Raw genomic sequence first — 72,089 nt, forward strand, 5'->3', positions numbered from 1 at the left:
TTATGTGTGGAGTTTGACCCATTTCCCGACGGCTTAGGTGATGCAGGTACTCAACAACTGCCCTCTTCTGCTCACATATCCTGACCAACATGTGCAGAGTTGAATTCCAACGCGTGGGGACATCACACACCAGTCTGTGAGCCGGAAGATGCAAACGGCGCTGAAAGCCGGCAAGGCCGGCTGAAGCAGTAGGTGACTTTCGAAAATGTGCAGACAGGCGGCGAACTTTTACCAGCAGATCAGACAGCTCTGGGTATGACTTTATAAACCGCTGAACCACGAGGTTGAGCACATGGGCCACGCATGGAACATGTGTCAGCTGGCCTCGCCTCAAAGCCGCCACCAGGTTCCGGCCATTGTCACACACGACCTTTCCTGGCTTTAGGTTCAGAGGTGTGAGCCAGTGATCTGCCTGCTGTTTCAGAGCTGTCCACACCTCTTCTGCATTGTGGGGTTTGTCACCGATGCAGATTAGCTTCAGCACAGCCTGTTGCCGCTTCGCCGAGGCAGTGCTGCAGTGCTTCCAGCTTGGGACTGGTGTGGAGGGTACAGTGGATGAGGATGCGCAGGAGGAGGAGGAGGCTGAAGAGCATGACATTCCTGAGCTGTAGAGTGTGGGTGAAACACTGACTGAGGTAGGGCCTGCAAACCTTGGTGTGGGAAGGACGTGTTCCGTCCCTCGCTCAGACTGGGTCCCAGCTTCCACAATATTAACCCAGTGTGCCGTCAACGAGATGTAGCGGCCTTGCCCACAAGCACTTGTCCACGTGTCTGTGGTTAGGTGGACCTTGGGTGAAACAGCGTTGTTCAGGGCAAGTGTGATGTTTTGTGACACGTGGTTATGCAACGCGGGGACGGCACACCGGGAGAAATAGTGGCGGCTGGGGACCGAGTAACGTGGGACAGCTGCCGCCATCAGGTCGCGGAATGCTTCTGTCTCCACCAGCCTAAAAGGCAACATTTCCAGCGCAAGCAGTCGCGAAATGTTAGCATTTAGAACTGTGGCATGTGGGGTGTTGGCAGTGTATTTGCGCCTGCGTTCAAAGGTTTGCTGAATGGATAACTGAACGCTGCGCTGGGACAAGGACGTGCTTGATGATGGTGTTCTTTCTGCGTAGGCAACTGCAGGTGCAGGAGTGGAGGAGGCTTGTTCGCAGGCAGCATGGACAGGGGATTGGCTCGCATGCACAACCAGCGAAGACGTAGCAGTGACATTAGCAAGCACTGCTCGACTCTGTTGTACTTCCCACAAAGTCGGGTGCTTGGCTGACATGTGCCTGATCATGCTGGTGGTGGTCAGGCTGCTAGTTTTGGTACCCCTGCTGATGCTGGCACGGCAGGTGTTGCAAATGGCCTTTTTAGAATCATCTGGAGCCAACTTAAAAAACTGCCAGACTCGGGAAGACCTAACATTTGTACAGGCACCTTGTGTCGTGTTGTTGTTCCGGGGAACGGTTGCCTGACTTCTGCCTGGAGCCACCACCCTGCTTCTTACTGCCTGTTGTGATGCTACGCCTCCCTCCCCCTGTGCACTGCTGTCCTCGCTCTGCATATCCTCCTGCCAGGTTGGGTCAGTTACTGGATCATCCACCACGTCGTCTTCCTCTTCCGCACCCTGCTCCTCCTCCTGACTTCCTGACAATTGTGTCTCATCATCGTCCACCACTTGTTGAGACACGTTGCCAACTTCGTGAGAACGTGGCTGCTCAAATATTTGGCCATCTGTACAGACGATCTCCTCATGACCCACTTCAATATGAGCTGGCGAGAGGCCAGAATGTGTGAATGGAAACGTGAACAGCTCTTCCGAGTGTCCAAGTGTGGGATCATTAATGTCCGAGGAGGACGTGTACTCAGCCTGGTGGTAGGAAGGAGGATCAGGTTCAGAAATGTGCGGTGCAGTATCACGGCTACTGACACTTGACCGTGTGGAAGACAGAGTGTTTGTGGTGGTGCCAATCTGACTGGAAGCATTATCTGCTATCCAACTAACAACCTGTTGACACTGGTCTTGGTTCAAGAGCAGTGTACTGCTGCGGTCCCCAAGAATTTGGGACAGGACGTGCGAGCGACTAGATGTGGCCCTTTGTTGTGGCGAAATTAGAGCTTGCCCACGACCTCGGCCTCTGCCTGCACCACCATCACGTCCACTTCCTTGTTCCTTGCCAATGCCCTTGCGCATTTTGCAATGCTGTGCTGACGTGTATTCACTACTTGTGCGTTATATCAAAGTTTGTGGAAATTGCACACAAGTGCACCTGTACGCTGCCACCGACAGGCACACACGTGCGGTTTTAAAAACCAAGCACGGACGCACTAAGAACCTAACAGGTTTTTTTGGGAAGCGACAATTACAGACAAGTCAGACACTATCTGGACTGTTTTAGACTGTGTACACCAGCCCCAGATATGATGAAGGCTGGTATACGGTCACCACTAGGAATGGCTATATATACCCTGCCTGCCTGCCTGCCTGTATACTGGTACAATAGTCCTGACAAGGACTCTTCTGGTCACTAGCCTGTATTCAGACCTGGCTATACCCTGCCTGTATATAGCAACAATAGTCCTGAGAAGGACTCTGCTACTGTACTCCGACCTGGCTATACCCTGCCTGCCTGTATACAACTAGAATAGTCCTGAGAAGGACTTTTGGTCACACTGTTTGCAGCCCTGCAACTGAAAAAGCTATAAAGGGCCGCAAAGCTTTCCCTGAATCAGCGACACTCTCCCTACACTGACTGTCTGGATAGCTGTGAGCAGAGCACAGCGCGCCGGCCGGTATAAAGGCTCGGTCACGCTGTGCGGGCCGGCCAATCACTGCAATTCCACAACTAACAGGGCTGTGGCATTGCAGTGGTCTGCCAGCCAATCCCTGCATGAGGGCTGGCTCTCAAAAGAGCGCCAACATGCAGGGATGAAGACCACGAGTACAGCACGAGTATCGCGAGATTACTCGGTCCCCGCCGAGCAGCCCGAGTACAGCGATACTCGTGCGAGTACCGAGTAGTTACAAGCATGCTCGCTCATCAGTACTCATAATCCCATGTTATTACTGGGTCATGAGGTATGCTTTATTTCATTATATTGCTTTAATGTTGATAATCTATTAGAACAGTTCTTACATAAGACATCATCGAAAACTGGTGTGCACAACCTCCGTAGAGTCTGACATTGCACCTCCCGATCCTCTCGCATGTTGCCAAGTCACTACTAACTCGAGTTTTAAATTTGTTTTTATGACGGGTTCAGTTCCATTAGGCAAATTAACAATACTTTTAAAGGAGCGCGAGAGTCTTGGTTCTTAAATAATAGCATCTAACAATAGAAAAGTGCTTGGCAGCTCGGACCTGTCTATCTGTCAGTGACGGTTTCCAATATTAAAATTATGATTTCTGGGTCCCCGCCCTGCCCCTTATAATTCACATCAAATGTGTAGGATTGCCAAGAACTAATTCAATATCATTGCAGAATTTGGATCTGTATTGAATCGAGCATAGGTCTAAAGTACAGGCGTTGTCCATCACTGTTGTTATGATAGCTTCACCAGGGTAGGCCATGGTTACCAATTATTAAGGAAGGACATAGGGGAGATTCTGAAAACATAACCTTAATGTAAGAGGGTGCTAGGCCCGTGTGCCCCGCACTTAAGACAACGATCGTCATTACAAAATAATAATGTAAATAGGGTTTATGCGTTGTCCATCACTATTGTTACTATAGCTTTGCCAGGGTAGGCCATGCTTACCAAATATCAAGGAAGGACATAGGGGAGATTCTGAAAACCTAACCCTAATGTAAGAGGGTGCTAGGCTCATGTGCCCCACCCTTAAGACACCGATCGTCATTACAAAATAATAATGTAAATAGGGTTTATGCGTTGTCCATCACTATTGTTACTATAGCCTTGCCAGGGTAGGCCATGCTTACCAAATATCAAGGAAGGACATAGGGGAGATTCTGAAAACCTAACCCTAATGTAAGAGGGTGCTAGGCCCGTGTGCCCCACCCTTAAGACACCAATCGTCATTACAAAATAATAATGTAAATAGGGTTTATGCGTTGTCCATCACTATTGTTACTATAGCCTTGCCAGGGTAGGCCATGCTTACCAAATATCAAGGAAGGACATAGGGGAGATTCTGAAAACCTAACCCTAATGTAAGAGGGTGCTAGGCCCGTGTGCCCCGCCCTTAAGACACTGATCGTCATTACAAAAAAAATAATGTAAATAGGGTTTATGCGTTGTCCATCACTATTGTTATGATAGCTTCGCCAGGGTAGGCCATGCTTACCAATCATGAAGGAAGGACAAAGGGGAGTTTATGAAAACCTAACTCTACTGTAAGATGGTGCTAGGCCCATGTGCCCCGCCCTGAAGACATCGATCATTGTTACAGAATGATAATGTAAATAGAGTTTATGTATATAATATGGTTATGTTTATTAAGTGAATGTGGCCATCTAGTGGCTGGGTTTTAGCTACTGCTCCATGGTAGATGTTCAGGTGTTGCCTAGCAACAGGGATAGGGAGACAGCAAACAGTTAACGTGGATCCGCAAAGCCTTTGGTCCAGATGGGCCACTGCTATTGGGCACGGACTGACGAGGTTGGTGCAGCAGAGAGATCCAGTTGAAACAATGGAACTTGAATTGGTAGAATGGCAAGAGGAGGAGCAATTAGGGATCAGGGATCTGGAAACAAAAACAACAGTTAATTGGGTTGTCTTGTTAAAGGAGATTGATGTTCTACCCTTATGATAGGTCGTCAATATCTAATTGGTGGGGTTTTGCCGAGCACTGCAGAACAACTACTCGTCAGCATGGGTAGAATGTGTCGGACCCCCACCAATTTGATATTGATGATGACCTATCCTAAAGACTAAACATTATTAACCTTTCATTGGCAGGCCCCTCTAATATGACTGAGTATGTTACATGGTCCCATGCAGTACTGAGGGGTATGGAAGAGTTGAGATAATCACAAAGTCTAATCTTGATCTGTCAGTGGTGCGGCAGGTTAGACTCAGGGACAGAACAGCTGGGTTTGTAACAGAATCTATTGCAGAGCTGGCTGCAGTACAGCAGTTATCTAGTGATGTAACATAGCTCAGTTTGTCATAGAGCCTACTTGTTACGCTAGGTATGGGGAAGTATCAAGCGAACAGCGAAAAGGAAAGAAAACCCTGTATCTAGGGAAGGGGGAGATGGTGACCTGTGACCAAACCTACCGCTGGTCCCTGGAGTCCCTCACCACCCTAGATAGGTTCTGCACCTATGCACGAGCTGGATTCCTGACCCTAGGTATCTCTACTGCTGGACCCTAAATGGGGAATGGATGCAATGAGCTTTTCGTCAACCCAACTAAACAACTATAGAAGACACAAGGGGGAAAATGCTTGAACTACTTATCCACAGATGACTCAGGTTCAGCAAAGTAACAGCAATAATACCACAGAGGAGTACAAGCCACCTGCTTGCATCCAGAGTTTGATTGAATTGAATAATATCACCAGCACCAGTCCAGGGAATAAGGGAGTATTTAAGTACATAAAGAATACTGATAATCAGCAACTGAACAGAAAGAGGAATCTGCTGGGTCCTAAAGGGGAAGAGATGAAAGTCCAGCAGGAAAGCTACCTAATGCAATGAATGGTAACAGCAGGAACAATGGAAAGTCAGGGAGCATTCTGCACAGCCAAACGGTTTGACCTTCTATTACCGAACACCACATGCCTGTCTGTCATCTGTGATACTATTATTGCAGAGTGGGGTTTGTCACAGATTCCTGTATTAAGACCCTGTCACACACAGAGGTAAATCTTTGGCAGATCTGTGGTTGCAGTGAAATCATGGACATATTGTTCCATTTGTACACAGCCACAAACCTGGCACTGATTGTCCACAATTTCACTGCAACCACAGATCTGCCGCAGATTTATCTCTGTGTGTGACAGGGACTTTAGAGTGCTGTGTTTGTTACAGACTCCAGTATAGCAGAGCTGGGTTTGTCACAAATTTCTAAATCAACCAGCCACCTGCATCAGTCTATAAGACAACAGGGTATAATATTAGAAGTACACAACAATGCGAAGAGGAAGACTTGTAGGAGGTGTGTTTAACATCTTTTGATCCTCTTGCTCCACAGCCTTATAATCCTTCATGCCAGTTTGTCTTGTTTATTGATCATGGACCAGTCTATTACTTGGCATGGGGTGGGAATATCGCTTGTTGTGGATGTTAACGTTGAGCCAGGTCAACCAATGTCTTTGACTCGCCCTCCCCAGGGCTTTGGGACACCCGGTGTCGGGCCGGACTAGCCCGGGGGTAGTCAGTGGTGGTGGGGCCCGACTCCGTGACCTTGGCGGGGTCAACTACAGTCAGGGCCAGAAATATTTGGACAGTGACACAAGTTTTGTTATTTTAGCTGTTTACAAAAACATGTTCAGAAATACAATTATATATATAATATGGGCTGAAAGTGCACACTCCCAGCTGCAATATGAGAGTTTTCACATCCAAATCGGAGAAAGGGTTTAGGAATCATAGCTCTGTAATGCATAGCCTCCTCTTTTTCAAGGGACCAAAAGTAATTGGACAAGGGACTCTAAGGGCTGCAATTAACTCTGAAGGCGTCTCCCTCGTTAACCTGTAATCAATGAAGTAGTTAAAAGGTCTGGGTTTGATTACAGGTGTGTGGTTTTGCATTTGGAAGCTGTTGCTGTGACCAGACAACATGCGGTCTAAGGAACTCTCAATTGAGGTGAAGCAGAACATCCTGAGGCTGAAAAAAAAGAAAAAATCCATCAGAGAGATAGCAGACATGCTTGGAGTAGCAAAATCAACAGTCGGGTACATTCTGAGAAAAAAGGAATTGACTGGTGAGCTTGGGAACTCAAAAAGGCCTGGGCGTCCACGGGTGACAACAGTGGTGGATGATCGCCGCATACTTTCTTTGGTGAAGAAGAACCCGTTCACAACATCAACTGAAGTCCAGAACACTCTCAGTGAAGTAGGTGTATCTGTCTCTAAGTCAACAGTAAAGAGAAGACTCCATGAAAGTAAATACAAAGGGTTCACATCTAGATGCAAACCATTCATCAATTCCAAAAATAGACAGGCCAGAGTTACATTTGCTGAAAAACACCTCATGAAGCCAGCTCAGTTCTGGAAAAGTATTCTATGGACAGATGAGACAAAGATCAACCTGTACCAGAATGATGGGAAGAAAAAAGTTTGGAGAAGAAAGGGAACGGCACATGATCCAAGGCACACCACATCCTCTGTAAAACATGGTGGAGGCAACGTGATGGCATGGGCATGCATGGCTTTCAATGGCACTGGGTCACTTGTGTTTATTGATGACATAACAGCAGACAAGAGTAGCCGGATGAATTCTGAAGTGTACCGGGATATACTTTCAGCCCAGATTCAGCCAAATGCCGCAAAGTTGATCGGACGGCGCTTCATAGTACAGATGGACAATGACCCCAAGCATACAGCCAAAGCTACCCAGGAGTTCATGAGTGCAAAAAAGTGGAACATTCTGCAATGGCCAAGTCAATCACCAGATCTTAACCCAATTGAGCATGCATTTCACTTGCTCAAATCCAGACTTAAGATGGAAAGACCCACAAACAAGCAAGACCTGAAGGCTGCGGCTGTAAAGGCCTGGCAAAGCATTAAGAAGGAGGAAAACCAACGTTTGGTGATGTCCATGGGTTCCAGACTTAAGGCAGTGATTGCCTCCAAAGGATTCGCAACAAAATATTGAAAATAAAAATATTTTGTTTGGGTTTGGTTTATTTGTCCAATTACTTTTGACCTCCTAAAATGTGGAGTGTTTGTAAAGAAATGTGACAATTCCTACAATTTCTATCAGATATTTTTGCTCAAACCTTCAAATTAAACGTTACAATCTGCACTTGAATTCTGTTGTAGAGGTTTCATTTCAAATCCGATGTGGTGGCATGCAGAGCCCAACTCGCGAAAATTGTGTCACTGTCCAAAGATTTCTGGACCTAACTGTAATATGGCAGTTGTGGGGGTGGTAATTAATAATAACGTTTGTGGAAATATTCGTGACGCCACCTGTGGATTGCGGCTATGGAGCCGCCGCTGCTGGATGAGACCTCCAGGGCTGATGGATTAGCAGCTGGGATGGTTCTGCTCCCCAAAGGTGGAGCGGTACCCCGGGGCAGCCGTTGGTGCTTATTAAAGTCTATGGTGCTTTGGAAATGGTGCAGGGCTAATCAGGACAGTGAAAAGAACCGACACAAACAACAGTCTCTTTACCTTCTTTTCTTTTTACTTTATAACAGTCCAGTCCTGGGAGACCGTCACAGGTGGTGAAGGGGATCCGGTCGGCCTGGAAGTACCTGGGGTGATCTTCTTGGCCAGTCGAGTATTGAGGCCTACTCTCTGTTCTTTCTTTGCTTCTACAGGACCCTGCACTTTGGGTTTAGCAATGGCCCTCTTGCTGCTGGGACCATTGGTACGTCCCTTTCTTGTAGGATGGGCTGCGCAGGCCCTCTCTGATGCTTCCTTGCTGGGGTCCACACCGGGCCCTGGTGATGCAGCTGTACCTTCGGGTTGTTTCGGGGGCCAGGAGACCTAAAGTCCTCCTGCCCTTTCGATTCGGTTACTGGGGGATCTAACACCCTGGCAACCACAAACTCCGATGTCTAATTTTTACTGTGTTCTGCTGAGGCGAACCGTTTTGACCAGTTCTCCCCTAGAATCTTCTCTCCGTGTCTCGCTACGGCTCCTGCTTCTTCTGGTTTGAGCTAGCCTAGCTACAAACCCCAGCTCACAAGACAACACTACTCAGCTCCTCTCTCCTTGAACTTCCCTAACAGACTACCTAACTCCTCCCTCAGGTCAGGGCTTAAGGAAGGCTCCCTGGAACTCCAGGTTTAGAGCTCCCTCTGCTGGCCTGAGGGAGAAACGGTGTTGAATGTTGGTACTTACTGGCCAATAGACTTCCCCAATTACCTCCAGGCTCAGCATTAACCCTTTGGAGGGGCAACACTGTCGTGGCAACCAGATCCTGGGGCGCCACATCTTCAAGCCTAACCAGAACAGTTTTGCCATTTTTGGTGATTTCGGGCAACATTCAGGTGGAGAAGTTTAGCGAAAAGATGAGCCTATTCTCAGTAATAAAGATCTACTTTCAAGACACGCCATTATGCAGAGGCGCAATATCAACCAGAACAACATGGCTTTGGCACCATTTTCAGCCTAGAGGGTGCTCTGTACAGATGTATCTGAAGCTCTGTCCATACTTGTATTGTGGTTTCTACCTATAATGGAAACCACAACACGTTGCTAAATCTGCCATACCACAGATACCAGCGGCACCGAACATTTATCACTTTTCTAGACCCCAAAACATAATTAACTGAGCGGAGAAAAAGGGTAAAAATCCACATTATATTCATTTGTCCTAGAGGCCCTTACCTGCACTTACATGTGTCACATGGAGTTTTTGCTCAAAACTTGCTGAGAGTCATGGCGGCATCAGACGCTGTTCACACTCCAGATTCTGACACTCCACACTGTGCTTTCTTTGGTGTTTCTGAGTTACACAGGCAGGCTTGGCCATCGACCAGCTCTGTGCTCATTCACTAGGTTCGTCACTACTTTTACACTGATGGCCTATCCTTAAGCTAGGTCATAATTTCTGATCGGCTGGGGTGCAGGGTATTGGACCCCGGCCAATCAGGTGTTCTCTGTCCCGGAGGCAGCAACAGACAGCTGGAAATGCTCAGTTCCGGTGCTGCTCTGTCTTCTGAAAGTGGCCACGGTTGGGTACTGCACATCAACCTTTTATCGATTAGACTGGGAGGCAGATGTGCAGTACCCGGCCGCGGCCACTATCAAAAGATGATGCATCTCAGGAACTGAGCATTTCCTGCTGCCTGTGTACCACCCCTCGGCCTCGGCTGCAGTCGCCGAGCCGCTTGGATCCGGGCTCGCGTGTCGGTGGCTCAAGCGCCTCCGGACCCGGGGGTCACGTCGCTCTGGAAGCATGTAGTGGCGATGCACGCAGAGGTTTTGGGTGGTTGTTTGGTAAAGTTCGTGACGCCACCCACGGGTTGTGGTGATCGTAGGATGGACACCACCGCTGCCATTGACTAGGCCTCCCGGTGACGGTGTTATGCAGCTTGGTGTTAACTCCTCCATGGGCAGGGGCGATGGGCCTGGGGGCCCGTACGGGGAGGGATGCAGGCCGGGGTGGAGGGCGCAGGGTTGCGGTGCAGCGCTGTGCAGTGCCTGACGGCACTGGTGTACTCACTCTGACACAGGAAAAACAGAGTCTTTGATAAATGAAATGGCAGGATGGACGGGGCCCACAGCCGGTTGCGGTGTTCTCCCTGGACGGGTTGATGATGGCTGTCGTTTCCCTGCACCTGTGTTATGTTGTGGATGACTCCGGTGCCTGGACACTGGTAGTCCGCTCCCCGGCGTGTAAGGGGCCGTAGGAGCCCGTTTGCCTGCAGGCGCTGGCCCTTTGGATCTCTTGCCTGTGGCGGTGGCACTTATCCGGGATGGTTGGGCTGTTGCCATCAGTCGGGAATTGGGTGGGAATGAACCCCTGAGGTCCAGACCGCAATCAGTAAATTCGACTATCAGAGCGGCTTCTAGCCTAGTCGGGGTCTGAGTACCCTGCCTGGTGCTTGGCTCCAATCGGCTCCCCGGTTTGGTACTGGCGGGCCACCGCCCTACCCCGGTCCTACGGTTCCACCGACCGTGCGCCAACTCCTGCAGACGGCCACCACCGTCTGCCGACTTTGCTGGAGGTGCCTGGGCTCCGACCCAGACACCTAGACAGTCTGTGGCAGGCCTGATCCCAGGTCTGCCCGTGCGTATCTCTCCTCTGCACTCACTCCACTCAACTCCACTGTCAACTGTCAACTCTCAACTACTGTCTTTGTTTTCACGCCTCCAGGCCTGTGAACTCCTCAGTGGGTGGGGCCAACCGCCTGGCTCAGCCCCACCTGGTGTGGACATCAGACCCTGGAGGGTGGCAACAAGGGTTTCTGTTTGACTGTTGTCACCTGTCCGGGGAAGAGGTGTGTGTGGTGTTATGTCTGTGACTACCTGGCTAGTCCAGGGCGTCACACCTGCTGGGTGTTGGACCCCGGCCGATCAAATATTGATGACCTATCCTAAGGATAGGTCATCAATGTAACAGTAGTGGACAACCCCTTGAATGGTCAGACTCGCAAGAGTTAACCTCTGCTAACCTGCTGGATACCTCTGGGATCACATGTTGTTGAAAACCTATCACATTTACACCACGCCTTTTTAAGATGGTGGAATCTGTCTGCTCACGTTGACTATAGTTTATTGCTGTGTTGGTCTGTGTGCTCTTATGTCCCAGTCCTGCTGGTGGTTATATTGCGTGGTGCTTGGAGTTTATTGAATTCTTTGGTTGTCTTGTTGTTTCCTCCCTGTTCTTATTTACCTCCTTACCTCTTTTTGTCTTATACCTTTATGTGAGCGTGCTGTGAGATAGAGTTTTGGTTTTCCCTGTTTGTCTAGTTTTGTTGGTTTTATTACATTCCTGTCCCAGCCCTCCCCTGGGATGAGGGGGAGGGAGTATAAGATCAGGGCTGGTCAGGAGCAGGGCCAGGAAGATGGCTCAGACATCCTAACCTTCAGAGGTAACTCTGAGATAAGGGATACTTAGGGCCCTTAGCCTGAGGGACAGTCTATGCTCCCCCTGATTATCGTGACACATTGCCTCCATCACAGCTCCACGTGAATCTTTATGATTCTATCGACACTCGGTCGTATGGGGGAGCAATGAACGTCAAGTGCAAAAATGACCTGCATGGAAGACTGTAGAGGCGCCGTAAGGAATCAGGTGAGGACATGGGACAAGTATCTTTTTTTATTAGTATTATAACACATTTCGAGCCAAAATGTAGGGTAACTTCTACCACCAGCAGACCTTGAGACCTTTGCACTAGCTAAAGAGTGAGTAGTTGGAGAGCGCTGCTCTGGCTGAAACACATTAGAATGAAGCCATTGTGTGTTCACCCGTTGATCGTACTCTGTTACCGATGACTTGTAAACCCTGTGGATTCTGTCCATCAGACGGAGTAATCCTTACATTGTAACGGCCTGTTGTGTAATCACAAGATCCTGATTTGCAGTACGTCCAAGTGTAGGAGAATAGGAGGGAAGGGTTCTGGCATTTCTTCCACAATGTACAAAGTGTACAGTCAAGTTTTAACAAGAATTCATTTTTATCTTTCCTCATTCCTAATGTCGACTTGAATTGTCTAGCGAGGGAACACTAGGAGAAAGGTAATTGTAATTTGGCCGCCCCCGATCCTCGCATTCGCTGCGGTGTGTAATCATGTATTGTTTACTGGCGGAATAGTCTACAAGTTCTCAGGAATATTAAGTTATAGAGGACTTATTACCTCCAGAGCCATCTGACTGCCGGGACAGCTCTATCTTACCTTGGCATGTTTTGGGGGCTACAAAACCTTTTTTTTGCCAAGATATAGTACAGGCCACACATAACCATTATAATGGTGCCATGACACCCTCAGGATATGTGCACAGTGGGTTTTTTACCTGAGGTTTTGAAATGGAAACTCAATAATTTTCAGCAGTTTTGAGTGTTCGAGGAGGATTTTTGAGAGTTTACACGAAGTTTTTGGAAGAAAATCCCCAGGGCACAAAATTGGATGATCCATTTGTTTACCGACCGCCTAACTCTTAAGGGCACTTTACACACAGCGACATCGAGAAAGCACCCGCCCCCGTCGGTTGTGCGTCACGGGCAAATCGCTGCCCGTGGCGCACAACATCACTAACACCCGTCACATGGACTTACCTGCCTAGCGATGTCGCTGTTGCCGGTGAACCGCCTCCTTTCTAAGGGGGTGGTTCGTGCGGCGTCACAGCGGCGTCACTAAGCGGCCGCCCAATTGAAGCGGAAGGGCGGAGATGAGTGGACGTAACATCCCGCCCACCTTCTTCCTTCGTCGTTGTTGGCGGCCGCAGGAACGGTGATGTTCCTTGTTCCTGCGGTGTCACACATAGCGATGTGTGCTGCCGCAGGAATGACGAACAACATCGTACCTGCAGCAGCAACGATAATTGAGATTAGAACGATGTGTCAACGATCAACGATATGGTGCGTATTTTTGATCGTTAACGGTGGTTCCTGCATTTCACACACAACGACGTCGCTAACGAGGCCGGATGTGCGTCACGAATTCCGTGACCCCAACGACATCTCGTTAGCGATGTCGTTGCGTGTAAAGTGGCCTTTACTCTATTGGTTTTAGAGAGAGAAGCCTTCAAAACTGTAAATTTGACATGCTAATCATCCATTGGTTTACCTGTTACATAATTATGAAGAAAATAAAAAAAAGGGGCTCCCTGTGTGATACCGCTAACTGTAGGTGAGAAAGAACGAGCGATTACTTGCTCATTTGGACGGGTTGTGTGCGGCACAACTCCGTTAAAGAGTGGATGGATTTTTAATGTGAGGCTCCTGCTATGACCGCTGGCCCCAACCATAGGGGGCGAAGTGTGTTATAATTGTCGAGAAGTGGGAAAGGTCTTCTTTAGGAAAAGAAGAAGGAGTAAGTCCTACCACAAACGCATTGCCAATAATAAACCAGGTTTCTTCAACCTCAAGATTTGGAGCTGTCTTCTTCAGTGGCAGCTTCCGGGATCCATTGCCTTTCCCACTTCTCCACTGTTACATACCATATATACTCGAGTACAAGTTGACTCGAGTATAAGCCGAGGCACCTAATTTTAGTACAAAAAACTGGGAAAACTTATTGATTCGAGTATAAGCCTAGGGTGGGAAATGCAGCAGATACTGGTAAATTTCAAAAATAAAAATAGATACCAAAAAAATTTAATGTACCCATCCTTGTCCTCCCTTTGTAGTAATGTGCCCCAGCCTTGTCCCCATCTTGTAGTAATGCCCCATCCTGGTCCCCTTGTAGCAATGTGCCCCAGCCTGGTCCCCATCTTGTAGTAATGCCCCATCCTGGTCCCCTTGTAGCAATGTGCCCAAGCCTGGTCCCCATCTTGTAGTAATGCCCCATCCTGGTCCCCTTGTAGCAAAGTGCCCCAGCCTGGTCCTCATCTTGTAGTAATGTCCCATCCTGGTCCCCTTCTAGCAATGTGCCCAAGCCTGGTCCCCATCTTGTAGTAATGCCCCATCCTGGTCCCCTTGTAATAATGTGCCAAATCCTGTAGTAATGTGCTCCATCCTTGTCTCCCATCCTGTAGTAACGTGCCTATCATTTAGTAATGGCCTCATTCCGTTCCCCTTCATGTCCCCTATTATGCCGTTGTTCACATACACACACAAAAAAATTATTCTCACCTGTCCTTTGTTCCTGCAGTGTCCTCTTACCTGCTTCTTGCGGATGGCAGGCACTTAGACCCCTCGATGATCTTGTCGGTGCATGGGGAAGCTGCTTTCATCTACTGTTATCACTTTCCTGCAGTTGAATTGTTTGCAACACCGCAAAGCATTTAACTGCAGTAAATCGCTGATTGCAGCGGTGGCCCCGTGCACCAGATCGATCAAGGAGGGGTCTATGTGCTTGCGATCTGCAAGAAGCAGGTAAGAGGACACAGCAGGAACTGAGGACTGCTGAGATTTTTTTGTGGGACCCTCACTTGAGTATAAGCTGAGGGGGTCATTTTCGGCATAAAAAAATAGGCTGAAAAATATGACTTATTCTTGAGTATATACAGTAATTAGGAATTTGGAAACTAGAAAAAAGGATTTATACTTCAAAAAGAAAATGGCCAAGCACAAAAAGTAATGACGACACAGCCAACGTGCTTCTAATTCCAAGTGCCGTCATCTGGCAGAAGACAATGCAAAGAGACTGAAGTCACAATACTTAGGTAAACCCTACTGTCCAAACGTCCATCTGTAGATATCAGAGGTGGAATGTATTGTGATATGTCTCATGTATAACATATAGCGCTTGTATATGTAGTTAACAGACTATAGGGTCAGAGATAGTTAATGTTGAGACTGGCCCACAAATGGGAGGGGTTAGCTGATAGGGTAAGAGACAGCTCCTTCTTGAAGAAGTAATGAAGACCTAGTGTGCGATAGATATGGATGGATAGTCTGTACTTCTTGAAGGTCACATGCAATGGATGACTTGTGGCATAGAAAGGGGAAAGAGAGATAGTATGTTTCTTAAGAGCTGACAAAGACACTGAAAGCTAGAGAACACTGAGGCTAGAAACCGGCCTCCACACGGAGTGACCCCAGATAAGACGGTCAAGAGAATGGGATTTTAGCGACTAGGACCCAAGCTTAAAAGATAACAGTCAGAATGGACTGAGGTGTGAGAACAGTTGGCTTCCAAGAGTCCTAGAGCGCAAGGCTCTTCTCTGGCACTACTGGCTACCCCTTATCTCTCTCCTCTATGATGAGAAGAGACGTGGATACTGAAGCGTCTGGGAGCACAAGGCCTTACTTTTGCCAGTGATGGAACCTCATACCTCCTCCTCTATGAGGAGTTTGGATGTAGAACCGCAGGCATGGAAAGGTGACTGTTACAAATTGGACTGTGGTGCTAGGCTGGGTTCTGCTGGGACTCGCAGGACCAGTAAGACTGGAAACAACTCAGCAGGAACTGGATATATGTCTGATTATGCTTTGTACCACTGAAAAGTGTTAGAAGTAGGCCCACTATTTGTGTATGAAGTTTTTGAAGATGAACTATTAAGAAACTGGTAGTCTCCTTGTGGAAGCGATGCGTCTTTTGTTCCTGAATGTCACGGGGTATGTAATGACAGAACAGGGGTCCCTAGGCTGGCCATCAGACTTGAGACCCTGTGCTGTGCCTTATCTTGGAGGTAGGGTTGATGGTAGCCAGGTCCAAGCCCCCAGTGGGACCCTGATTCACGTCCAAGTCCTGATCTTATTCCCTCTCTCCCTCACCCTTGGGACAGGCCGGAAAACACAATAACAAAACCCCACAAAATGACATGGACAAGGGAGAATGAAAACCCGTATACACTGCACTCAAAACACACAGGGGAGACAATATGTGTACAAGGGATATTGAAATAGCTACTGGGTATAAATTCACAATAATAGTCAAGAGATAGCTCAGTGAATAATAGAGAACCTAAAATATAACCTTTAATATAATTATAAATAAAAATCCATTTAGGACTGTAAAAGATATAAAACCGCCAATAAACTCAGCACCTGCAGAGGTAGAGATTGGCCAGTCAGATAATGTGGAATTTATCATTCATGTACCCAGTTATTGTACATAACCGGAAAATTAGATCCGCAGCATATTATTAGAGTATGTGCTGTATATCATACCGCCATATAGTCACCTGTCTCAGATGAATGGTAGTAACACAATTGGTAGAGAAAATCAGGAACGGTCTTACCCAATCTGCCGTGTATACATTTCCCTACTCATCAGGCACTGAATGCTGGATACTTTTGGTAACCACCAAAACGGAGAAAACACCTGGTCCTTTATCTGGATGACTCAGGATCCCCAATGGTTCCCAACATGCGTCCAGCCGTTGTGCATCAAATCTCCCAACGCGTTTCTTATATCATCAGGGGAGCATAAACATCCCAAATTTTGGTCAAAAAAGACCCACACAATATGGCATAAGTTACTGTTGAAAAATATATATAAACCACGTTAATCAAAAGATCCGAGTATGATAACCAAAGCATACGGTGCGTGCAACAAAGCGAGTATAACTTACATCCATCACCTCCAGGAAATACCTGGGCAGATCGCGTCTATCATGCAGCACCGCCTGGTTTAAATAAACCGCTCGTTCGGAATAGCGTGTGACGTCACATCCGCTTGTAGCGGTGAGCTCACTTCCGGGTCACCTGATCGCAACCGCGGTCTGCGCGTCATACAAGGGGGCGTACAATTTAGTCATGTGCTCCTATGCTTCAAGGCAGTATGACTACAACAAAATGGCCGCGATTGGTCTCACAAATAAGCGGTAATGATACGGCCAATCTATTAACAGTGGCCCATCAAAAATGGCAGATGGGCCATACGAGCAACTGTAACACCTGCTACAGGTACCCAGATAGGTAGGTGACTCTACAAACATTACAAACGGACAGAAAAATGATTTAGAAAGAAGGGGAAAAAAGACCAGGACGATTCCCAGGAGAAATTATCAAAAAAGGGCAGAGCCACTAGAAAAAATAAATCTGTAAATGTTATAAATAAACCACATGTCAATGGATCAGAGAAGGCCAGAATTGACCCGGAGTATTAGAGCACAACCTACATCAGATCACGTAAAAATTTTTTACCAAAAAACCTCATTACTATGGGCAGGGGGAGGGGGGAAGAGAACCACCACCATTCTGACCAAAACCTAAAGGTCCTAAGGTGAAGAATGACCCTACCTATTTGTGGAGGTCGGCACCCTAAAAAGACCGGTGATTGGTGCCCCCACTCGGGCGGCGACTGTCCCTCCTACATTATCTCCAATCTAGTCTACCACAAAGGGTGCAAAGGAGAGAGATTCATTGAGGCCCAATGGTTTACTAGTTTTAAGCCAAAAAATCCACTTGGTTTCTTGTTTGAGAATTTTATTATCCCAATTCCCACCTCTAAGAGGGGGGGGCACTACATCAATGCCCTGGAAGCTGATTGCTTTGGCATCCCCTGCATGATGTTCCATGATGTGACGGGCCACTGGAGTATCATTGCCCAGGCGAATGTCCCGGATATGTTCCCCTATTCTCCTCCTAAATTCCCTTTTGGTCTTACCCACATACTCTTTGTGGCAGCTACAGGTGGCTTTATAAATAACGCCCCTAGTTCTGCAATTAATGAAGGAGCGGATGTCATATCGTTTTTCCAGAACATGGGAAAAGAAAAATTTTCCTGGCTTAAGGTAACTACATGCAATGCACCCGCTGCACTTGTAGCAGCCTTTGACTGGATTAGTTAGCCATGTCCCGGTATGACATGAGAAATGGCTGTGCACCAGTCTCTCTTTTATAGAGCGGGCCTTCCTGTAGGTCACTGCAGGGGCGTTGGGAATACATTTACCGATGTCATCGTCCATCTTGAGAATGGACCAATGTCTCTCAAGAATCCTTCTAACCTCCTCTGATCCATTATTAAAGGTGGTGATAAAGCGAATGAGTTCCTCATCTGATGTTGGTCTCCCTGATCCGTGTAGGAGATCATTCCTGGTTTTCTGCTGTGTCTCAGAAAAGGCTTTCTTAATCACATGGTCTGGATATCCTCTATGATGAAATCTGGAACTCAAATCAAGGGCCTGTTGGTGGAATCTCTGCTCATCCGAGCAGTTTCGTTTTAGTCTGTAAAATTGACCCTTCGGAATCCCTCTTTTCAGACCATTAGGATGGTTGCTCTCCCATCGTAGGAGCGAATTGGTAGCCGTCGGTTTTCTATATGTACTGGTATGAATGTTTCCATTAGAGTCTCTTTCAATCAGCACATCTAGAAAAGGCAAACTCCATCTATCAAACTCACAAGTGAAGAACAAGCCCAAAGAGTTATTGTTCAAAGCGGCAACCGTTCCGATTATTTCATCTTCAGTACCCCTCCATAGAACGAACACGTCGTCTATGAAGCGACACCATAGCAAAATGCTATCCTGGGGGACAGGGGATGAATCCCCAAAGACGCAGGTCTCCTCCCACCAACCGAGGAGGAGATTAGCATACGATGGGGCCACTGGACTCCCCATCGCGGTCCCCCTCAGCTGGTGGTAAACCTGTCCATTAAACAAGAAAGAATTATTCTTGAGACAAAACTCCACAAGACTCAAAAGAAAAGAATTATGGTCATCAAATTGCTGTCCCCTACTCTTCAAGAAAAAGTTCACCGCCTGCAGGCCTAGATCGTGTCTAATAGAAGAATAGAGGGATTCGACATCAATACTGACAAAAAAGACATCATCTTCAATCGTAATACCCTCCAATTTTTTAAGTAAATCCGTGGTGTCTTTGAGATAGGACCCCAAAGATGTAACAAAAGGTCTTAGTATTCTATCCGCATAGATGCCTATGTTTTGCGAAACACTGCCAATGCCCGACACTATTGGCCTACCCCGCAATGGAGATAGGCCCTTGTGTACTTTTGGCAAGCAATAGAAAGTGGGGGTCACCGGAAAAGGAGGGTATAGAAAATCGAATTCAGTATTGCTGATCAAGTCTCTGTCACGTGCACTCACCAATAACCCTCTCAATGTCAACAGGTAGTCTGATGTAGGATTACCATTCAATTTCTCATAATTAGATTTGTCCCCAAGGATGTCCATACACATTTTTTTGTAATCAGAGACATTCATGAGTACGATATTGCCTCCTTTATCAGATTCCTTCACAATGATGTTAGTGTCCCTCTCTAAATTACCCAAACATTCCATCTCCTGCCTGGTAAGATTAAATTTCCTGTTGTGCTTGTCAGTGATCATACCTAAGTCACGTGTAACCAGATTACAGAATACATCAATGGCCGATACTTCACTATTGGTCGGGGGCATCTTATTGCTTTTTAGTTTGAGATCAGTAAAGGGACCCCTACCCTCCAAATTTGGATTGATGTCACTCAAGTTGTAAAGAAATCTGACATCCTCCAAAAGATCATTGGCAATACCCATTTCTCTGCAAACTTTCTTATTCTCCATAGCAAAGTGTTTTTTCCATTTAAGTTTCCGTGTAAACAGATTGAGATCTTTTACTGCATCAAAGTGATTGAAATCAGATGTAGGGACGAAGGAGAGACCCTTACTCAGTACCGTCATTTCTAAATCAGAGAGGAGCCTGTCCGATAGATTGATTATTTGGGTTGAACCCCCTGTGGGTTGTACCCCCCCGGACCCTGTTTGCTCCTCAGAAAGTGGTTGGACTCTAAAAAAGGTCCCTTGTTGTAACCACCCCTATCGGAATTCCTACCTCTTCCCCTTTGTTTGGTCCTCCGCTGATTACTCCTCCCCTCTGTATCCGAATACTCTGTATCAGTCGAAGTGCCCTCTGTATCACTAGGTTTATTATACCTAATAACCGGAAAATTGTAAGCCTTGTTGTCTCTGAATTCCTGTACGTCTCTGATGTAAAACCTGTGTTTTTTCTCCTTGAGATGGTACTGATGTTTCTCAATGACACCCTGTAGGGTAGTTTCCTTCGTCCCAAACTCCGCCTCACTAGAAAATTTCTAAGTGACCTCAATCTGCTCCTTGAGTAAGCCGTCGAGTTTGGCCAAATTCTTTTTTTCCTCTTCTAAGAGGAGGATCATTAATTTCAATGAGCAGTTTGTGATCTCTTTACGCCATGCAGCAATTAGTTCTGGACTTTTATATCTGTAATTGGGAGTAAGAGAAATACGTAAATTACGTGGTACAATTTGATCTTTCAGATAGCATTCGAGGGATTGTATCTCCCACCAAGAAGTGACCCGATTCTTATATGTCTTAGTTAAATCCCTAAAAGCACCATTTAGTGAGGGTGTATACTTTTTCTGTGTGAACTCCCTCTCTGAAAACACCTCCCTCGCCTCTGTGGTCCATGTACTGGTATCAAAGCCCGTTGTTAGAAAGCCAGCCATACCCTTTACAATAAATATTGAAATAGCTACTGGGTATAAATTCACAATAATAGTCAAGAGATAGCTCAGTGAATAATAGAGAACCTAAAATATAACCTTTAATATAATTATAAATAAAAATCCATTTAGGACTGTAAAAGATATAAAACCGCCAATAAACTCAGCACCTGCAGAGGTAGAGATTGGCCAGTCAGATAATGTGGAATTTATCATTCATGTACCCAGTTATTGTACATAACCGGAAAATTAGATCCGCAGCATATTATTAGAGTATGTGCTGTATATCATACCGCCATATAGTCACCTGTCTCAGATGAATGGTAGTAACACAATTGGTAGAGAAAATCAGGAACGGTCTTACCCAATCTGCCGTGTATACATTTCCCTACTCATCAGGCACTGAATGCTGGATACTTTTGGTAACCACCAAAACGGAGAAAACACCTGGTCCTTTATCTGGATGACTCAGGATCCCCAATGGTTCCCAACATGCGTCCAGCCGTTGTGCATCAAATCTCCCAACGCGTTTCTTATATCATCAGGGGAGCATAAACATCCCAAATTTTGGTCAAAAAAGACCCACACAATATGGCATAAGTTACTGTTGAAAAATATATATAAACCACGTTAATCAAAAGATCCGAGTATGATAACCAAAGCATACGGTGCGTGCAACAAAGCGAGTATAACTTACATCCATCACCTCCAGGAAATACCTGGGCAGATCGCGTCTATCATGCAGCACCGCCTGGTTTAAATAAACCGCTCGTTCGGAATAGCGTGTGACGCCATACGAGCAACTGTAACACCTGCTACAGGTACCCAGATTGACATGTGGTTTATTTATAACATTTACAGATTTATTTTTTCTAGTGGCTCTGCCCTTTTTTGATAATTTCTCCTGGGAATCGTCCTGGTCTTTTTTCCCCTTCTTTCTAAATCATTTTTCTGTCCGTTTGTAATGTTTGTAGAGTCACCTACCTATCTGGGTACCTGTAGCAGGTGTTACAGTTGCTCGTATGGCCCATCTGCCATTTTTGATGGGCCACTGTTAATAGATTGGCCGTATCATTACCGCTTATTTGTGAGACCAATCGCGGCCATTTTGTTGTAGTCATACTGCCTTGAAGCATAGGAGCACATGACTAAATTGTACGCCCCCTTGTATGACGCGCAGACCGCGGTTGCGATCAGGTGACCCGGAAGTGAGCTCACCGCTACAAGCGGATGTGACGTCACACGCTATTCCGAACGAGCGGTTTATTTAAACCAGGCGGTGCTGCATGATAGACGCGATCTGCCCAGGTATTTCCTGGAGGTGATGGATGTAAGTTATACTCGCTTTGTTGCACGCACCGTATGCTTTGGTTATCATACTCGGATCTTTTGATTAACGTGGTTTATATATATTTTTCAACAGTAACTTATGCCATATTGTGTGGGTCTTTTTTGACCAAAATTTGGGATGTTTATGCTCCCCTGATGATATAAGAAACGCGTTGGGAGATTTGATGCACAACGGCTGGACGCATGTTGGGAACCATTGGGGATCCTGAGTCATCCAGATAAAGGACCAGGTGTTTTCTCCGTTTTGGTGGTTACCAAAAGTATCCAGCATTCAGTGCCTGATGAGTAGGGAAATGTATACACGGCAGATTGGGTAAGACCGTTCCTGATTTTCTCTACCAATTGTGTTACTACCATTCATCTGAGACAGGTGACTATATGGCGGTATGATATACAGCACATACTCTAATAATATGCTGCGGATCTAATTTTCCGGTTATGTACAATAACTGGGTACATGAATGATAAATTCCACATTATCTGACTGGCCAATCTCTACCTCTGCAGGTGCTGAGTTTATTGGCGGTTTTATATCTTTTACAGTCCTAAATGGATTTTTATTTATAATTATATTAAAGGTTATATTTTAGGTTCTCTATTATTCACTGAGCTATCTCTTGACTATTATTGTGAATTTATACCCAGTAGCTATTTCAATATTTATTGTAAAGGGTATGGCTGGCTTTCTAACAACGGGCTTTGATACCAGTACATGGACCACAGAGGCGAGGGAGGTGTTTTCAGAGAGGGAGTTCACACAGAAAAAGTATACACCCTCACTAAATGGTGCTTTTAGGGATTTAACTAAGACATATAAGAATCGGGTCACTTCTTGGTGGGAGATACAATCCCTCGAATGCTATCTGAAAGATCAAATTGTACCACGTAATTTACGTATTTCTCTTACTCCCAATTACAGATATAAAAGTCCAGAACTAATTGCTGCATGGCGTAAAGAGATCACAAACTGCTCATTGAAATTAATGATCCTCCTCTTAGAAGAGGAAAAAAAGAATTTGGCCAAACTCGACGGCTTACTCAAGGAGCAGATTGAGGTCACTTAGAAATTTTCTAGTGAGGCGGAGTTTGGGACGAAGGAAACTACCCTACAGGGTGTCATTGAGAAACATCAGTACCATCTCAAGGAGAAAAAACACAGGTTTTACATCAGAGACGTACAGGAATTCAGAGACAACAAGGCTTACAATTTTCCGGTTATTAGGTATAATAAACCTAGTGATACAGAGGGCACTTCGACTGATACAGAGTATTCGGATACAGAGGGGAGGAGTAATCAGCGGAGGACCAAACAAAGGGGAAGAGGTAGGAATTCCGATAGGGGTGGTTACAACAAGGGACCTTTTTTAGAGTCCAACCACTTTCTGAGGAGCAAACAGGGTCCGGGGGGGTACAACCCACAGGGGGTTCAACCCAAATAATCAATCTATCGGACAGGCTCCTCTCTGATTTAGAAATGACGGTACTGAGTAAGGGTCTCTCCTTCGTCCCTACATCTGATTTCAATCACTTTGATGCAGTAAAAGATCTCAATCTGTTTACACGGAAACTTAAATGGAAAAAACACTTTGCTATGGAGAATAAGAAAGTTTGCAGAGAAATGGGTATTGCCAATGATCTTTTGGAGGATGTCAGATTTCTTTACAACTTGAGTGACATCAATCCAAATTTGGAGGGTAGGGGTCCCTTTACTGATCTCAAACTAAAAAGCAATAAGATGCCCCCGACCAATAGTGAAGTATCGGCCATTGATGTATTCTGTAATCTGGTTACACGTGACTTAGGTATGATCACTGACAAGCACAACAGGAAATTTAATCTTACCAGGCAGGAGATGGAATGTTTGGGTAATTTAGAGAGGGACACTAACATCATTGTGAAGGAATCTGATAAAGGAGGCAATATCGTACTCATGAATGTCTCTGATTACAAAAAAATGTGTATGGACATCCTTGGGGACAAATCTAATTATGAGAAATTGAATGGTAATCCTACATCAGACTACCTGTTGACATTGAGAGGGTTATTGGTGAGTGCACGTGACAGAGACTTGATCAGCAATACTGAATTCGATTTTCTATACCCTCCTTTTCCGGTGACCCCCACTTTCTATTGCTTGCCAAAAGTACACAAGGGCCTATCTCCATTGCGGGGTAGGCCAATAGTGTCGGGCATTGGCAGTGTTTCGCAAAACATAGGCATCTATGCGGATAGAATACTAAGACCTTTTGTTACATCTTTGGGGTCCTATCTCAAAGACACCACGGATTTACTTAAAAAATTGGAGGGTATTACGATTGAAGATGATGTCTTTTTTGTCAGTATTGATGTCGAATCCCTCTATTCTTCTATTAGACACGATCTAGGCCTGCAGGCGGTGAACTTTTTCTTGAAGAGTAGGGGACAGCAATTTGATGACCATAATTCTTTTCTTTTGAGTCTTGTGGAGTTTTGTCTCAAGAATAATTCTTTCTTGTTTAATGGACAGGTTTACCACCAGCTGAGGGGGACCGCGATGGGGAGTCCAGTGGCCCCATCGTATGCTAATCTCCTCCTCGGTTGGTGGGAGGAGACCTGCGTCTTTGGGGATTCATCCCCTGTCCCCCAGGATAGCATTTTGCTATGGTGTCGCTTCATAGACGACGTGTTCGTTCTATGGAGGGGTACTGAAGATGAAATAATCGGAACGGTTGCCGCTTTGAACAATAACTCTTTGGGCTTGTTCTTCACTTGTGAGTTTGATAGATGGAGTTTGCCTTTTCTAGATGTGCTGATTGAAAGAGACTCTAATGGAAACATTCATACCAGTACATATAGAAAACCGACGGCTACCAATTCGCTCCTACGATGGGAGAGCAACCATCCTAATGGTCTGAAAAGAGGGATTCCGAAGGGTCAATTTTACAGACTAAAACGAAACTGCTCGGATGAGCAGAGATTCCACCAACAGGCCCTTGATTTGAGTTCCAGATTTCATCATAGAGGATATCCAGACCATGTGATTAAGAAAGCCTTTTCTGAGACACAGCAGAAAACCAGGAATGATCTCCTACACGGATCAGGGAGACCAACATCAGATGAGGAACTCATTCGCTTTATCACCACCTTTAATAATGGATCAGAGGAGGTTAGAAGGATTCTTGAGAGACATTGGTCCATTCTCAAGATGGACGATGACATCGGTAAATGTATTCCCAACGCCCCTGCAGTGACCTACAGGAAGGCCCGCTCTATAAAAGAGAGACTGGTGCACAGCCATTTCTCATGTCATACCGGGACATGGCTAACTAATCCAGTCAAAGGCTGCTACAAGTGCAGCGGGTGCATTGCATGTAGTTACCTTAAGCCAGGAAAATTTTTCTTTTCCCATGTTCTGGAAAAACGATATGACATCCGCTCCTTCATTAATTGCAGAACTAGGGGCGTTATTTATAAAGCCACCTGTAGCTGCCACAAAGAGTATGTGGGTAAGACCAAAAGGGAATTTAGGAGGAGAATAGGGGAACATATCCGGGACATTCGCCTGGGCAATGATACTCCAGTGGCCCGTCACATCATGGAACATCATGCAGGGGATGCCAAAGCAATCAGCTTCCAGGGCATTGATGTAGTGCCCCCCCCTCTTAGAGGTGGGAATTGGGATAATAAAATTCTCAAACAAGAAACCAAGTGGATTTTTTGGCTTAAAACTAGTAAACCATTGGGCCTCAATGAATCTCTCTCCTTTGCACCCTTTGTGGTAGACTAGATTGGAGATAATGTAGGAGGGACAGTCGCCGCCCGAGTGGGGGCACCAATCACCGGTCTTTTTAGGGTGCCGACCTCCACAAATAGGTAGGGTCATTCTTCACCTTAGGACCTTTAGGTTTTGGTCAGAATGGTGGTGGTTCTCTTCCCCCCTCCCCCTGCCCATAGTAATGAGGTTTTTTGGTAAAAAATTTTTACGTGATCTGATGTAGGTTGTGCTCTAATACTCCGGGTCAATTCTGGCCTTCTCTGATCCATTGACATGTGGTTTATTTATAACATTTACAGATTTATTTTTTCTAGTGGCTCTGCCCTTTTTTGATAATTTCTCCTGGGAATCGTCCTGGTCTTTTTTCCCCTTCTTTCTAAATCATTTTTCTGTCCGTTTGTAATGTTTGTAGAGTCACCTACCTATCTGGGTACCTGTAGCAGGTGTTACAGTTGCTCGTATGGCCCATCTGCCATTTTTGATGGGCCACTGTTAATAGATTGGCCGTATCATTACCGCTTATTTGTGAGACCAATCGCGGCCATTTTGTTGTAGTCATACTGCCTTGAAGCATAGGAGCACATGACTAAATTGTACGCCCCCTTGTATGACGCGCAGACCGCGGTTGCGATCAGGTGACCCGGAAGTGAGCTCACCGCTACAAGCGGATGTGACGTCACACGCTATTCCGAACGAGCGGTTTATTTAAACCAGGCGGTGCTGCATGATAGACGCGATCTGCCCAGGTATTTCCTGGAGGTGATGGATGTAAGTTATACTCGCTTTGTTGCACGCACCGTATGCTTTGGTTATCATACTCGGATCTTTTGATTAACGTGGTTTATATATATTTTTCAACAGTAACTTATGCCATATTGTGTGGGTCTTTTTTGACCAAAATTTGGGATGTTTATGCTCCCCTGATGATATAAGAAACGCGTTGGGAGATTTGATGCACAACGGCTGGACGCATGTTGGGAACCATTGGGGATCCTGAGTCATCCAGATAAAGGACCAGGTGTTTTCTCCGTTTTGGTGGTTACCAAAAGTATCCAGCATTCAGTGCCTGATGAGTAGGGAAATGTATACACGGCAGATTGGGTAAGACCGTTCCTGATTTTCTCTACCAATTGTGTTACTACCATTCATCTGAGACAGGTGACTATATGGCGGTATGATATACAGCACATACTCTAATAATATGCTGCGGATCTAATTTTCCGGTTATGTACAATAACTGGGTACATGAATGATAAATTCCACATTATCTGACTGGCCAATCTCTACCTCTGCAGGTGCTGAGTTTATTGGCGGTTTTATATCTTTTACAGTCCTAAATGGATTTTTATTTATAATTATATTAAAGGTTATATTTTAGGTTCTCTATTATTCACTGAGCTATCTCATGTGTACAAGGGAGCAACAAAAAGGGAAGAAAGTAATGCCAACAGGGCAAAGCTCACACCACTCAAAATCGCAAGATAGATCCCTATAAACAGGATAACCACCAAGACCGGGATCTCTGGAGCTTATGCTGAAGCTATCATCGGCGCATACTGGAAGAAAGCCGTGCTTTAAATAGGAAGCAGATAGCTGCATGTGACAATTAGAAACCTCAGTTCCTAGTTCCTGCTCGGCAATCTGCAGGAATTAACTCTTGCAGGGCTGAAGACCAATGAACCTGAATCAGCCGACGCCCAGCACTGGCTGAACAATTCAGAACTCTCAGGTTGCTTGTCAGAGTCTGTGGTGTGAACAGAGTCTTATGCTGCCGTGTCATCAGGTGCGTGCAGAGCCGAACATCACAGGACATTGACCAGTCGACACCAACTGCAATATGCTGCCCATATGACACAAGTCCACACACCCAGGCAGGACTATGTCTTGTATGTAGCATGCCAGGGTATCTGGATTCAAATCCTAGTCCACGACTGTCATATAGCAAGGAGAAAGCCATTTTTAAAAGCAAAACATAAGAACTACCATTTACAGTTTTCAAAAAAACATGTAGGGGACACAACAAGCATGTGGAAGAAGGTGCTCTGGTCAGATGAGACCAAAGTAGAATTTTTGAGTTCAATGCAAAACGCTATGTGGTAGAAAACTAACACTGCACATAACCCAGAAAACACCATCCTCACCGTCACACATGGTGGTAGCATCTTCATGCTGTGGGGAGGCTTTTCCTTAGCAGGGACAGTGAAGCTGTCAGAGGTGATGAGAAGATGGAAGGAGCTAAAAAGACTTAACATTGGGGCGTAGGTTCACCTTGTAGCAGAAAACAACTCTAATCATCTCGTCAGAGCTACAATGGATGGTGTAGATTAGAGCATAGTCATGTGTGTGAACGGCCCAGTCACAGCCCAGACCGAAATCACATTGAAAATTTGTGACAAGACTTGAAAGTTGCTGATCACAGACGTCTCCATCCAATCTCACAGAGCTTGAGTGAGTGTGCAAAGAAGAAGGGGCAAAAATGTCGCCTCTAGATGTGCAAAGCTGGTAGAGACACCCCCCAAAAGACTTGCAGCAGTAACTGCAGCCAAAGGTGATCCTACAAAGTATTGAATCCAGGGGGGCTGAATATTAACGCATCTCACATTTCAAATTTATATTTTTTAAATATTTAGGAATTTATTTGTGCTGGTATCCCACATAAAATCCCAATTGTATACATTTAAATGTGCAGGTGTATAGTGAAAAAATGTGGAGACGTTCATAGGATATCAATACTTTTTCAAGACACTGTATCTCTCATCTATCTTTCTATCTCTTTCCCTCTCTCTATACATTGATATGATGTAGATATTCATATTTCTACACTTCCTAATATCTTTTGTAGTCTTTTCCCTTTACGTTACCTTCTTTCATGGAGTCTGTAAACACATTAAATATTCCATCAAGATTAATTTGCTCAATTAATATGCAAAACTTGTGTATAATGACCTTTTATTTTGGGGCCCCCGATACATATTCTTCTTTTTTTTTGTTAATTTCCACTACAATAGCTCTGTGCATTAATAAATGATGCTTACAGAAGACATATGCGCCTAATTTTGAGCATTAACAGCGCCATAAATCCAGGTAACAGTCTTCTTGGAGGACCGCGGCGGTGTAATTTCCTCCTTTTCTCTTGTTATTCAACCATTTTAAATTAATAATGATACCAAATGGTCGTTAAACGTTAGCGGGAGGGAAAGGGCGAGCGATGGCGGCCGTAGTGAAAGTTCACGTGTTGTGTGCTGGATCGGGTCTCGAGGAGCTCATTGAAAAATGTGAAGGATAAATGTTAAAGTATATGATACAATTTATCAGAGGTTAGAGAATTTTGTGGCTTTCTATGATTAGGAACCACCCTAAAACATAAATGGATCGTAGCAAGTTGGTAAATTAACCCCTATACATTATCCAGGGGCGTAATGACTCCAGTGCAGAGTGGGGTCCGCTGACCACAGTGCCTACTTCAGCTGGATGGACGTCCGAGGGTACACATTCAGGTAAAGTGTATTGCGGAGGGTCCCTGCACCGCAATACACACTGCTGGCCAATCAGAGGGCTGCAGCTGACATCCATATGCTTGGCATTGGCATTGCATGGCAGTGACATCATGCGTCTCCATAGCAGGCATGCTGATGTGACGCCCTGGCAAAACCAGGTAGTCACAGTTAGGCCCCCGCATAACACCGTTCCCTCATTAGGAAACACACAGCCGACCAGAAACCCTAGTCACCCCCCCCTTAGGGACAGACACACCAGTGGGCGTGACCAGGCAGTTGGGACACGCCCACCCAGGGGTCTAGACAGACCGGGGCGGGAAAACAAGCAGTCTAAGTCAGTTCAGTCTGAAGTTCAGTTTGGAGAGGAGTGTGGGCTGGAGCTAAGGCGGGCTTTGCACGTTGCGACACCGCAAGCCGATGCTGCGATGTCGCACGCGATAGTCCCCGCCCCCGTCGCAGGTACGATATCTTGTGATAGCTGGCGTAGCGAAAATTATCACTACGCCAGCTTCACATGCATTCACCTGCCCTGCGACCGTCGCTCTGGCCGGCGACCCGCCTCCTTCCTAAGGGGGCGGGTCGTGCGGCGTCATAGCGATGTCACACGGCAGGCGGCCAATAGCGGCGGAGGGGCGGAGATGAGCAGGATGTAAACATCCTGGCCACCTCCTTCCCTCTGTAGAGCCGCCGGCGGCAGGTAAGGAGATGTTCCTCGCTCCTGCGGCGTTATACACAGCGATGTGTGCTGCCACAGGAACGAGGAACAGCATCGTACCTGTCGCGGTAGCGTAATTATGGAAAAGTCGGAGCCTGCAGCGATGATACGATAACGACGCTTTTGCGCTCGTTTATCGTATTATCTAGAATTTACACACAACGATGTCAAAAGTGACGCCGGATGTGCGTCACTTTCGATTTGACCCCACCGACATCGCACATGCGATGTTGCAACGTGCAAAGCCGCCCTAAGTTTAGCTTCAGCAGGAAAGTCCAAGTTGAACGGTACCAGGGTAGGAGCCCTGGTGCCACTGGCTAGGAGGCAGACAGTGGTCTCCGTCAGCAGGAGACGGGAAGACAGCTCGGCAGAACCGAGGTGGACCGGGACAGGGTTGTAGCCCGCCGGTACCGACACGGGGAACCGACCCGGAAACCGTAGCACCAAGGGCGGTACTCGGACCCTAAAGCCAGAAACCGGAACCAAGCGGAGTGGTTAATTCACTGATTGAGGCCAGGACTAGAGGTCTTGCCCCACCCAAAGTCCCTAAGAGAAGACAACAGCCCACCGATAGCATAGGAGGCCACCGCCAGGACCCATAGATCTCATAAGCCAGCGTCTGCGGGCACGGCTCCTTAGGCCACATCCAGCCGGGAGCGGACTCCTGAGTTTCACACTAGGAAAGTCCACCTTATACAAAGCAGTGCAAGAAAAGGATAGAGACCACCAGCCGGGTGGGGGACCCGAATGCAACCGGCCGCGGCACTGGCCACCATCACCTTGGTCTACCAGAGACTTGTGTGGTTTATTAACAGTGAGTACACCAGCATCCCCTGCGGTCGCTTTCCCCTGCACCGAGCCACCGGGTCCCAGGGCCACCATCCCTGCCCACGGAGGGGTTAACAACTTGCTGCACAATATCTCCCCCGGGTGCCCCATAACAGCAGCGGTGGTGTCCAACCTCACCACACACCGTGGGTGGCGTCACAAACTTACTACGGCCTAGCCCGTACATCTACGTCCCCCCATTTATTCGGCGTGTCCGCGAGACCCTCGAGCCACTACCACAGCAGGCCCGGATCCGAGCAGCGCCAGCTGCTGGCACGGGGGCGGCATACTAATATCAGCTGCAAGCCCCTGTGTCGGCTACTAAAGACGATGTCGTGTGTCGAGTGTATGGGGGAAGGTGAGTAGAATGTTTTTTGTTTCTTTTATGCATTAGAGGCAGAATGATGACATATAATACCATGATGAGTCCAGGATAGGGGACATATATACCAGGATGGGGGACATATACCAGGATGGGGGACATATAAACCATGATGGGTCCAGGATGGGGGACATATATACCAGGATGGGGAACATATATACCAGGATGGGTTAGATATATACAGTACCATGATGCGTCCAGGATTGAGAACATATATACCAGGATTGGGGGACTTATATACCAGGATGTGGTAGATATATCCATGATGGGTCCAGGATGTGGGACATATATACCAGGATGGGGTAGATACATATCATGATGGGTTGAGGATGGGGAACATATATACCAGGATGGGGGATATATATACTAGGATGGGGTAGATATATACCATGATGGTTCCAGGATGTGGGACATATATACCCGGATGGGGTAGATACATATCATGATGGGTTGAGGATGGGGAACATATATACCAGGATGGGAGATATATATATACCAGGATGGGGTGGATATATACCATGATGGGTCCAAGATTGGGGACATATACACCAGGATGGGAGACATATATACCATGATGGGTCCAGGATGGGGTACATATATACCAGGATGGGGTAGATATATACCATGATGGGTCCAGGATGGGGTACATATATACAAGGATGGGGGACATATATACCAGGATGGAGTAGATATATACCATGATGGGTCCAGGATGGGGTACATATTTACAAGGTTGGGGGACATATATACCAGAATGGGGTAGATATATAACATGATGGGTCCATGACGGGGACATATAAACCAGGATGGGTAGATACAGTTGAAAGCAGAATTTTCCCTCCATTCTCTATAAAGACACATCTGCAGGTTTTTCCTTTCTCTCTATAAAGACACATCTGCAGGTTTTTTCCTCTGCTCTCTATACAGACACATCTGCAGGTTTTTTCCTCTACTCTCTATAAAGACACATCTGCAGGTTTTTCTCACTATCTGACATGAAATCAGAATAAACCTTCAATGATTTAACCCTTTAGTGACGGAGCTAATTTTCACCTTAATGACCAGACCAAATTTTGCAATTCTGACCAGTGTCACTTCATGAGGTTATAACTCTGGAACGCTTCAACGGATCCCGGTGATTCTGAGATTGTTTTTTCGTCACATATTGGACTTCATGTTAGTACCAAATTTAGGACAATATTTTTTGCGTTTATTTATGAAAAAAAATGAATATTGGCAAAAATTTTGAAAATTTAGCAATTTTCAACTTTTGAATTTTTATATCGTTAAACCAGAGATTTCTGTGACACAAAATAGTTAATAAATAACATTTCCCACATGTCTACTTTACATCAGCACAATTTTGGAAACAAAATTTTTTTTTGTTAGGAAGTTAGAGGGGTTCAAAGTTTATCAGCGATTTCTCATTTTTACATCAAAATTTACAAAACCATTTTTTTAGGGACCACATCACATTTGAAGTGACTTCAATAGGCCTAGATGACAGAAAATACCCAAAAGTGACACCATTCTAAAAACTGCACCCCCCAAAGTACTCAAAACCACATTCAAGAAGTTTATTAACCCTTCAGGTGCTTCACATGAACAAAAGCAATGTGGAATGAAAAAAAGCAAAAATTAAATTTTACCTAAAAATGTTGCTCTAACCCAAATTTATTCACTTTTAGAAGAAATAGCACAACAAAATGGACCCCAAAACTTGTTCCCCACTTTCTTATGAGTGCGCCGATACCCCACATGTGGTCAGAAACCTCTGTTTGGACAAATGGGAGGGCTCGGAACAGAAGGAGCAATATTTGAATTTTGGAAAGCAAATTTGGCTGAAATAGATTGCGGGCACCATGTTGCATTTACAGGTCCGCTAAGGTACCTAAACAGAAGAAACCCCTCACAAGTGACACCATTTTAGAAAATAGACCCCTCAAGGCTTCTATCTAGGGGTATAGTGAGCATTTTGGATCCACAGGTACTTCACAGATTTTGTTAACGTTACGTTGTCATATTGAAAATTTTAATAATTTTCTCAAAAATGTTGCTTTAGCATCAATTTTCTCACTTTTTCAAGAGGTAATTCCAAAAATGTGACCTCAAATTTTGTTAACCACTTTTTTATGAGCGCGGTGATACCTCACATGTGGTCTGAAACCTTTGTTTGGACAAATGGGAGGGCTTGGAACGAAAGGAGCAATATTTGAATTTTGGAAAGGAAATTTGGCTGAAAAAGATTGCGGGCACCATGTCACATTTGGAGGACCCCTAAGGTACCTAAACAGCAGAAACCCCGCACAAGTGACCCCATTTTGGAAACTAGGCCCCTCAAGGAATTTATCTAGATGTTTGGTGAGTACCCTGAACCCCCAGGTGCTTCACAGAATTTTATAACGTTGAGCCATGAAAAAAAAAAAAAAAAAATTTACCACAAAATTGTTATTTCAACCAGGTAGCTTTTTTTTTTACAAGAGTAAAAGGAAAAAATTCAGCATAACATTTATTGTGCAATTTCTCCTGAGTTTGGCGATACCTTATATGTGGTGGAAATCAACTGTTTGGGCGCATGGCAGGGCTCGGAAGGGAAGGATTGCCATTTGACTGCAAAATTGGCTGGAATCAATAGCGGACGCCAGGTTGCATTTGGAGAGCCCCTGAGGTGCCTAAACAGTGGCGGTCCCCCACAAGTGACTCCATTCTGGAAACAAGACACCTCAAGGCTTTTATCTAGGTGTATAGTGAGCAGTTTGAATCCACGAATACTTCACAGAATTTGATAAGCTTAGGTTGCCATATTGAAAATTTTCATTTTTTTCACAAAAATGTTGCTTCAGCATCAAATTTCTCACTTTTTCAAGAGGCAACAACAAAACGTGGACCCCACAGGTTGTTATCCATTGTCTTATGAGCACAGGGATACCCCACATGTGGCCAAAAACCTCTGTTTGGATAAATGGGAGGGCTTGGAATGGAAGGAGCACCATTTGAATTCTGGAAAAGTTGAAATAAATTGCGGGCACCATGTCACATTTGCAGGGCCCCTTGGGTACCTATACATTAGAAACCCCCCACAAGTGACCCCATTTTGGAAACTGGATTTTATTCAGGAGTATAGTAAGCATTTTGAATCCACAGGTACTTCACAAAAATGTTGCTGTAGCAACAAATGTCTCACTTTTAGGCTATGTGGCCATGATCCAGCGACACGGCGTCTAGTACACAGTGTCAGCCTCCTGCAGAGATGTGAGTGTTGTCCACGGGAGAACGCAGCTGGCCATGCCCACGATTTGGGTTCAGGCCGCTGTGGAGCTCTATGCTACCTGCAGAGAACACTCATCTCCGCAGCATAAATTGACATGCTGAGGCTCGGGAAGCTGCGCCACAGGTCGGTTTATGCTGCGGAGAAAAGAAGCACATTGGGCAAGCACATTGGGCATGGGATTTCTAAAAATCCTTCCACTGTGCTTCTACTGCACAATGCAGCGCTATGGACACAGGGACACACTATGGACACACTCTGCGCCCAAAACGCTGCAAATCCCGATTATGGGCGCACAGCCTAAAATGCTACAATGGATGAATGGATACATGTCAAACATATATAACGTCCCACCCCCTGCATATTCTAAGCTGGCGCCCTTTAGTGCCTTTCATGTGGCACTAAAGGGTGCCTAGCCTTGTATTTAGCCCCCCAAAAAATTAATAATTAAAATAAACGACGTGGGGTCCCCCCTATTTTTGATAGCCAGCTAGGGTAAAGCAGACAGCTGCAGCCTGCAAACCACAGCTGACAGCTTCACCTTCTCTGGTGATCAATTTGGAGGGCTCCCCAGGCGTTTTTTTTAAAAAAAACAAAACGTGGGGTCCCCCCCAAATTAGATCACCAGCCAAGGTGAAGCGGACAGCTGGGGTCTGGTATTCTCAGGGTGGGAAGAGCCATGGTTATTGGACTCTTCCCAGCCTAAAAATAGCAGGCCGCAGCCGCCCCAGAAGTGGCGCATCCATTAGATGCGCCAATCCTGGCGCTTCGCCCCAGCTCATCCCGCGCCCTGGTGCGGTGGCAGACGGGGTAATATATGGGGTTGATACCAGCTGTAATGTCACCTGGCATCAAGCCCTGTGGTTAGTGATGTCACGGCATCTGAACAGATACCCGACATCACTAACCCAGTAAGTAATAGAAAAAAATAAAGACAAAAAAAAAATTTATTTGAAAAAACACTCCCCGAAACATTGCTCTTTCCCCAATTTATTGAAAATAAAGAAATTCCGGTCGCTGTAATCCATTTTGGAGGTCCCTCGGCGACTCTGGATCTTCTAGAATATGGAGGGCACGTTCAGGGAACGTATCCCCCATTTTCTGGAAGAGCAAGCTCTCCATGAGCAGTGTGGGTGCAGTAATCTGAGAATTACTGCACTCACACTGCCCCGGTCCAACTTAGGGCAGAGTGACCTGCAGTAACCTCATTCCAGAATATGAGGGGCACGCTCACAGAACGTACCCCCCATTTTCTGGAACAGCAGTCTCTCCATGTGAGGACCACACTCCTCACATGGAGAGACTGCTGATTACTGCACTCACTCTCCCCCGGTCCACAGTGGAGAGCCTGTGCAGCAGCGACGTCAGCGTCCCAGGGATCCAGCTGACAGCCGCTGTCTGCGCATGCGCCGCCAGCATTCAAGAAGGAGGCGGCGTGATCACGGGACGGATCACCAGACAGGTAACGTATGACCGGGGGCTGGGGCTGGGGGGGGTGACCTAGCGGGACCTGGGGACTTGGGGGCACCTTGGGACTTGGGGGCACCTTTCTGTCGCATGTGACGTGTCACATGCGGCAGAAAGAGCAGAATGAATGCGGCCGCGCGGCACCGCCATTTTCCACGCTCCGGAGGGGGGAGGGGGGAGGCGGCTCTGGAGACCGGAGGGGGCTCCAGGGACCAGAGATCTCCGGTGTACCGGAGGAGGGGTCAGGGGGAGGACATTTCCCTCCGATCTGAAATGTTTGATCATTTCAGATCGGAAAGAAATGACTGCAGAGCCTGGCGGCGGCTGCAGTTTTCTGTGCGCTTCGGCGCCATTTTGGATGTCCGGTGGGGGTAGGGGTGGGGGTGGGGGGACTCTCCGGTACCGGGGGCTTTGGGGGCACTAGGGGTTTAGATTTCTTTCTCATCTGACATGTTTGATCATGTCAGATGAAAAAGAAATCAGTTTTACCGGCCATTTCTTTTTTTTTCATGTGTTCGTCGGTATACGGTGTATACCGGCGATCACATGGTCGGGGTCCAAAAAAAACACCCCGATTCATAATCTGGGGGGTCTCAGCTACCCTCGGTAGCTGAAACCCCCGAGATTTTCGGTCGCTGGGGGGCGCTACAGGGCTTTTTCGGGCCGCCGCTTTAAAGCGGCGGAACAGAATAAGTACCCTGTTTTGCCGCCGCTTTAAGTCGTACGGCCGGTGTTATGAGGTTAAGGCTTCTTTATTTCTTTCTTAGTCCTATTTTTACGTTGACGTCTCAATCCATAATTGTGCGATCTCTGGAGTCTAATCACAGATCAGTGGTGCCCGGCACAGTAACGCATTTATCCATGCAGCGCTGGGGGTTTAACTCCATTCACTCAGTTCAAAACATAACTCCTCGCACATGGAGGTCCCTGTGCATCGATTACTGGGTATTTCACGACTAGGGTATTAGAGAGTTGGTTGAGCTCAGCCCATACCCACTTCTTAAAAGGGGCTGTCCCAAATGTGCTCAGCAATTTTCGGAATTCCCTTATAAATGACTGGAGAGAGCTGCTCAAGCAATGGCCGCCTCTACACATCTCTCTCCTCAATGTCTCTTTTATTTCCTGCCCATTGGCGGCAATACAACGTCAAACACCAAGTCCATGAACCCTCATTCGATTGATTGGCATTGAATATTGGAACAGTTGGGTCACCCAACTTGGGTGTGCAAGGTGTTTACAGCTCCAGAGAGCAGAGATGAGCGAACCCGAGGTTCAGTGTTGGTACCAAACACAGACTTTATTAAAAAACATAGTTTGGATTCGGGGTTCAGGTGCTTTATGCATGAACCCCACTCGTGTGAGCATCGCTCGGGTACGCTCAGTGCTCAGCCCACTGTGAGCCACTTGCAGTGTTTAATCGGCTCACACTGGGGGTAACAACAGCAGGATCAGATGTAGGGTGCACCAAACAAAAAAAAGAAAAACCTCACCCAACCTCTTCCGGTAGTGATCTGTTTATGGGCGGAGACCAGAACTGCCAATCAGTGACTTCTATTGGGGTTCAGGTCAAGTTCGGGTCCCAAACCGAACTCTATCTAAAGTCCGGATGAAGCCGACGAAGTGAACTTCTACCAAAGAGAACTCCTTCTAGTGCGGTTTAGCTCCAGCTCCATCTACCCAACCTACTCTACCAATCCTCAGCTCCCCCATCACCCTGGTCCCTTCTTTCACTACCTTCCCCTTTAAAACCAGCCTCTTCCATCACGCTGTACTCTGCTTTGTACCTCTCTTTCATTGACCCCCACCAATCGAAGTGGTCAGACCCTCACCAATCGAAGTGGTCAGACCCTCACCAATCGAAGTGGTCAGACCCTCACCAATCGAAGTGGTCAGACCCTCACCAATCGAAGTGGTCAGACCCTCACCAATCGAAGTGGTCAGACCCTCACCAATCGAAGTGGTCAGACCCTCACCAATCGAAGTGGTCAGACCCTCACCAATCGAAGTGGTCAGATCCCCACCAATCTAAGTTGTCAGACCCCACCACTCTAAGTGGTCAGATCCCCAGTTCCTCACCAATCTAAGTGGATAGTAGAAATGAATGAATTACTTCAATGCAAAACAACTTTGTCTGAAAATTCAAACAAAAAAATGGATTTTCCAAAATCCAATTTTTTGTGCAATTTGATCAGCCGCCATTTTGCTGGATTTAAACTGCCTGATAGGGGGATACAAAAAAATGAATATTCACCTTTCCATGGCGCTCACCTCGTACATGCAGCTCATCAGTTGGTCATTCCGGTCTGGTCTTTCTTCTCAGGCCTCTGGTCTTCACCCCTCCCCCCCGGAAAATCTGAATGCATTATTATTTGCATTGTGTTAACTAAACAAATCAGTATCTGGAATTAGGGGCTTATTCTGCAGTTTTACTTCCAAATCCTCTTCCTTATTCAGATTGCTGGAGCCAGCTGCTGGAAAGAAATGACATCAGTGACATATATCTGGAATCTGGAGCAGATTTCCTGCCAAAACGAGAACAAAGATTGTGCAGCCGTCCCCCCGGTGGATGCATGGTGTCTGATGGACAGACGCTGCTGGGATCTGATCTCAGTACTTCCCTATGGGGTCATACTAGTCGACAGCTTCTCTGCACATTAGCCGCTCCGCGCTCCTCTACTTTGTCTTACTTTTTGGCATCACATTTTTACTTTTTTTTTCATTTGATCTTATAGAGGGACAATCTCATGAAAATGCCTGTTGAGTTTGCAATGAACCTAGCGATCAGCTGATCAACGAGACTCAGGAGGCAAAATCATATAATCCAATTGTGACATAAAAAATATCTCCTGCGGCGCCCACTAAAGGGAAATGTCCAAGCATGGCTGAAATGACAACATAATGCATGAGCAGTTTGCTGCATATGCTGAATGTAGAATGCACTTTTAGCATAGGTCACGCTAGTTTGCATTGCTGTAACTTTATTATTTATTACATTGTAGCCAATGTGTGATGTCCGTCACTAGGTGGCACTAGACACACTTGCGTGCAGTGAATGGAGAGACAGTCAGACAAGCCGAGGTCACATGACACTGGGAGCAGACAGAAATGAGGTCAAGATACAAGCCGAGGGTCAGGAGTTAGGAGATAACGACATGACACTGAGAGCAGACAGAGATGAGGTCAAGATACAAGCCGAGGGTCAGGAGTCAGGAGTTAACGACATGACACTGGGAGCAGACAGACATGAGGTCAAGATACAAGCCGAGGGTCAGGAGTCAGGAGTTAACGACATGACACTGGGAGCAGACAGAGATGAGGTCAAGATACAAGCCGAGGGTCAGGAGTCAGGAGTTAACGACATGACACTGGGAGCAGACAGAGATGAGGTCAAGATACAAGCCGAGGTCAGAAGCCAGGAGGTAATGACAGAACACTGGGAGCAGACAGAGACGAAGTCAAGATACAAGCCGATGGTCAGGAGCCAGGAGGTAATGACAGAACACTGGGAGCAGACAGAGACGAAGTCAAGATACAAGCCGATGGTCAGGAGCCAGGAGGTAATGACAGAACACTGGGAGCAGACAGAGATGAAGTCAAGCCGATGATCAGGAGTCAGGAGGTATGTACAGAATACAAGGAGCAGGCGGGAATATGGTCAGGAGGAGGTCCGAGGTCAGAAGCCAAGATCAGATCACTAAACACTACGAGAGCTGAAAGCACTACATAATAACCAGGAAGTGCGACTGGCGACATTCCGGGTGAGTATTCTCCCTAATGAAGCAGAGCAATCACCAGGAATGGGGAGCATCTGTGTAGGCACTTCCCAAGACCAGCATAGAACCTAGAGTTGAGAGGCAACTCGTCCATAAGTGTTAAGGCAAACAGCAGAGCATCCAAACCTGCAAAACGTTCTGCGCGATGGAACAGCAAGCACCGGCTCTGCAGGAGAGCATGGCAGAACATAACCACACAAGATGCTCAGTGCATCAAAACCATGACATAATGATTACACAGTGGCATATGACAGAGGTATATATCCGGGAATAGCCCTGATAGTGTCATGGGGATTGGATGACAGGACCGGTACACCTAAGCTGACCCTCAGACTAGGGACCCTGCGCTGTCCCTCAGCTCAGAGGCATGCTAGATTGTAGTGAGGTCTGAGTGGCCTGTGTGTCCCTAATGCCTGTTCTAGCCCTGATGTAACTCCTCTCCCCCTCTTCCACCCAAGGGGTGAGCCAGGACTGTAAACACAAACCCACAACTAAACATGGACAGAGGAAAACCCCCCAAAAAAATCAAACACATGGCAATCACATACAAAGGAGCAACTAGACGTGCACAGGGAAAAACATAAAAGGGAAAGTAAACAGACAACTGGGAAACTTCCACACCGTACAATAAACACGCAGTCAGCACCAATGCTGCAGCCAACAGCAAGTAGCAGAAAGGGCTCCTTTCAGCTCCAGGCCAAGCTTCCAAATGAATGAAAATAACTGCCACCCTCTGTTGGGAGCAGAGGGTAGTTATAGGGACTTGGAGTGGTCCCAAACCAGAAACACCTGAGGAGGTGATAACCTGCTTACTGGAAAGGAATACAAACATTAACCCTCTCCTAGCCAAAGGAATATGAATACATTAAAGGTGCAGAGTCCCAAAGCAAAGAGACTCTGGCCCAGCACTGATCACTAGTCTCTACTGCAGAGAGACGACCGTGAAAGATGTATGGCATGGACTGACCAGAGCCTGAATATCCTGGTTGGCATCTGGGGGCCAACCTCAAGAATCAGCGGTAATTTCTGTTTGTTCATTTGTCAACTCCACCATATACATGAGCGCTCGGCTGAGAGTTCATGTGTTTTCAACAAAATTAGAGAATAAATTTGCCATGAGACGCCTGAAACCCGAAGGATTACACATTGAAATGCCAACAGCCCAATCCTATTTCCCCAACATCATCTGCCTGGGGAATGCCTGGAATGTGGAACACCGGTGATGAACCCCCTCCTTACCCGAGATGAATACTGCACCTTAAGTGAGGTGCAGTACCCTGTGGCAACTGAAGCCGCAGGGGCGCCACACTACCTTTTTCTGAATGGTTCAGACAGAGCCTCTGGGTGGGGGACAGTATTGATCTCAATACTCCATTGGCTCTGTTGTTTAATCCAGTCTATTGTTCCCTGTTATCAGCCAAGGCTAACTTTTTCTGAATGGTGCAGACAGTTTTGCACATATTTGTGACCGATCCAGTTATCGTAGGATATCTCACAGCAGGTTTATTGTCCTTTTAGCACTGCCTTTTTGCGTTTTACATTCTCTTACCTTATTTCTCATTAATTTTCTAACCAATATTACGGCTAATTGCTTTTCCGTGTTATTTTGCACCTACAGGCAATGTTTGCCTTGTGTAATTAGCAGAATGAATAATTTATGGACTGATCAGTCGAGGCTTTTAATTATTGGGCTTTGAGCAAAGTAAAACCGCTGTTACTTTTATCTCTGGGCTCTATTTTTGCGGCGTCCTCTGCAGGAGTTTAATATTGCCAATGACCTGCGGCTTTTTCTCTCCTCGTGCTTTTACGCTGCAGATCGACTTTTTCGGATTGGCTTCTGGCTACGAGCACAACCCAGCAAAAACTGGCACTTCTCATACTATTCACGCTGCGGGTATTGTGTATTTCTTGGTAATTCTTCTTCAATTGACCCCCAAAATAGCTAAAATTTGACGAATCGCATTATACGTCAATGATCTTTTCAACAATTAGCGTTTATGAGGCATTCTACTTTAATGGTGCCCAAAGAAAACAACACTTTTAAAGAGAAGGTATCGTATAATCACCTATTGTTTAACTAAGGGGTTATTTTGTGTTAAAACTATACATTTTGACATTTTTTTTTCTCTATATCAGAATCTGCATTAAAAATTAAAAATACTAATTTTGCAATTTTAATGCAGACCACTGGGGATTTTCTAGTTTCTAACTTCCTGCTTCTGAAAATGCACATGCACATTAGCAGCAATGCACAGACTGACCCATATTTTGTATTGAAGCATCTAATGAGTGTGTGCAAAGGTCACTGTGAAGGGAGGAGGAGGAGGTGAGCTGTGACATCACCTATTGTGAATAGCGATCCTGTTTTATCTACTGTATATAGAGGTGTTATCAGTCATTGTACAGGAGGAGGTGAGCTGTGACATCACCTATTGTGATTGGTGGATCATGTGCTATTTACTGTATATAGAAGTGAAATCATTCATTATACAGGAGGAGGAGGGGGTGAGCTGTGATATCACCTATTATGAATGATGGATCCTGTGTTATCTACTGTATATAGAAGTGATATCAGTCATTATACAGGAGGAGGTGAGCTGTGATATCACCTATTGTGAATGATGGATCCTGTGTTATCTACTGTATATAGAGGTGTTATCAGTAATTATACAGGAGGAGGTGAGCTGTGATATCACCTATTGTGAATGATGGATCCTGTGTTATCTACTGTATATAGAAGTGATATCAGTCATTATACAGGAGGAGGTGAGCTATGAAATCACCTATTGTGAATGATGGATCCTGTGTTATCTACTGTATAAAGAGGTGTTATCAGTCATTGTATAAGAGGAGGAGGTGAGCTATGAAATCACCTATTGTGAATGGTGGATCCTGTGTTATCTACTGTATATAGAGGTGTTATCAGTCATTATAGAGGAAGAGGAGGTGTGCTGTGATATCACCTATTATGATTGATGAATTTTGTGTTATCTACTGTATATAGAGGTGTTATCAGTCATTATACAGGAGGAGGTGAGCTGTGATATCACCTATTGTGAATGATGGATCCTGTGTTATCTACTGTATATAGAAGTGATATCAGTCATTATACAGGAGGAGGTGAGCTATGAAATCACCTATTGTGAATGATGGATCCTGTGTTATCTACTGTATAAAGAGGTGTTATCAGTCATTGTATAAGAGGAGGAGGTGAGCTGTGTCATCACCTATTGTGAATGGTGGATCCTGTGTTATCTACTGTATATAGAGGTGTTATCAGTCATTATAGAGGAAGAGGAGGTGTGCTGTGATATCACCTATTATGATTGATGAATTTTGTGTTATCTACTGTATATAGAGGTGTTATCATTTGTACAGAAGGGGGAAGAAGTGAGCTGTGACATCTATTGTGATTTGTGGATTCTGTGTTATCTTATCTACTGTATATAGAGCTGTTATCAGTCATTCTACAGGAGGAGGAGGAGGTGAGCTGTGATATCACCTATTGTGAATGGCGGATCCTGTGTTATCTACTGTATATAGAGGTGATATCAGTCATTATACATGAGGAGGAGGTGAGCTGTGACATCACCTATTGTGACTGAAGGATGCTTTGTTATCTACTGTATATAGAGGTGATATCAGTCATTATACATGAGGAGAAGGAGGTGAGCTGTGACATCACCTATTGTGACTGAAGGATGCTTTGTTATCTACTGTATATAGAGGTCTTATCAGTCATTGTAATCCTGTCTCTGATGATAAGGAAACTGCTGTAAAGTTTTATAAAAAAAACCCCAAACAAACAGGAAATAGCAATTCAAGTGTCAAAATTGGCAAGTTACTAATACTAATTTTCCATTAAGATCATAATATGCAAAAAAACCTGCTAATTTTTGAAAGAAATACATATAACACAAAAACCTGATTTAAACAATATGTGATTTTCTGATGACACATTGCCTTTAATATTAGCACATGGCAGGCGGGGGCCCTGGAGCCAGACATTAGGAATGAATATATGACTCCGCTGACTTCAGGGATTTACAGAGAATATTGTGATTGTGATTGTGATTAGTGCAGTCATTGGTGAAGCTTTTTGGGAACCCCCCCTCCCCACTGCTCATTTGCACGGTCCCTGCTCCCGCCATCCCCGGGCATTTGTTGGGATCCATCACGGCACCCGCCATGGGCCGCGGGAGATGCATAAGCCATTCATGGCGCTGGCACCCTCCCCGCGTGCACACAGGGCTCTGTTGTATCCCAATTTGCCCCGGCTCATTTCTGCCGTCGTCACAGCTGGTAGTGAGCGGCTGTTGCATTTCTGCATGCTGTCATCCAATACATTCCAGCCAAAGCCAAAGATGCCCATTGTGTTGGCTCCTGACGTCTGCTAAGTCACGCTGCCCCCCACCTGGGGTCTTTTCTGCGTCCCTCGGGGTACATCTGTTACACAGATCAGTTCATTTGCCCAAAAGCAAACAGATGATCGCTAGCATGAAGCCTCCTTGTGTGTAAAGGGGAACAGCGCCCTCTAAAAAAGCAGGAATAAAGCCCCCCGAGGGTGAAACGCTCCATCCCCATGTTACAGAACATCGGCGCCACTTAGTCTGATAATCCAGAACATTGGCCGATTCAGCACCGCCGTATCGTCTGGCATTATGCATCAGATTGTGCAATAAACAAATAAATAAATACAATTATCTAACACTGATAATATAACACATGATGATACAATATTATGGGAAGCTAAAGGACAAAACTGTTACTGCACTCAATATTGCTTCCTCCAAGATCCCTATAGACATGAGATAGTGGAGCAAATATATTCGGCGCTATTTGTTACTCGCATGAATATTAAGGTATTCAGGATATTCGTTGAGCATATTGGTATTTGCCTCATGAGTTTCGAGTTTGCTGCACACATTTTTGACACCTGATTTTCAGCCACTAAACATGCGCGAATTGCTTGCCAATCGCAGTAATCTCGTAGCCATCCATAAAAAAAATAATAACATGTGGTTCCCCATCTATTTGTGATAACCAGCGCAGATGAAGGAGAAAGCTGAGGGCTGGTATTTTCAGGCTAGGGAGACCCATGGTTATTGGGCCCTCCCAAGCCTAAAAATAGCAGCCTGCAGCTGCCCCACGATAGGCGCATCCATTAGAATAGTGTTTCTCAACTCCAGTCCTCAAGACCCATCAACAGATCATGTTTTCAGGTTTCCCTCAATATTAGACAAGGAATAATTCCATCACCTGTGCAACATTAATGAAAGCCTGAAAACCTGATTGAGGAAAAGCTGAAAAAATTATCTGTTGGTGGGTCTTGAGGACTGGAGTTGAGAAACACTGCATTAGATGCCCCAATTCTGGCACTTTACCTGGCTCATCCGATTACCCTGGTGCGATGGCAATCAGGGTAATATATGGGATTCATGTTAACTGTGATTTTGGCCCTCCCCAGCCTAAAACTAGCAGCCTGCAGCTGCCCCACAATTGGCACTTCCATTAGATGCTCCAATTCTGGCACTTTACCTGTCTCATCCGAATAACCTGGTGCGACGGCTCATGGTAATATATGGGATTCATGTTAGCTGTGCATTTGGCCCTCCCCAGCCTAAAACTAGCAGCCTGCAGCTGCCCCACAATAGGCACATCCATTTGATGCTCCAATTCTGTCACTTTACCTGGCTCATCTGATTACCCTGGTGCGATGGCAATCAGGGTAATATATGGGATTCATCTTAGCTGTGATTTTGGCCCTCCCCAGCCAAAAACTACCAGCTCGCAGGTGCCCCACAATTGATGCATCCATTAGATGCTTCAATTCTACCACTTTACCTGGCTCATCCGATTACCCTGGTGCGATGACAATCAGGGTAATATATAGGATTGATGTCAGATGTGATTGTGCCCTCCCCAGCCTAAAAATAGCAGCCCGCAGCCACCCTACAATTGGAACATCCATTAGATGCTCCAATTCTGGCACTTTACCCAGCTCATTTGATTACCCTGGTGCGATGACAATCAGGGTAATATATAGGATTGATGTCAGCTGTGATTTGGGCCCTCCCCTGCCTAAAACTAGCAGCCTGCAGCTGCCCCACAATAGGCACATCCATTTGATGCTCCAATTCTGGCACTTTACCCAGCTCATTTGATTACACTGGTGCGATGGTAATCAGGGTAATAAATGAGATTGATATCAGCTGTGATTTGGACCCTCCCAGCCTAAAAATAGCAGTCTACAGCCACCCCACAATTGGCACATGCATTAGATGTTTCAATTCTAGCACTTTAGGCAGCCCCACCCAATTGCCCTGGTGTGGTGGCAATCAGGGTAATATATGGGGTTGATGTCAACTGTGATTTGTCAAAAATCACAGTTGCCATCAAGCTCTGGGTTGGTAATGGAGAGGTTTCTATGACTACCATTACTAACCCTGTAAGTAAAAAGTAAAAAGAAAACAAACACACAAAAATTCTTTATTTTAAATTAAAAACACACATACCCTCTTTCACGAGAGTGGAGCGGACCCCTGTAAGTTCGGTTCGGCAGATTCAGCTGGACTGTAGATAAAGTTCAGTTTGGGACCCAGACTTGACCTGAACCCCAATGGAAGTCCCTAATTTGGCAGCTCGGGTCTCTGCCCACATGCAGGCAGCCATAAACAGATCACTTCCACAGGTGGGTGGAGGTTTTTTTTTCATTTTTAATTTGTTTGGTGCACACTACTTCTGATCACACTGTTGCTACACCCAGTGCGAGCCATTGAAACACTGCAAGCGGCTTCCACTGGGCTGAGCACAGAATGTACCTAAGAGCGAAGATGCTCGCTTGAGTGGTTTGTGCCCAATTTTAGAACCCTGTTTTTTTGTAAAGTCTTTGTTTTGTGCGAACACCAAACAACGAATGTCGAGTTCGCTTATCTCTATCTTTCACCAATTTTCTAACTCCCAAAACACCCCCGCAGGTCTGACATAATCCACATGACATTCCGCGATGGTCCCAGCTCTGCTACATGAGGAGGCTATGGTGGTTGGGGACATTAGAACACATAACCGGGCACTGCGACCTCCTGGACACACTGAGGGTAGCATGGAAACTGCCAGGAGTGACCTCAGGTGAACTCCGTGCTGGACTGCTGACTGCATTTCATGGCAGCAGCAAAGTCTGGTAGTCTGGGACTGATTTCACCTGAGGTCACTTATGCTAGTTCTCATTCTACCCTCTGTTTGAGCTGCCACCTGTGAACTCGGTGCTGGACTGTTGTGTGACATGGCAGCGCAGTCCAACAGTCTGGTAGCTGTGAGGCCCAAAAACCCTAAAGGCGACTCAGCCACCGGGTCTTGTGACAGCTGTCAACCCAGTAACTTTAAGTTTTTAAGGTTCCTGGAGTTTCCAGCTGTTGGGACATCTGAAGGCTGTGAACTCTTACCGGAGTTCACAGCCATCAGGTCTTACCAGAGAGCTCACAACCTCCAGGTGTCCCAACAGCTAGGAACTCCAGGAACCATAAAGGCTCCCTGAAAGTGACAAGATTGACAGTTGCCGAGAGACCCAGTGGGTGGGAATTCCAGTAACCTAAAGGTCTACCTTAATGGCTCCTTTAAAGATTCTGGGTCTTACAGCTACCGGACTTTCAGACTGCGCTGCCGCCATGTCACGCAGTCCGACACTGAGGTCACTTGAGCTCACTTTTGGCAGCTACCATGCTACCATTGTGAGGCAATGGTGAGTGGTCATGTGTTCTAATGTCACCGCTCACCATGGCCTCCAGATGTAACAGCCGGGATCACCGTGGTTAATTGTGTGGATTTTGCCGGACCTCAGAGGGTGTTTTGGGGTTAATAAATTGGTGAAAGAGGGTGTGTTGTTTTTTTTATATATTCAAAATAAAGGATTTTTGTGTGTTTGTGTTTTTTTCTTTTTAATTACGGGGTTGATAATGGGACATCCCATAGACATTTCTCCATTACCAACCCAGGGCTTGATGGTAGCTGTGATTTTTGACAAATCCCAGATTACATCAATCTTATATATTACCTCAATTGCCACTACACAAGGGCAATTGAGATCTAGTGGATTCGCTAATAATACTGCTGCTATGCATAAGAATACACCTACTATAATACTGCCCCTATGTACAAGAATATAACTACTATAATACTGCCTCCTATGTACAAGAATATAACTGCTATAATACTGCCCCCTATGTACAAGAATATAACCACTATAATACTTCCCCTATGTACAAGAATATAACTACTATAATACTGCCCCTATGCACAAGAATATAACTACTATAATACTGCCCTATGTACAAGACTATAAGTACTGTAATACTGCCCCTATGTACAAGAATATAACTACTATAATACTGCCCCTATGTACAAGAATATAACTACTATAATACTGCCCCTATGTACAAGAATATAACTACTATAATACTGCCCCCTATGTACAAGAATATAACTACTATAATATTGCTCCTATGTACAAGAACATAACTACGATAATACTGCCCCTATGTACAAGAATATAGCTACTATAATATTGCTCCTATGTACAAGAATATAACTGCTATAATACTGCCCCTATGTACAAGAATATAACTACTATAATACTGCCCTATGTACAAGGCTATAAGTACGACAATACTGCCCCTATGTACAAGAATATAACTACTATAATATTGCTCCTATGTACAAGAATATAACTGCTATAATACTGCCCCTATGTGCAAGAATATAACTACTATAATACTGCCCCCTATGTACAAGAATATAACTATTATAATACTGCCCTCTATGTACAAGAATATAACTACTATAATACTGCCGCCTCTATGTACAAGAATATAAATACTATAATACTGCCCCTATATACAAGAATATAACTACTATAATACTGCCCCCTATGTACAAGAATATAACTATTATAATACTGCCCCCTATGTACAAGAATATAACTGCTATAATACTGCCGCCTATGTACAAGAATATAACTACTATAATACTGCCTCTATGTACAAGAATGTAACTACTATAATACTGCCTCTATGTACAAGAATATAACTACTATAATACTGCCTCTATGTACAAGAATATAACAACTATAATATTGCCCCTGTGTACAAGAATATAACTACTATAATACTGCCCTCTATGTACAAGAATATAACAACTATAATATTGCCCCTGTGTACAAGAATATAACTACTATAATTCTGCCCCTATGTACAAGAATATAACAACTATAATATTGCCTCTATGTACAAGAATATAACTACTATAATATTGCCCCTGTGTACAAGAATATAACTACTATAATACTGCCTCTATGTACAAGAATATAACTACTATAATACTGCCCCCTATGTACAAGAATATAACTGCTATAATACTGCTCCTATTTACAAGAATATAACTACTATAATACTGCTCCTATTTACAAGAATATAACTACTATAATACTGCTCCTATGTACAAGAATATATCTACCATAATACTGCCTCTATGTACAAGAATATAACTACTATAATACTGCCCTATGTACAAGAATATAACTACTATAATACTGCTTCCTATGTACAAGAATATAACTACTATAATACTGCTCCTATGTACAAGACTATAACTACTATAATACTGCCTCTATGTACAAGAATATAACTACTATAATACTGCCCCTATATACAAGAATATAACTACTATAATACTGCTCCTATTTACAAGAATATAACTACTATAATACTGCTCCTATGTACAAGAATATAACTACTATAATACTGCCCCTATGTACAAGAATATATCTACTATAATACTGCCCCTATGTACAAGAATATATCTACTATAATACTGCCCCTATGTACAAGAATATAACTACTATAATACTGCCCTATGTACAAGAATATAACTACTATAATACGGCCCCTATGTACAAGAATATAACTACTATAATACTGCCCCCTGTGAAGAGTATAACCCGGTGTTAGTAGGAGAAGGATGTAGACATGTATTTGCTGTGTTCGGTGCTTCCATAACACCTAATAGCAGTAAAGCCATTGACCCTGTGGATGCTTTCGCCGTCTGCAGTTGAGGTTCCTGGCAGATCTTATGGAGTTTTGTAAGATGAAAGCTGCGCACCAATTACCGTGGAATGTGTAACCTGTAAAAAGAACCAAAACATGGACCGAAATAGTTACAGGAAATTTGAAATGACCCTTACACAATGCAGATCTCACACATGAAAGTGGCGGCCGGCGGTTCACCCGAGGGCGAGGATTGTTTTCAGATAAAAGTGAAATGCTATAGATGGAATGTCTATATTTATGGCATTGTTGCTGGAAGTGTGTGTTGGGTTTTATAGGGTTACACAATGGCGGTTATATTATCACAGGAAATCATGTTCTCTAGTTATCTTTATGGATGAAATGAAACCTTAGCTGTATCGGGTGTTTATGTGACCTTCCATATTGCATCTGTGGCAATATGAAGACTCACCTGGATCGCACTGGTACAGCGGGTATCACCAGGTGACAATAGTGGGAACATGCATAGAAAAAAGTGAATGCTGATTTGGGATGTAGTTCAGGATTTAAAGGTCAGAACAGCGCCGTTCTGCTATAATGTCACATGTGGGTCAGAGCCGAGGCCCCATAGTGGTCCTGTGATCTGTCAACCTACCGAGGATTGCACTTTCTATTGTATCGGCATCACAGATGCTGATATAATTGAAAAAAATGATGAGAGTGGGAGTGGCGCACTGCGTCTCCCATCATTCACCCGCTGTGTCTGCGCTCTGAGATGTACAGTGGATGCGAGGAGGAGACTGGAGCAGCAGGTGAACGAGGAGAAGTATGTATTTAATCACAGTGACTAAGTGGGTGCATCAAACTATATGGGGGTTGTATGCTACTACATGGGGGCTGCATAATGGTATATGGGTGCTGCATAATACTGTATGGGGGCTGCATGATACTATATGGGAGCTGCATGTGTGGCGCCCCTGACCTGGTCAGGCGCCACTGAGTACTGCACCTATGCTGGGTGAGTGCAAACAGGTAATCCTGAAGACTGGAATAGGATGTGTACGCACAAACACATAGTGACCAGGTCTCCCACACCTTTGAGGGGACCCCTGGGCAGATCCAGGAGGCGGCATGCATCCACATCTAATCAAAGGATGCGGTAGAGAGGCTGGAAGCTAGGTTGCGGTGGCGGTCAGAGAAGGAGCTGGAGGTAGCCAGTCTGAAGTGGAGACGCAGGAGAGCGGACACGCTATTCAGACCCCGCATGTGTAGTAGCCGTTAGCGGGGGAGAACGGTTACCAACAAGTTGGACAGAAAGACGCTGAGGAAGTCAGCTGGTCGTGTACATAGACTTCTGGTGACTAGGAATGCACGTGGAACAGGTCCCTAGAGTAGATGTCCATTTATTTGGTCTGCTAAACCTGCCGGTGAGGGGAAGAGCAAGTCCCACACCAACCAACTAGAGTCCGAGCATCAGCAGCAACGAGGGGGCCCATAAGGAGGATCGAGCCTGGAGCCATCTTCCTTGCTCCACGCTGCCAGTAAACGGGCCAAAAAGGGGAGAAAAGGCAGCAGCGACTTCCCTGGATGAACCTCACAGTACTTCAAGTAAGGGGTTATCCGAAACAAGAAGTGCTAGGAAGGCGAGCTAACGGTTACCCTTAGACCAGCCTGAAGGATACCTGGTTCTCTCTTGGTGTATCTCAGCATCGCCTGGGTACCACTTGAAGCATCTGAAAGTGAGTAAAAACCAGTTGCAAGACATTTCTGGACTGAGACTGAGTTATTCTGCGACCTATTGTTCTACACACACACCCGAGCCCCTGGGGCCAGCCTCACTCACGGGAGGCCACACCATCTAACTGCAGACTCCACCAGCCCCAGACGCTCGTTAAAACTGCAGTGGCGGTCACCAATATCCCTGACCGCAAACCGTGAGTGGCGTCACGAATCAGATGTAATCAACTTGACAGGCCTGTTGCCAGAAGATCCCAAAGAGCAGTCCCTGCGGCGTCCCTGGAGGAGGAGCGGTGTCCCTGAGGCGACCGCTGCAGGTGGGCGACTCACATGATACTACCGGTATATAGTGGCTACATCATACTATATGGGGGCTACATAATACTATCTGGAGGACTATGGGGGTGCATGAAACTATATGCAGGACTATGGGGAGTGCATTAAAATACATGGAGGACTATGGGGAGTGTATAATATATGGACGACTATAAAATATGGAGGACAATTTTCATCGGACCCCATTGAACTATACGTATGCCTCTGGATACCAGTCTTGATGAAGAATGTTCTGGAATATGATTCTCCAAATCCACTTCATGCCACTTCATGAATTTATTGAATTTTTAGTTGTCGTTACAACTGAAATAAATGTGCCCCATCTAATGGCTGGCAAACATTTCTGGAGTCATTTATATCTAATTTTTTGCATAAATTAAAATATGTTATTGCTCCTCTCTTGGCTATACGCCTCCTGCTTTCTAAAAAGTTAATAAAAATGGCGAGAACTGGTGAAAAATTGCCAAAATGCGCAAAATGACCAAATATGAATTGCGCAAACATGCTGCAACATTTCAAGCAGTTTTATGCAAGAAAACTAGCAAAAACATCTCGGTGAACCACGAGGGCCTAACTTGAAAACCTCTTTGCTTCCCCCATGTTCAGTCTTTCGAATATTTTCTTCAGTTTCTGAAAACTGCCTGGTGGGAGAAAAGAAAGTGCTTGAGACTTCTAAGAAGCTTGAGACTTCCTGATGGAATCCACTCCAAACTAGGCTGCAACACATATACTCCTGGAAAAAAAATACTTTTCCAAAAAGCTTAAAAAATTTCAGATTCGGGAAATAAAAAAGTCCTTCCAAAAAGTCCGCTAAGAAGGAAAAGTTTCCTAAAGCTGTTTCATTTGAAAACTTGACCTCCCAGTAAAAACTCTGCGTGTCCGTAACATTAAGCGGGCTTTACACGCTACGATTTTGCTACAGCGATCTCGTTGGGGTCACGGATTTTGTGACGCACATCTGGCCGCTGTAGCGATCTCGTTGCGTGTGACTCCTAGGAGCGATTTTGGATCGTTGCAAAAACGTCCAAAATTGCTCCTCGTTGACATGGGGGTCCTCTCCCAATTATCGCTGATGTCGCTTGGGCGAAGTTGATCCTCGTCCCTGTGGCAGCACACATCGCTACGTGTGACGCCGCAGGAACGAGGAACCTCTCCTTACCTGCCACACGCCAGCAATGAGGAAGGAAGGAGGTGGGCGGGATGTTCGTCCCGCTCATCTCCACCCCTCCTGTTCGTCCCGCTCATCTCCGCCCCTCCTGTTCGTCCCGCTCATCTCCACCCCTCCGCTTTGATTGGGCGGCCACTTAGTGACGTTGCTGTGACGCCGAGCGAACCGCCCCCTTAGAAAGGAGGCGGTTCGCTGGTCACAGCGACGTTGCCGAGCAGGTAAGTACGTGTGACGCTGCCGTAGCGATAATGTTCGCTACGACAGCGATCTTCACATATCGGCATAACGATAGGGGCGGGTGCTATCACGCTCGCCATCACTAGCATCGGCTAGCGATGCCACAGCGTGTAAAGCCACCCTAAGGGTTCTTTAAGATACTGGCGGAGTCGCTAAGGTTTTTACATTGCTGTCTATGTTACCTTTGCCCAGTGGTTTTGCAGCACCATTCAGGTAAGATCCAAGCGGAATTGACCTAAAAGATGTAATGCTAGGTACATGGAAGTACCAAGTGCATAGCGAAAGGGATGGGAAACCCTGTGTCTAGTGAAAGGGCAGATGGTGACCCCTGACCAAGCCTACGGCTGGTCCCTGGTTTCTTTCACCACCCTAGATAGGTTCCGCACCTATGCGCCACAGGTAGCATAATGACAAAATTCACAAGAGGCGTTTGATTCATGAATCGCCCAATAAATTTCATGGTTAGAATTGGAATTAAACTATTCTCCTCATGGTGCTGTTCACATTTTGACATCATGAGAGCAAGACGACACCTAACAATTCATCAACAACACTGCACCATTGTGGGGTTGCAAGCAGAGGATGTTCTTAGACTGAAGTAACCACTGAGCTTAGAGTGTCACCAGCAGGTTGTACAGAGATACAGAGAGACTGGAAGTGTCACAGAAAGGCAGAGAAGTGGACGTCCTTTGGCCACATCCCACACTGAAAACAGCTTAATTGTGAACAATGCCCTTCAGAATCGGATGATGAATGCTACACAACTCCAGGCACATTTAAGAAAGGTGAGAGGCACCAAGTGTCACAACAGACCATGTGCTAGATGACCTGCAAGGTATCTGACCACACCACCAGGCACAGGCATCATCTACGCTGGATGAGGGACCAGTGGCCTCAGTGCCGGTCACTGATGAAAGTCGATTCACTCTGAGCAGAAATTATGGCCGCCAACTATGTTGGAGATGTCAAAGGGAGAGCTCTGTACATCAGTCATTGTGGTCACCAGATGAGCCTTTGGTGGTGTTCAGTGTGGGCTGGTGTGTCTAGTCAGTACAGAACGGCTCTACACTGTGTGAATGGTGCAGTGACCGCCTCTACTACCATAATAAAATCATTAATCCAGTCATTGTGCCTCTGCATGAACAGCACCGGCCTAATGCCACCTTCATGGAGGACAATGCTCCAGCTCATCAAGGCCACATCATTGGGGACCGGCTGCTGGAGACTGGGGGGGTCTAAAATGGAGCGGCTGCACTTTCTCCAGACCTGAATCCCATAGAAAACCTATGGAATCAGGCTGAGTAGCCGTGTAGAGGCCGTAACTCTGTACCCCAGAACCTCAATGACCTGAGAGCCGCACTTCAAGAAGAGTGGGATGCCGCCTCTGCATACAATAACTCCACTTGTGACCAGCAGGAGGTGTCGTTGTGAGCTGTAATTGATGCTCAAAACCACACTGACATTTTGGAGGGTGTGGGGGGTATACCCACCACTTTTATTTCAATAAATGGTTTGAGATGAGGAAATCCTCATTGCATGTTCTACTTTAATGCCCGACTGTCACGATAAAATATCACTGTAATGAGAACTTTTTAAGTTTTACATAAATTTCACCTGAAAGCCAAATACCCCGAACTTTTGTGAGTCGTGCATATTAGGAATCAGCATATAATAGTGAAACCATTTAGTTAAAACAATTATTATAGAAAGATTGACATTCATATAGAAATCTTTATTCTGCCCATGGGCTGTGAACTGCAATGAGCCACAAGCCGCTGCGCTTTAATTGCCACTTACGCCTCCGGCAAAGATCTCCTTTATTACAGGTAGTAAAGGACGACAAGTCAAAGTGACTCCTTATAAACCGTCTTTTACAATTGTGTAAACTGTGAATATAAAATATTTAATGCTCCGTTTAATTCACAGCGTTCAGCAGCTCCTGCTTCTCGGAAGGACTGTACACTCTCCAAGGTGCTGACAGCGACAAGCTGGACAAGGTCCTACAAAGGGTTTCACCGCAGCTGGGAACCTCTCTCCAGTTGATGGATTTCGACTTCTGTTTTTGAGCAGAAGGAAACAAATAAGTCTTCATGGACCGGGTTTACCCTAGAGGGGCGTGACTAAGTACCTATTGAGATTTCACCAGAGCTTCTGCTGGTGAGGATAGACTTGGCCGCCGGTAAACACCAAGTACCACTCCAGGGTAGTTCCCGGTACTGCAGCAGCGGACCCAATATTCTATGACGCAGGTACAGGACTCAGGGTCACAGGCAAAGTCAATGCTGAGTCACAGGATGGTTTCAGGATCACAGGGCAGGTTCTGAGTCACAGAATGGGTTTAGGTATGCAGGACAGGTTCAGATACACAGGACAGGTTCAGATACAAGGTCACAGGACGGGTTCAGTAACAAGGACCTGACAACATATTAACTGGTAAGGAACTGACTACGTAGTAAAGTTGCTCATGCACCTCCTTTAAGGAGTGAGTGTCTTAAATATCTAGTACCTCCCAGCCACAGACTGGGGGCACTGATGGAGTGCACATGCATGGCCTAAGCTCGTTGCCAGGAGACCTGCGTGACATGTGCAGGCCAAGGGCCCTGGGAGCCGGATCAGAAGAAACACATGGACGGTCGTGGTGGTGAGTGTAACAGTGTCCCTGCCAGAAGGGAGCAGCGGGGCAGTGCAAGGAAACCAGCATTACAGTGCCCCCCTCCTTACGCCTTCTCTTCTCCAGGCCTGAAAAGAGTCTCTTCAGGAGAAGTGGGGCATGAATATTCTCTCTTGTCTCCTGCAATCTCTCTTCAGGGCCAGATCTTTTCCAGTAAACTAGGAATAATGTCTTAGGGGTGCTTCACACACAGCGAGATCGCTGCTGAGATCGCTGCTGAGTCACGGTTTTTGTGACGCAGCAGTGACCTCATTAGCGATCTCGCTGTGTGTGACACTGAGCAGCGATCTGGCCCCTGCTGTGAGATCGCTGCTCGTTACACACAGCCCTGGTTCGTTTTCTTATTGTTGCTCTCCCGCTGATAAGCACACATCGCTGTGTGTGACAGCGAGAGAGCAACAATCCTGAATGTGCAGGGAGCAGGAGCCAGGGTCTGACAGCCTGCGGTAAGCTGTAACCAAGGTAAACATCGGGTAACCAAGGTGTTTACCCGATATTTACCTTGGTTACCAGCATCTGCAGCTCTCACGCTGCCAGTGCCGGCTCCCTGCACACGAGCCGGCAGGACACATCGGGTAAATAAGCAAAGGTTTGCTTATTAACCCGATGTGTGCTGTGGCTACGAGTGCAGGGAGCCAGCGCTAAGCGGTGTGCACTGGTAACTAAGGTAAACATCGGGTAACCATACCCGGTGTTTACCTTAGTTACCAGTGTCCGCAGCTTCCAGACGCCGGCTCCGTGCAAGCGCAGCGTCGCTTCCACATCGCTGCTGGCTGGGGGCTGGTCACTGGTCGCTGGTGAGATCTGCCTGTTTGACAGCTCACCAGCGACCATGTAGCGATTCAGCAGTGATCCTGACCAGGTCAGATCGCTGGTGGGATCGCTGCTGCATCGCTAAAGTGTAACGGTACCCTTACCCTTCAATTCCTTCATGACCAAGATACCGTTCACTTCAAAGTTGTCTTCTGAGCCAACAAGCACAGGCGAGGAACAACGGTTCTTGAAGAAGTGACTCAAGATGACTGGTTCAAGTAGAGATACATGAAAGGCGTTGGCCACACGTAACGAGGTGGGAAGATACAACTTGAAGGACATGGCATTGATATGCGTGATGACCACAAAGTGGTTTATAAAGAGAGGACCCAACTTATAAGTTGGAGCCTTGAGACGGATGTATTTTGAGGAGATCGACACCTTACCTCCTGGATGAAAATATGGTGGATCCATGCGTCTCTTGTCAGCATGCCTTTTCATCAGCTTGGACAGTTTCTCAAGCGTGGCTTTGGTGTCCCCCCCAGATCTTGGTGAAATCCTTAATGACTGGAAGAGGGACATTGGAAGGTTGATCATAGACAACAAAAAACAGCGACACACAGAGGCCTCACTGTTGTCGACTTTGGGTTTTCGGATGGATCCAGAAGAGATCCGTACTGTACTTGACTGGAATCATCCAGAAAGCATTACTGCACTTTCTAGGGTTTACCAATTTTTACTGGAAATGTATTCAGAATTATTAGGTAATTGTGAGACTTCTTAGTAACATGACAAAGAAGTAATCGGATTTCTAAAAATGGTTGGACTCCACCCAGCAAGCCATTTTTTTTGTAAAGAGATGTTTTTCTGCAGCACATATACTCATACAGCCAGATGTTTCACAGTCATTTAGTGTAGCAGTTGATGTACTGGAGGTGGGGGGTAGGGCTGTGTTGTCACAGGGTTCGTCACCTGGTAAGTAGTGTCCATGTACTTGTTTTCTATGATATTGGCAAAAAGGAACTGTTGGCAATTAACTTAGCTTTTGAGCAATAGTGTCACTGGCTGGAGAGGACAGTTCATCCCATTAATGTGATCACAGACCATAGAAACCTATTGTATCTGGAATCTGCCAAATGTCTCAATTCTAGGCAGGCTAGATGGTCTTTATTTTTTACTAAGTTTAATTTTACTGTTATCTTTCGTCCAGGGGCTAAAAACATCAAAGTAAATGCATTATCCTGGAGTTTCCCTGGTTGATGTGATCATAAGAACCCTGTCCCCATTTTACAAAATTTAGTGGTCATCTCGACTTTGTGCCCAGAGTTGGAAGGGGAGGTATTGGAGGCTCAGGGGGAAGCCCCAGCCACCTGCACTTTACGTGGATTGTTTGTACCACCTAATTTACACTGTAAAATATTTGGGGAACATCATATGCCATTTTTACTTTTCATTCGAGTGGTAAAGATACCTTGGACCTATTTTCTCGTTGTTCTTGGTGGCTGAGATTGCATCAAGAGATGGATGACTATCTGACTGCTTGCAGTACTTATGCACGTTTCAAGGCCTTCTGGGTCTCTCCTACTGTTAGTTATCCCTAGCGGGTGTGTCACGCTTGACAGACAACCTTGTAGTGTCTGGCTGTGATTGGCTGCAAAGACTGCTCCATGATATTCAGCTGAAGGTCCTTAGCTCTGTATTCCCCCTGGTTTTTTGCCAATGATAGAGTTACTTCTAAGCTGTCCAGATTGCAAGCAGTCGGCTTGAATTCTCCTGTGGAAACTCATTGTTGTGTGTTGCTGTATTTCTGACTTGTGCTCCTCTCACCCAGTCACTCCTTAAGGCTTATTTCAGGGCCAGCTCGGGCCTAGGTATCCCGATTGGCGCATAGGTGTGGAACCTATCTAGGGATGTCAGAGGAGCCAGGGTTCAATGGTAGGCAGGCTTTCTCCAGGGGTCTCCATCTTCCTCTTCCCTAGTGCCAGAGTTTCCCTTCTGCTCCCTCCTTTCATCGTTTGTTCGGTGTTCCTCCATACCAAGCATGACAGCGGTTTGGTGCAGGTGGAGACTACAGACCGAAGCAATAGCAGCAGATCACATCCAGGATGGAGAGATGAGCAGTTCCTCCTCCTATCCGCTCAGTGTAGTTTGACTCTTGGTCATTCTTTGTATGATTGTTCACCAGGCAGTTCTATCCTGCGTTGCTTCTTTCAGTTCACCACTGGTCATTTCCATGGCGCTCTTGATGGTGTTAATCCAGTTTTCTTCGGGCCCAAAAAAGCAAATTTTTGTTTGGTTACAATAGGTTTCAGTGACAGTTTTAGCTTGACTTGGTCCAAGATGTACCTGTTGGTGATCCTCACCATCCATGGAAACTCTTATACTGTCCCTCATGCTAGGGAATCTTAGGCCGGCTTTGCACACTACGACATTGCAGGTGCGATGTCGGTGGGGTCAAATCGAAAGTGACGCACATCCGGCGTCACTTGCGATGTCGTAGTGTGTAAAACCTTTTTGATACGATGAACGAGCGCAAAAGCGTCGTTATCGTATCATCGGTGTAGTCTCCGACATTTCCATAATGCCGGTGCAGCGACAGGTACGATGTTGTTCCTCATTTCTGCAGCAGCACACATCGCTGTGTGTAAAGCCGTAGGAGCGAGGAACATCACCTTACCTGCGTCCCGCCTGCTATGAGAAGGAAGGAGGTGGGGCGGGATGTTTACATCCTGCTCATCTCCGCCCCTCCGTTGCTATTGGCCGCCTGCCTTGTGACGTCGCTGTGACGCTGCACGACCCGCCCCCTTAGGAAGGAGGTGGGTCGCCAGCCAGAGCGACGTCACAGGACAGGTGAGTGCATGTGAAGCTGCCATAGCGATAATGTTCGCTACGGCAGCTATCACAGGATATCGCACGTACGACAGGGGCGGGGACTATCGCACTCGACATCGCAGCATCGGCATGCAATGACGTAATGTGCAAAGCCGGCCTTAGGCTATCCCTAACCTCCGGATTACCCCTGATGGTGGAGATGTCACAGACCTATTCCTTACTATTCTCCTGACTAGCACTAAACTGTTCCCCCCTCAGGGAAGCAAATGCAGGATTGTAATAGCAACACAGATAAAAACAGACAAGGAATGGTAAAAGACTAAAGGCCCTGTCACACACACAGATAAATCTGCGGCAGATCTGTGGTTGCAGTCAAATTGTGGACAATCAGTGCCAGGTTTGTGGCTGTGTACAAATGGAACAATATGTCCATGATTTCACTGCAACCACAGATCTGCCAAAGATTTATCTCTGTGTGTGACAGGGCCTTAAGGAGAAAAGCAAGAGAAGGAAGGCAGAAACAAAAGGACATCAAGGGAAAACAACACAACCACTCACAGCAATAAAATACTACAACCACCAGTAAAGCTGGATCACAACACCTCACCAGACCAGTTTAGAGAAGCTATAGCTGGCATTAAGCCAGCATATATAGGAGGGGAGCGAATGTAACTGGCTACGCCACAGCATGTGATCTAAGGAGACTAACAAGCAGACCAGCGGAGATTAACTCTTGCTAGCCTATCTATGAGTTACAGAACTGTAAGTCTCCCGGCACTGGTCACAGACATCAGAGAAGATAGAAGGCAGAGTGACAGAATCTGTAGTCTCCACAGATCCTGATGCCACCATGACAGTCCGCGATGTTTGTAAAAATCTCCTTGTGACAACTAGCTTATCAATAAGAAGACATGTCAGAGATCCCGGCAGGTAGGACAAGATTTGCAGGGTTCTTGTTCAGCGGCAGCGGGCTACCAACATGACTGCAAATCTTTTTGCTCTACTAAAGTCAATTGCCTTAAAATTCAGTGACGTCCGTGCAAATTCCCCCTAGTGTTCATAGCTCAGTAATGAAGTATCGGAGCTGTCAAAGAGGCCAAACCTTTTATCATCTCCTTTAAATAGCAGCTTCATTAATCCACGACCTCATATTTCCCCTTCAGTTGTGGTCAAGGCCATGACCTGGTGTAGAGACTCTGCTTATCGGAACTCTGCTTCCATCCTGTCCTTTGTTACAGCCCGGAGTAAACAGTGGGAGGCTGGAGCTCAGGAAAGTGATCCTGGCCTTGTTATAGACGCTGGACGGAAGGGATCAGCTGAGCGCTCAGCAGTGGAGGAAATGACCAACATCAGCGAGAACGATGGAAACAATCCCTGACCGGCAGAATGTATTCTGCTCAATTAAATATAGTACTTGTCCTTGGTTGGTGCATGCTGAGGTTTGTAGTTCTGTAGGCAAATGTAGGCATTTTGCATTAGGGTCTCATTAAACATTGGCTTCTGCAGCCTCTATATATCATTGTACATAGCAGAGTGCAGAATGAGCTGCTGGAGAAGCTGTCATTGGGCTTGTTCTGGCCATAGGTTTAGTATATATTGTATCTCTCATCCTAAACTTTTTTTAACTGATATATGATCAAATGAAAGTTGCACTTTAATGTGGTCATAAATCATTTCAGAAGATATCAGGAAAACAAGCCATAATGTACCCCATTGATTCACAGGTAAGTCATTCTGCAGACAGTGATACTTAGAGGCTGTAAGAGACTAAGCTCAAAATATTTTATAAAATTCTATTTTAAAAAATGCTTTTTGGCCCCAAAATAGATGTATTTAAGAAAAAGAAAATAATGCCACCAATGTTATCTATATCTTTTAAAGCCTGCGATATTTAAAGGGTTCTCAATTCTCACCACAAAGCCTTGTCTTTTCTGGTTACTTCTCAAGTGCATCCAGTTTGTGATCACACTCAAGACCTTTAATTAGTCACATGATCCATCATATGGCGCTGGTTATACAGAATCCACATTTGTATTCTTGCCACTGAGGAGGAAGGTGGCTCTTGTAGCCTCTAGAGCAGGGGTCCTCAACTCCAGTCCTCAAGGGCCACCAACAGTCCATGTTTTCAGGATTTCTTTCAGAATTTCTTTGGATTGCACAAGTGATAATTCCAACACCTGTGCGATACTAAAGAAATCCTGAAAACATGCACTGTTGGTGACCATTGAGGATGGGAGTTGGGGACCCCTGCTCTAGAGCTTTGCTGTAGCCCTTATGTTAGTGAATCCCTACTGGTAGAAGGAATGTAGCCTGCATTCCTGGTGTCTGACTGCAGCCAAGAAGTCGGTGTTTATCCTTTTGTCTATTCCCCTGTTGGTTGACCTTTTCTCGTGTTTATTGTTGCAGAGGTGGAACTAGCACTCTCACCACCATCTCACTAGTCATGGTGAGGATAGGACTAGTGAGGGACTAGGTATCCTTCTCAAAAGTGCCCCACAGAAAATGATGTCTAAGCACACAGTATGATGCCCCTACAGAATTATGCCCCCATCTCCAGTTATTTTCACCACAGTGCCCAACATACATTTTGACGCCTCCAGCACCCTCCACAAACACAATGATGCCCCCCACACACTATGATGCCCCCATAGTCCTCCTGCCTACACAATATAGTGCCCTCAACTTCTCCAGCAAATATGTGAGAATACAAAATATTTTTGTATATGCGTTTTACTGTGAGAATATATATATATATATATATATATATATTATTTTTTTCTATATGCTTTTCTATAACCAAATTTTCTTTTTTTTTATATGCGTAAGAAGAGAGAGCCTGTTTTCTGGTTATTGCTACATATCAGGAAAGCAAGTATGTGTATGTGGCACCCCTGAGGTTCAGGTTACCACAGGGTACTGCACCTCATTTAAGGTGGGTATCTATTTCAGGTAAGGAGGGGGGTTAACCACCGGTGTTCCACATTCACACACTACATACAGTTTAGGAGCCTTCATATAGGGTGTGTTGGCTCAGGGTAGGCAGGGGGGTGGTCATAACAGTCATGGGACTTCCTGGTCACTGAAGCTAGCCACCTGGGGGGCGGGTTCTACTTGGGGGTAGAGGAAGGCACAACACTCTCACACACTCAGTTATATCGGGACCATAGTTCTGACCAGACACCTTTGGATCTCTTGGACTTTTCGCTCAGCTCGGGTACCTAACTGCTGAGGAGGACACCCTAGAAATAGGACACTCTCTCTCCTTCTCTCTCCAAAACATAAGTGGTGGCCCCTTCCCGAATCTGGGATTGACCTGAGCCCACCACGGCAGTGACCAGTGTCACCAGGCTGGCAGCTGAAGTTGTGAGTAGACTACACCCTGAATCCGCAGAGACTGTGTTGGCTCCTCCTTATCGCCGCCGCCGCCCAGCGCTTAGGCGCCAACAGCCATTGCTACCCTCATCATCTACCCAGGGCCCGCTCTGCCTGTGGGGAGCGACACCATCCCGGCTGCCATAACGCTTGCCCCAGTGAGGAATTCTGCAGCGGCGGCTACTACTGGCCGCATATCACAGGTGGCGTCATGACAAACTCTCCCCATTACCCCGCTTCCCCCACCATTCAGTGTACGCCTTGGGGCAACGGAACTGGGCAAGGCCACCCCGTGACAATGCCTGACCTGACCCGAAACGGCCCGGCGACGAGTAGGTTAACCGCCTGCCCCGTGGGGCGCTACATGTATACCAAGGTCAGCAGCTGGCGTCATGAGACAATGGTCCCTGGAGCTATGGTGGATTCAAGATAAGGCACCCCAGAGCTACGTCACAATGGCGCCACAAACAATGGAAAGGATGGAGAGCGGAAATTCCAAAAATGGATAAACGGCACAGACATTTTGCATAGTTTTTAATATAGCCAATGGCATACTTAGGAATTTTACTAAAAGATTAAGCGATTACTGCTCTATAAAAGGCTTGTAAAAAAATAAAGCATTGCACATGGGCACCTTCACTGAGAAGGAATTCATACCAGAGCTAATCTGTGTGGTCTGGATTTCTCTGCCGGCATTCAGTGACTATTAATTTGAGATTTCCGCAGACATTCGCTGTTAAGAAGGAGATATCTTTTCCAAAACTATAGAATTTCTCCTTGACAAATACATACATTGAATAAACAAATAGTCACCTAGCCCTGTTCCCACAATAAATGGTGCAGACCTCCGCCGAGCCCCGGACGGCACATATTTATGGTGCATTGGGGAGCTGACGATCGAACATTATCATCAAGTGTATATATATGGAAATCAGGACATGCCACTGACCTCCTGGGGCAACAGGACAGCCCCCAAATCTGGGACTGTCCCACTGGATCCAGGACAGGTGTAAGACATTTAAGGGTCTAACAGAATCCACTACCAATATGTCATGTCCTTCACAAACCAAGAGTAAACCATGGCCATGGGCAGACGGTAAACATTGTGGAACTACAAGTCTCAGGAACCTGAAAAGCCAAGGAAATGGGCTGAAATATGACTTAGACTTTGCAGGAAAAAGGAGGTGACCGGTTTCCAGAGCAAATGAGAGCAGAACAATTGAGATGTAATTTCCTCGAATATCTTTCTCCTGCGCGGAGGACAATGGCCGTCATGTAATCGATTCTTGAGCTTTATCAGAACGTCTGTATCTTTGTCTCGGGGTAATTAGACGGGTCTGTATTTTACTGACTCACCTCCTGATTTGCACTTTCTTTACTTGAGTCAATAGATGCTGACAGAATAGGAAATGTAGGAGCTAATTGTGGATGCCGAGCGGCAATGTGCTTTATCCGTGTGGTTTGACCCCGTACGGGAGGACACGACACACAGATCCCTCCAATTTAACTGCCAAAAATCAAACGTTTTCAAAACTTTTGGGGCATTTTCTGAAAATTTCTCCACAATTTTTATCAAACCCCTCACAAAATAAACATCGGAGTAGAAGAAATATTAATATCTTTAGTTGGTCCTTCTCTTCAACTATGAGATCTGGAGTAAGTGCTGTGGAATACCAGGATGGCGCATGCGCAGCGCTCCTTCTGCCTTCTGCACTGGTAGGTATAGAGCATGCACAGCGCTCATCCTGTCTTGTGCACTGCAAGATATGTTCCCCATCCTGGTATACCCTGTGTGCAGAATTATTAGGCAAATGAGTATTTTGATCACATGATACTTTTTATACATGTCGTCCTACTCCAAGCTGTATATTCTTGAGAGCCAACTACCAATTAAGTAAATCCGGTGATGTACATCTCTGTAATGCGGAGGGGTATGGTGTAATGACATCAACACCCTATATAAGGTGTGCTTAATTATTAGGCAACTTCCTTTCCTTTGGCAAAATGTGTCAGAAGAGAGATTTGACAGGCTCTGAAAAGTCCAAAATTGTGAGATGTCTTGCAGAGGGATGCAGCAGTCTTGAAATTGCCAAACTTTTGAAGCATGATCACCGAACAATCAAGCGTTCCATGGCAAATAGCCAACAGGGTCGCAAGAAGCGTGTTGTGCAAAAAAGGCGCAAAACAACTGCCCATGAATTGAGAGAAATCAAGCATGAAGCTGCCATTTGCCACTAGTTTGTCCATATTTCAGAGCTGTAACGTTACTGGAGTATCAAAAAGCACAAGGCATGCCATACTCAGGGACATGGCCAAGGTAAGGAAGGATGAAAAACCACCACCTCTGAACAAGAAACATAAGATACAACGTCAAGACTGGGCCAAGAAATATCTTAAGACTGATTTTTCAAAGGTTTTATAGACTGAGGAAATGAGAGTGACTCTTGATGGGCCAGATGGATGGGCCAGAGGCTGAATCAGTAAAGGGCAGAGAGCTCCACTCCGACTCAGACGCCAGCGAGGTGGAGGTGGGCACTGGAATGGGCTGGTATCATCAAAGATGAACTTGTGGGACCTTTTCAGGTTGAGGATAGAGTGAAGCTCAATTCCCAGACCTACTGCCAGTTTCTGGAAGACAACTTCTTCAAGCAGTGGTACAGGAAGAAGTCGGTATCGTTCAAGAAAAACATGATTTTCATGCAGGACAATGCTCCATCACATGCATCCAACTACTCCACAGCGTGGCTGGCCAGTAAAGGTCTAGAAGAGGAAAAAATAATGACATGGCCCCCTTGTTCACCTGATCTGAACCCCATAGAGAACCTGTGGTCCCTCATAAAATGTGAGATCTACAGGGAGGGAAAACGGTCAACCTCTCGGAGCAGTGTCTGGAGGCTGTGGTGGCTGCTGCACACAATGTTGATCGTAAACAGATCAAGCAATGACAGAATCTATGGATGGGCGGCTGCTGAGTGTCATCAGAAAGAAAGGTGGCTATATTGGGCACTAATTTTTTTGGGTTTTGTTTTTGCATGTCAGAAATGTTTATTTCTAAATTTTGTGCAGTTATATTGGTTTACCTGGGGAAAATAAACAAGTGAGATGGGAATATATTTGTTTTTATTAAATTGCCTAATAATTCTGCACAGTAACAGTTACCTGCACAAACAGATATCCTCCTAAGATAGCCAAATCTAAAAAAAACCCACTCCAACTGCCAAAAATATTAAGCTTTGATATTTATGAGTCTTTTGGGTTGATTGAGAACATAGTTGTTGATCAGTAATAAAAAAAAATCCTCTAAAATACAACTTGCCTAATAATTCTGCCACACAGTGTATATGTCTCCTTTCTGGTATATATGTCCCTATCCTGGTATATATGTTCCCCATCCTGGTATATATGTCCCCATCCTGGTATATATGTCCCCCATCCTGGTATATATGTTCCCCATCCTGGTATATATGTCCCCCACCCTGGTATATATGTCCCCATCCTGGTATATACTGTATGTCTCCTTTCTGGTATATATTTTACCATCCTGGTATATACTGTATGTTCCCCATCTTGTTATATATGTCTCCTTTCTGGTATATATGTCGCCATCCTATTATATATGTTCCCCATCCTGGTATATATGTCCCCATCCTGGTATATATGTCCACATGCTCGGATGCACATCCAGCTGAAGTAGGCTCTGGGGTTAGCTGGCCCCCTCCAACCCTGGAGAGATTGCAACCACGATCGTTGCATTCCTGGGTCTAATTAAAGATGTTGCACTCTTTGTCTTTTTATAGGATCTTTGATTCTCTGCACATTGAACATTGATGTGATGTGTGGTGATACATCAGCCGAAAAGAGCTCAGAAAAAGACATAGAAGGTGAACAAATGCACCCTCAAAACTGTTAGAATGAGCTCACTGATGGATTCTCAGTTAACTCATTCTGCAGTTAGCAATATACAGTACAATACAGAAGTTATAGAGGACAAGTGCCGCAACATTTTAACTGAAATTCAATTGCAAATACCTGCATTTAAGTAAAAAAAAAGTCCCAAAAAGTGGACAACCCCTTCCAGAAATAACGAATTTCCATTTTTGCCTTTTTGTTTTTTTCCTCCTCTTCTTCCAATAGCCAAATGTGTTTAGTTTTCTGTGCACATAGACATATCAGGACTTGATTTTTGCAGGACGAGTTTTACTTTTGAATGACACCTTTCATTTCATCACAAAGAGCACTGGAAAACGGTAAATGCGGTGATATTATGAAAATAACGCAATTCGGGAATAATTTTTCGGGAATTATTTTCATGGCGTACATTGTGTGGTAAAAATGCCGATGGATTTTTCTTCCTACTTTGATCATGTATTGAACCTTTTTGGGAATCAGACAAGTACAGAATATCCCGTCCTCTACATCCCGGCCATTGACATCATTAATTTTGGGCGCTGGCAAGTGCTAGTTAAAGATGAGCGATGTCTGAGAAGTCCCATCTGGCTCGGCCGACGACTCCGTCCCATATGGCTCGTTCCTGGAGACTCAGCACATTGTAAAACAATAGTCATCCTCCTGCCGAGGTGGAAATGTATTAGCACCCCACTGTGATAATTGACCACAAAATCAGTTAGATTGCTAACAGGACAGTGATGAAAAGAACGACTGTGCGGGGATTATTGGTGACCGCAAAGACAAAAAGTCAATGACGGTATTGTTTCTTGAAGGGACCTTTCTGCTTTTTATGCATTTTACATTTATATGCTGTTTTTCCTTTTCTTTTTGATATTGACTAGGGATGAGCGAACCCAAACTGTAAAGTTCGAGGTTCGTACCAGACACTGGGTGTCGGGGTTTTGACCCAAATACGGACTTTTAAAAAAAAGTCTGCGTTCAGTGTTCAAATACTGTTAGTATGTGAATAAAGTTTGTTGAAAGGCTTGAGAGCAGCCAACCAGCAAGCATTATTGCATATGGAAAATGACTGTATGCTGTTATGAATAATAAAGTTTAAAAAAAAATAAAAATGACATGGGATACTCCTATTTCATTAAACAGTCATGGTAAAGCAGATAGCTGGGGGCTGGTATTACCAGTCTGGGAAGGCCCATGGTTATTGGGCCCTTTCCAGCCTAAAAATAGCAGCCCACAACCTCCCCAGAAATGGCACATCGCATAAGATGCTGAAATTCTGGAGCTTTGTCTGGCTCTTCAAAATTGCCCTAGTTGTGCTGTCTGATAGATGCCGCTTAATTACGCACCCCTAAAGGCCGCTTTACACACTGCGATATCGGTACCGATATCGCCAGCGTGCATACCCATCCCCATCAGTTATGCGACATGGGCCAATCGCTGCCCGTGTCGCACAACATTGCCCGGACCTGTCACACGGACTTACCTTCCCTGCGACGTCGCTGTGACCGGCGAACCGCCTCCTTTCTAAGGGGGCGGTTCGATCAGCGTCACAGCGACGTCACAGCAGCGTCACTGAACCGCCGCCCAATAGAAGCGGAGGGGCGGAGATGAGCGGGACGTAACATCCTGCCCACTTCCTTCCTTCCGCATTGTGGCCGGGACGCAGGTAAGGAGAGGTTCCTCGTTCCTGCGGTGTCACACGAAGCGATGTGTGCTGCCGCAGGAACGAGCAACAACTTCGTTACTGCTGCAGTAACGATATTTGAGAATGGACCCCCATGTCACCGATGAGCGATTTTTCACGTTTTTGCGACGATGAAAAATCGCTCATAGGTGTCACACGCAACGGCATCGCTATAGCGACCGGATGTGCGTCACAAATTCCGTGACCCCAACGAGATCACTTGAGCGATGTCGTAGCGTGTAAAGCCCGCTTTAGTCCCAGTGCTGGTGCGATGACCTGATGAATTCTTTCCCCTGCACCTGTCTCTGGTTGGTGGGTCCCCGTGGCTTAGAGCATCTGGGGGTCCCCTCCTGGTAGTCTCTCAGTCACAGTCTATATGACAGGTAGCTTGAACCCTGTGGGATCGGTTTCTCTGTTCCGGTCCCCGGTTCTCCCGTTGCTACTGCATCCCGAACTTCAAGGTCAGTGAGGTCCTGGATGGTCCCCTCACTGTGCAAATTTTATCAGGTCTGCCTGGAGCGTTTGCCTGACCTAAGATTCTGTACCCTGTTGGTGCTATGGTTTCGGGAGTACTCCACTGTACTCCACCGGCAACCACATGCCTGGGCCCTCAGGTCACTATTACACTCTCCTGTCAGTGCAGACGTCCAACTCCTCTCACTTCCACTCACTCTCACGGTCTCTGATGGCTTTAGGGGCGCTACATTCCCCTTGGTTAATTCCAGCACGTCCTCGGGCTGCAAAAGTGACTCAGGTTAACACTTTTATTGTACATTTTAAACATTAATGTTCTTCCCAAACAGGGGAGGCATTTTCTTAAACGTTGCAAACCCAAAGGTCCTGGTCCCAAACCCCCTAGGAGGTTTGTCACCGGTTTCCATGATGACTGGGTCTCGGCCGCCTCTGACGCAGACCATTCCTGCGACCATTTCTTCTCCTTGCTGGTGGTGATGTCAATGAGGGTCCTTTTTATAAGGCTGTACTCTGGTAGTAGGCACAACTGTTGCAACTATTTACAGGCAAAAGTTTTTTACTGCTGCCAGTCCTGCAGTATTGGTCCATATTTATCAAACATTATTTATATCTGGTTAATTGAACATTTTTACTGAAACAAGAAAAACAACAAACATCTGGTAGCTTAGCAGGTGACAGCTACCCGGGATTTGGGAAGGGACCATCTGGGTCGACTGACGTCCTGGGATCAACACTCACGGTTTAGGTGCACTAGTCCCGCACCCCTGGCTGACCATCCATTGGGCCCAACCCTAGTCTGTCACCAGTCTTTGGGAATGGGGAAAAACAGGGATTAAAAAGTGTTTTGCTGTTACCGGCACTGGTCTTCTGGGTCCCTGGGGGTAGGTCCTGCATCATTTACAAGATGCAGTACCTTTTATCTCCCTGATGGCTTCACGGGCGCTACATTAACAGTTTGGGTTCGCTTTTCCCTAGTCAATATTTTTGCTTATCAAAAATAGAGGTGACCCCACAACATTTTATAACATTATTTGTTTAACTAATTTAAAAAAATGATGTGGGAGCCCCTGTCTTTGATAACCAGCCAAGGTAAAGCAGACTGCTGAGGGTTGCAGCCCGTAATTGTCTGTTTTACCTGCGCAGGTTTCATTTGGACCTCACATGATTTTTTTTAAAAAAGCATGTTTTCCATTTCCAAATGTTTGCGGGGCAACTGCCCCCATTTTGCTTCCTTTTGCAGCCCCCTAACCCTTACTACGACCATTGTGCTGCCATTTTACAGCACTGAAGTTTGGGTCTCCATTGGGTCTGGAGTCAAGTTCAGGTCAAGTCTGTGTCCAGATCTGAACTTTTAACTAAACCCGGTGAACCCGAACTTCCACGAGTCCACTCATCCCTATTATTGACTAGAGATGAGCAGACCCATGAATGTTTGGTTCCACGGACTCATCCAGACTTTAGGTAAAGTTCAGTTTGAGACCCACGCGTGACCTGAACCCCAATGGAAGTCACTAATTGGAAGTCACCTCTCCATTGGACATGCTGTATTACGTCTTTAACCTAAGACCCTCATAAACATTACACAGATGATTGCGGCAGGACCAGCTGACAATCTGATGTACATGGGGGGTCTCCTGACTCTCTCCTGATGGATGATGTTGAGGAAGAGAAGGATCGGACATTTGGAATTTCAGTGCTATATCCTTTTGTTTTCAGGGGAGAGATGACTGGCAACGGCTTTCTCCTCTCTCCCCATTGAAAACACAGGAACGCTCGGCTGTATGGAGTGATAGCTCTTTGGCCGACGCCAATCCCATGCGTATGGTCATCTATAGGTCTACTTTCTTGCATATATCGGTTGAGATGTCTATGGCTGCGTAACAAAATCGAATCCGACATAGACCATCCAAGCGACATCCAATTTTTATGCATATATTTCTATTATTAATCTAGGAAACTATTTGATCATGTACATTTTTTAACTGCTGGCAAATGTCTATTTCAAGCAACATCAATTTTCTCCTCTCCACATTAAACAGGCAGATTTATCTTAACCAAACATGCATGTTTAATTCTATAGGGATAGAGGAATCTCCTGCAGGAGCAAACGATCAGACATGCTAAGATACAACATGTCCCATCTTTTTCTTCTATGACATGACCCATCGTGGAAGAGACGGAATCAGTAGGTTTGGGAAACCTTTTTCTTATGTGTATGTGTAACACCTGCCTGGAACCACAGACTAATACTGGCTGACAGAGACCGGCTAGAGGAAAGCCGCTCACAAAGCAGGACTCCGAGAACCCCGAATCCCTTTAACCCCTATACAGGGATTTGGAATTACTGAAGGGCCCCGGAGATCCCTACCTGGGGAAGGCTCCAGTCCAGAGGAGAGCAGTAATCAGGCAGGGTCAAACCAGGAGATGCAGAACAGGGACAAAATCGGCAGAGGGACGTAGTCAGGAAACCATGCAGAGGTCAAATCCGGATCTGGCAGCCAAGTACATAAACAGCAGGCAAGAGGGTAGTCAGAGAACAGGCAGAGGTCAAAGCAGAGGGATTATTATTCGGAACAGAGCGGGAACCAGAAAGCAGGAATACAAAACTATCTCTGGCAGTGACCAGCAGACAGGAGGGGGAATTAGAAGGTTGTGATGTCTTCCTATTGGCTGTAACTGAATGGTGGTAACTTCAGCTGGAAGACACATGCCACCTACAGTCAGCCAGTGGTACTGCAGGTTCTAGGGAAACCCAGTTCAGTGGATGAGCAGAGCCTGCGCCCACCAAAGCCATTGGCAACGACTCCTCTCCTATCACCACCACAGTCCATTTCGGGAATACGGCGTTGCCTGGTGATCGAAGCACACGTCGCAATAGCGGACTCTGTTGGGGACGTGACAGTATGTCCAGGTTGGATAAAGCTCAGTACGTGAGCTCTGCATTTAGAATGTGCCCCTGTTGTTAAACACCAAACATATCCATAGGGTTCCATTCTTCAGTCGGTGGCTGTGAGGAATATTGTGAGGAATATGGCATTCATACCTGCTATTCACTGCTACTTTTCATATTTACACACATCCTGCTCTGCAGCAAGAAAAAGTCACCATGATCTAGGAGCCAAATAACAGGTGACAAAGTTAATTTACATTAAGCAGCACTGGCCCCAGCAAACCCCCTGCTGACAAAGTATTTCAGCTAGGGAAGTGGGCGGGCATCTGCAAGATTCAGGAAAACTTCAA

Source organism: Anomaloglossus baeobatrachus, chromosome 6, assembly GCF_048569485.1.
Source record: "Anomaloglossus baeobatrachus isolate aAnoBae1 chromosome 6, aAnoBae1.hap1, whole genome shotgun sequence".
NCBI classification, from domain to species: domain Eukaryota; kingdom Metazoa; phylum Chordata; class Amphibia; order Anura; family Aromobatidae; genus Anomaloglossus; species Anomaloglossus baeobatrachus.